Below are 72,089 nucleotides of genomic sequence, written 5' to 3' on the forward strand. Positions count from 1 at the left end.
GCTATGTCTAATACACTTTAGACAATCTACAACCAATTCATGACAATCTTCTTTCATACCTACTCCCAAAGTATGAGCGACTGTGGAATGTTCGAATAATCTTAATATTCAGGAAGTCAAAACATGCAAAGTGAAACACAAGAATAATACTAATCCTATATGGTCCCAAACCTTTGAGTATAAATAAAACACCTTTTATTTAATCACCATATTGATTACTCATTATTTGTTGTTTCGGGTAATCAATTATTACTTGAATTATAACCACAGTTGTCCCATGCACCAAGCATGCACACTATGTTTACCTATGGTCCTTACCTTGTGAAATAGATCTATTGAGAACATTTTTCAACAAAGTTCATTTCACAATTCCTAATCCTTATCAATTAGTTTAAGATTACAAAATTCTCGCCACTACTAGAATATGTTAGATTCTTACATTTTATGCAACGGTCCTTTCGTAATATCACAGCGCCAAAGTCACCAAGACTTTGCCAATGAAATTACAAAGTGCTCTATTGGAGATTGTTACAAGACAATTTCATAGTCATGAAGTCTCACATTCAAAGTACATTCCTTTGAACATCCTTCTTGCATAGAAGTTTCTAATCTAGACATAAATTCTTAACATCCAATTCCCAATATGGAAACATTTCCATATTTTCCATATGGCAACTCATTTTAAATAGAATGTCATCTATTCATAATAATGTCAATATGGTCCATCCATGACTATACTTCTAACTGTCCACAAGTGACCAATCCTTGGCGAACTTTAGATTATCCTTGACAGTTGTTTACCTAATTCAGTCAAATCCGATTCTAGTCCTCTTTCCCTCTTAATGCCCTAGGCATTTGGAAAATTTTAGAACGGTCGAATATTACAACATATGCAATCGATCCTATACCCGAAGTGTATGTGATACGATTCATAATGAGAAACGTGATACTTTACTAGTTTCTTGCTATAATATTGTCAAAATATTTCTATTTGCCGTGTTCTCAAAATTCGAACTATGAAGAGGGATGCCGTAATCATAATCGAACTTTGAGAATGCAAATAATAAATATATCCTTGACTAAAGTCAATTAAAATTTCTCGATCTAAGCTTTTAGATTGGAAACGAAGTATAACATTCTCTCCCTTAATTATAGCAAAAACAACTTTTCAACCCCTGCAACTTTGCAAAGTGAAACTTTTGTTTTTCTATAATTAATATTGCCAACTTGCAATACTTAAAATAATAATAATCATGCTCCCACTAACATGAGAATTATATCCATTCCAGCATAACATTTATACTCCTACTAGCTTTAACACGTATTCAAAAAACAGTTGGACTTCTAAAAGATAATACTATTTGACTTCCAAAGTTCATATTTCCAATACGATGTGCTTCGATAAGCCTTTATCTAAGCTTCTCAAACTCACACACCTTTCCTTAGATAGCTCACATGTGTGTCTAAACTAATTCAGAACTTATATTACTAAGTCCCAAATGTTCAGACTAATTGCCAAATCTCACAATTCGAACTATGAAGAGGGATGCCATAATCATAATCGAATTTGAGAATGCAATTTACATAATCGCTATCTCCTTAAAATCTCTCTTAGTGAAAGCGTTTCCTCACAATCATTTTCATGTAGGAGAGAAACCTTATGACACTTAGATTTTATGGTGCATGTGTTCCTATCCATGCAAATTTGTCATAAGCATAATCATAAGATAATGTTTGTGACAAATTCAAACTCTTATGGACAGAACTTGTTTATTCTTAATTTCTTGCCATCAAGGGTCCCACCATTGCTTCCAAGTTAATTAGCAGCTCACCTATGCCAGTCAATGTACTTTCATTGATCAAGGTGTTTTCCCTTATGCATTCAATTAAGAACTCGTAGAACTCATATGCATAATTACTCAAATGGATTGGCACAGAAATAAAATCTTGTCAACACGATAGGTTACAATCCTCAAGTCGTGTGCTAGTGTTTAATAAGTTTACTTCTTGATTTGTTCTTGAAACTTTTGAAGATCTTTAGACTCCCACTGACCTCTTGACATATAAGATTATCTTATCAAGAAACATTTCTTGACAAAACAAATATTGAAGAGTTAGTGTGTGTCTTTATCAAGACAAACCTACACACAATTTGGTATTAGTTGGTCTTTGTATTATCCAAGACATCGCAACTTATCAAAATGTGCAAGTGTAAGAACATTCCTACTTAAGATTATGTCACTCAAGTCACAATCTTGGAGTATGACTCTAAGACTTGATATTGGAACGAAGTACGATACATCTTATTGACTTAACCATTTCTACAATTCACCATTCCTCTTCTTAGCCAAACTAGTGCACTAAGGTATCCTTAGAGTATGAATTGTAATATGGTTCCTATATTCTTTAAGACGATCATGAAACACGATACAAAAGTACTCTCCCTTCTTCTTAGATTGGAGAAACGTTTATCTTTCTGCCTTCATTGATTCTACTTATTCGATCTGCTATTCATTGAAACTTTTCCAATGATTCAGAATCATACTTAATCTTATAGGTATAATCATATTTACCAATCTTTTAGCAAATCATGACGAATATATTATCGTTCTTTGTAGTGGACTTGACTAGTGCACAACATTGTGTACCAGATCTCATAGTCCTTCACTTGACTCACATACTTATGTGAACAAGGAATTATTCTCAATTTCCCAAATATGAAGGTTCTCATTCATCACACAATACCAGTTGCATGATTCCAAGTTTCTGTCCAATTGAAACTTGGGCGATGAGAATCTTTCCTCATTTGGTAAATTTCTGAAATTACCACAAATAACATAACTAAGAATCAAATCCATTCACAATATTGTTAACAATAGAACCATTCAAACACCAAATTTTCATAAAATCCATCGCAAGGAAACATAAACAAGATAAATCAAAAATTTATTTTATTGCGGAAAAATATTGTCCTTACAATGTGATTACAAATGAAAAACTATGTAAATATTATTTAGCAATCTATCCTAACTCTAAAGTAGTAGCTCAAACAATCCGATCTTTGAATCATGCGATCAAAATCCATTTCTTCATGACCGGATTTAGCTCACTTCTTTCCTTTTAAGCTTCCTTTTTCTTCGATTCTACAAAACACCAAATGTAATCTTATCACATCATGTATTAAGAATCTAAAAAGAACTTAATAGAGTTAGATAGTGGATTTTACCTGATACAGATTCATACATCTTGACTCTCCCATCTCTTATATCTCTCAGGTAGTCAGGGCAGCTTCGTAACCAATGCCCCCCTCTTTTGACAGTAGAAACATATGGATTCTTCTGGAATGGTACACGAGACTATCTCAGACTCAGCCTTTCTCTTGCGTAGAGAAAACTTTTCTGGACTTCCAATGTTACCATTACCCATAGAGGGTTGGGATATTGATTTACCAGACAAATTTGCTGACCAGTGCGCCATATCATTTCTGATTCAGCAGAAATAAGCAAATAAGTCAAATCAATAAGGGTCATGTCGTGGTCCATCATATAGTACTCTCTAACGAACTTACCATATGATTCGGGAAGTGAATGAAGAACCAAGTCAACAGCCAACTTCCTTGAGACATCGACACCTAACATTCCCAAACTATCAATATGTAACCTTTTATCCAAGACATGAGCACATATAGACTTTCCATTTTCATGTCTTTTGCCAATAGGGCTTGAGTGACCTTGAACTTTTCAAGTCTTCGAACACGTGGGTCAGGGAGAATTATTGGAGGAGGTGGAGGAAATGAAGCATGATTTCCATTTCCACAATACAATTGTGGAACATCATCTTCACGTGGAAAACTTTTTCCAACGGATTTAGGAAGACCATAGTTGTCAGACTTTGACATCTATGAAACGGGAGAAAATTCAAGTTTAGTTGATTGAGAATAAAACACCCAAATGAGATATTAAGGCTAGGACCCAACACAATATCCTACAAATTGGAAGAGGGATGCCGTAATCCAACTCGCAGAACATTTGAAGGTAGGTAAATGACGATTTACCAATTTCCACCATGAAAAACGAAAAGAATGTTAAGATTTAAATGAATTGAAACTCCTAGATCTTTTTGAGATTCATTGAACTTTTCAATGTCATGTTTAATCTCGATTATGCCCTTCATTTGTGACTGGGATGCCGAGGATCACAAATAAAGTGTGAATAACCATGCGAATGTACGTGGTGCCCTCAATGTTACAGTCACCTAATCGACGTGCCGGTTAACCACACACGCTCCATCGATCTATGACAATCATCGAGTCACCCTTCACTACCAATGCCAAACCCAACTTAGTGTGCCGGTTAACCACATGCGCTCCACTAATTGTCTCGACAAGGGTACAAAGTGTAATTCCATGGAATTGCATCGATTTCACTTTTTCCTAAAGTAACTAATATTTGGGAATTTTGTAAAACATTTAGTTACTTCAACATTCATTATACTTTTAATGAGGAGAGGGTTTGCCCTATCCTACCCGTTCGGCTAACGACCCTCCACCAATCAAGGAAGCGGTGGGTGAGAGTGGACACCCATTAAACGACCATTTTATAGGCCATAACCTTATACCCCCCTTATAGATTGGCTTCGTGAATGAGGCCTACTAACGGTAAGACTAGCAGTTTAAGTTATACATATATATAATATTAGACTTTTAATGTTATATGTAGTATAAGGGTGTATTTTGCACTTTTAAAATACTAGGTGGTTTAATTTTATAAATTACACTTTTAATTTAATTAAATATAAACCATATCATTATGGATTTATTAACTCTCTTTTAATTATACTTTTAATTAACTTAATAAAATCATAAGGGTGTAATTTGAACCTTTTCAAAACTAGGCTTTTAGAATTTAAAATTTCAAAAAATTAAACTTTTAATCAAAATTTAAATTCCAAAACTTGAGGGCAAGTTTTGAAACATTTCAAAACATTAGGGTTTAGAATTTAAATATTTCAAAATTAAACTTTTAATCAAAAATTTTAAATTCCAATGTTAGGGTTTAACTATTAAAATTTCAAAACTAAAACTTTTAATGTTCAAATTTAAACTATAAAACCTAACGGGTGTAAATTGAAACTTTTCAAACTTACTAGGTCAAATATTTGACTAATAATAATCTTATATTATCCATATTTAACCAAATCCATCAATTTTGATGAGGATAATTATTCCAAACTTAAAAATTCAGATTTTGGCAAGAAAAACGAGTTTTGACAATTATCCTCAACAAAATCTGGCAGAAAATTCGAAAATCCCGATACCAGAGCCCTGGACTCGTCGAGTCCACAATGGAACTCGTCGAGTAGGACCTACTCGTCGAGTCCATTCATCGACTCGGCGAGTCTTCCAGTCAGAAACCAAAAAATTTGATTTTCAAGCAAGCAAAGAACAATTAAGCATCAAATACATCAAACAAACAACCTAGGCTCTGATACCACTAATGGGTTTTGAGCACTACATCATTCCTATGGTGTACATGCAAACCCTAAAGCTTTGGATCTAGTTTGTCTAATGAACATGCAATAATCATCCAAAGCCATAAACCCTAGATCTAGCATGTGATAATCGATATTAACATAAGAATAGGGTTTAGATCTTACCTTTGATTGTTATGTAGTAATAACAATCTATTCCTTATTGTAATTGGCTTCTGAAAGCTTAGTGTCACAAGTGTCACACCTCTAATGGCTCACAAACACCAAGAGCAAGAGGATGACTTAGGAGAAGAGAATGAGGCACCAAAAAACGTCCAAGAACCCTAAGGAATTCTTAGCCACGTTTTTGGTGCCCTAGGGGTCTTTAAATATGTGAGGCTATTAGGGTTTTGAACTAGGAAACCCTAATCTGGCTGCTTAGGCCCTAAGCAGCCCATGGACTCCTCCTTTAGAGGCCTTGGACGAATTCTAATGAGTTTCCCCATAGATTTCGTCCACTCCATCTGGCATCCTCTATGGAGTCCATTAGCCCAATATCCAACCATCACACAATTGATAGTCCTAGTCCCCTTTATTTAATTAATGTCTTTCAGCCACAAAATTAATTCTGGTTAATTCTTGACTGTTATTAATTAAATAATATGATTTCTCTTTTAATATATTATTCATATAATATATTAATAAATCATAATTAATCTCTTTCTCCACAAATCATCCTATCAAGTTGCTTTGGTGAAGGCAACCCAAAAGGACCATGCTCGCAATCAGTTCAAGTACATACATAAATAGTTATGGGCTTAGACACTAATCCAACACTTTCAGACCCTAGAAAGGGTCCTAAGTGATAAAAGTGATGTCCAAATGGCTTAAGGTGTCCCATGCATGTAGTAGAAAGGTCTTAATGGGTTAAGACCATGTATTAAGAGCTTTCTGGACGTCCAAAGTCTTATATTTTGAGACTTTATGGTTCTAAGACGCATTTGGTCAATGGATCTGGAATTTGGGCATAAGTGCTTCAGCCATTAAGCACTTATTAGAGTTTTGGTAAAACTTGCGTACGCCCCGTGTAATTTCCGTACGCCCAGTGTACCAGAGGAGTACACCCTGCGTACACCCTTTTTTGGGCTTTTTATGAATTGTGCTTCGGGATTGGGCCGCTTTTGGACCAATTGGACTAGGGCCTTGTTGGACTTCTGAATAATTGTGTTTTGGGCCAGTTTTGGTATTGGATATTAAAATAATGTGATGACCCAAAATCTCTATCTGTAAGTCAACTCGATCAATAGAAAGTAGGACTTGTTTCTGCTATCGTTTTACTGTGATTAGGGTCAGTTTGAGAGTCTCTAAGCCTAGTAAACTTAAGGATTGAATGCTAAGAAGTGTTAGCTCGGGATTAGAGGAATGCATTCGAACCGGAAACATCATCTAGGGATGTTCACGGCCACAAAGTAGGTTCACGGCTGTGAACCCCTTATGGGCCGTGAACCCCTCTCCATATATATATATATATATATATATATATATATATATATATAATGTGACAACCTGAAATTTCTATTTTGTACAACCATTCGATTCAATAGAAGTCAGAACTGTTTCTGCTAACTTTCAAGCTTTTTGGAATAAGTTTGAGGGTTTTAAAGTTAGTACTTTAGGAGATAACAGGAGAGAGGATGCCCTAGGGTTTATTGTGCAACAATAATATCCCAAAACTCCAAGAGTTTGGAGTTTACGGCCTAAACAAAGGTGTTTACGGCCGTAAACCCTAAAAGGGGGTATAAATATGACACTTAGTCATTATTTACCACTTTTCACATATTCAAGATCCAAAACCCATTTCTCTCTCAAGTATCATCCGACTTTTCTTCAAGATCTTCAACTTTGTAAGTGTTTCTGTCCCTAAAAAGTTGATATCTTACTTAATCTAGTGATCTTACATGATTCCATCCGTGAAATCATTCCAAAAGTGTAGATCTTCAAGTTTCACCAAGAACACCAAGAACACACACTAGTGTTCTTGGACTTTTAGCACCTTTTCAAGCTTCTACCTAGTAAGTACTTCTATCCTAGTGTATTATAAGACTTGTTACACTTCTAATCATCAAGAAAACACCCAAGAATCAAAGGATCAAAGGTGTTTACGGTCCAATAACACCTTGGACCGTAAACCCTAACAAAGGGGCCAAAGTGGCCCTAGTCCCTTACCAAGCCTTGGAAACTAGTCTAGACCTCTTCCTTGATGTGCTAGGAACTCAAAACAACAAAAAGACCATAAACCATTTGGGTTTACGGCCGTAAACCCAAAGAGAAATGGTCCAAGGACCGTAAACTCCACAAAGGAGTGAAATGGTGCCCTAATCCCTTCCAAAGACTTAGGCATGAAGTAGAAATGCTTCTAATGACTTGTAAAGCTTCAAAACACAACATGGTAAAAGTACCATGAGTTTACGGCCGTAAACTCATGGGTTTACGACCATAAACTCATGGGTTTACGACCGTAAACTCAAGGGGTGATGGTCACAAAACCGTAAACTCCAAAGGAGTTTACCCTTGAACCCTAAACTCAATTACAAGGTCCTACCACCCTTAGATGCAATCCTTAGTACTTATGACACTTAATCAAGGTGTTTCCTAAGTCCCGAAAGGTGTTTCCTTTCATATAGTTGTCTGTGAACACTATATTCATGTCAGTATGGGTCCTTATATGTCATTTAGGACTTATTGTGTCTCGGGACTTCATTCGTGGAACTTCTCATCCTTACACACATACCCGATTGAATCACCCACATCAGGTGAGTTCAAAACATTTCAAAAACTCTTGTAAAGTTATGTTACTTTTTAGTTATACAAAACTCTGTTTTTAAAGTACAAGCATAACTTGGTAGATAAATGAGTCTTTTCAGTAACAGTCCAAGTAGAACATTAGTAAACTATAATAGGTATAGTTTAGGAGAATGCTATTCATCACTTCTAGTACAATGAAGCACATAAAGAGTCAGTTCTTACATGAATCAAACAATACCATACAGAACATAAAGTGAAGAGAATCAAACAATACCATACAGAGAGAACGTGCAATATACAGTACAAAACAAACAAGTCAGGTTGCTATAGCATGAGAACACACATACAAGATCTAATTATACCAATGAATCACTAACTCATTGTTTTAAACAAAAGGTGATAGTTATATTGGGTATACATGATCATATACTTTAATGTGAATTACATGGCTTGCAAGAATTTGCAGAGGTCGTGTTTGGTTTCCCCTAATCTCCTGACAGGGAGAGCGTATAGTAAGGGTTCTAGCCTTCACATTATAACCGTAATAAAACAAATATGTTTTTAGGTTATTAGTACATCCGCATGTCATTATAAACGACAACTGTGTACTTACACTTCCCTTTCTTTCATAAAGTGACGGTACCACTTGAAAGTCCGATTCAAACTATTTTCGAGTCAAGATAGTTATAAACTAGGGAAAATATACATTCTTACAAATGACAAACGGAACAGTCGAGTCTAGCACATAACAGAAGATGCCTTGGTAGAAGGATACGATTAAAAGATAGGACCATAATGCTAGCCTTATGATTCCTTAATGTATACACCACATGATATATATATACTAATAGGGTCCGACAGGTAATAGGATGTGTGCTCTCCGCTTCATTTCCAGTTCCTTGTTTGGTTGTGGGCTTGGAACGAATTCACCCAATCTATTTTCTATCCGATTCTATATATATGTATGCTTAGTATACATTAAGTCATCATAAGGGTACCAGGTATGGGTCAGGTTATAGGACACAGAGTCAAAGCACAGTCTTTCTAGTACAAAACATACTTTCAATACTGTTGGTATACAAAACTAGAAACTTCCCAGTAAAGGGTTTAATACATTTTATTAAACCAGTACAATTTAAAAGACCTTAGGTGAGTAACTCTATAACACCTTAGTTTATACATCATGTTTATATATAAAACTAATACCCAGTAGGTAGTTGGATGTGTGCTTTCCACCTTACTTCCTGTTCCTTCTTTGGTTGTGGGCTTAGGGCAGATTCGCTCAATTAACTTTCTATCCGATATTAGATTATATATAGCAGTATAAACTAAGCTATTATAAAAGTAGTCACTGTGGTCACTATTTTACTATAAGAAATAAGGGTTTTCTTAAAGAGCTTCTTCATTAGATATAAAGGAAACATTACAATTAACTACATGAGTAACAAGTGATTACGCCAGGGTTATATATGACGATGATCTAACAACCAATGGAATGTGTGCTATCCGCCTTAATTTGTGTTCCTCGTTTAGTTGTGAGCTTGAGGCAGATGCGCACAATCGATTGTTTGTTTACTCTGAGTCTTATATAACTTGTACCCACTTAGTACCCATAGAAAGGGTTGTAGTGTCATTTTACTTAAACTTCCATCAAAGTAGGAAATATATGATTTTCTAGAGGAACATGCGAACTTTTCAAAACAGAATTTACAACTTACACCATTTTTACATATACATTTTCAACAACACCTTACAACTTACTCACATCACTAAAATCTTATGAACTCACCAGCTTAATTGTTGATCAACTCTTTCAAATAACTTGTATTCTCAGGAGACTATTAGACAGGTGCTCGTGCTGGGGATTCAGAAGATGGAGCATTATAGCTTCAAGTCTTCTTTTGTTATTTATGTATGAATTCATTGTTTTGTGAACACACACATTGTAAACAATTTCTTTCGAAATGAAATGGTTGTTCATTACTTGCTTACCATATACATATCTCATGATACTAAACATGACGTCCTCCACCCCCGAACGATTCCGCCGTTCCGGTTTTGGGGTGTGACATATATATATATATATATATATATATATATATATATATATATATATATATATATATATATATATATATATATATATATATATATATATATATATATATATATATATATATATATATATATATATATATATATATATATATATTCCTTCATTTACTCCTCATTTATTCCCTCCTTGGCCACAAACTCCTCAAGACTCTCTCAAGACACATCGAATAAAAGCTCTCTTTTCACCCCACAAATGTAAGTAATTCATCCCTCTTCACTTGTTAATCATCTTATCCACGTAAAGAGCTTCGTATTCATCCATTGATTCATCACTTTGATCACCATCTTTATGAACTTGAAGAGTTCACGGCCGTGAACCCTTCATAGGGCCGTGAACCCTTCATAGATGGGCCGTAAACCCTTCAAGTGTTCATGAGTGGGCCATAACCCTTCATATGTTTATAGGCCGTAAACACATCTTGGGCCGTAAACCCTTCATGTGTTCATGGGCCGTAAACACATCTTAGGCCGTAAACCCATGGTGGTTTGGCTGTGAACTCCTTTTCATCTCGCATTTTTGGTTCTAACACTTCATTGTAAGTGTTTCCTACATCCTAAGGGTGTTTCCTATGATCATTAGTGGTTTTAGACACTAATTTTAGGCCTATACGTGTTAATACCAGCTTGATAGGACCATATTGTGCTCGAGACTTCACTTAGCATACCAAGCATCCAACTTTTGTCATTCATCCAAGTCATTCATAAGCAGGTGAGTTCATACCCCTATATTTTATGAGATTTTTAATGTTTTAAAGGGGGGGGGGATAAAAGTAAAAGCACAAGTAATCTTATATTTAAAAATATAATTTGGTTTATTATATTTTCCTATCATTAGCACACATTGAACGTAGAACTTACTAAACATGACAAACCTTGTTACTACGAGACTGGCAATCAGTTTTACAAAACATGTTAAGATACAAACATCACAAGAATAGTTTTCAAATAAGGAAACAAACTTATGAATTATGAAATAATGGTACTACTTTTATAAGGATTCATGTTAATAACAAAAAGGGGTTTTCATAGTATTATTAGTGGATCCGTTGAGAGAACTACAATGTGAGACACGACTTCTGGGAAATCTACCCCTGTTAACCAGAGTCTCATGGAGGGAGAGCATGAGTTTGTGTATAAATCTATACGGGAGTGACAATCCCGTACCGTGACTATTATCTATAGTCAACCTAGGGTGACAAACGTCATTCAGTTCACGACGTCCGAAGTATGTCGTAATGTTGATCGTCCATAATATGGTTATAAGAACTCACAGGGGAAACAACGACACATTCACATAATAATGTACATAATAATTAATCAGCTGGGTTAATAACTAATGGATTACTTAGTATATACATCAGGGTTATATGAAATTACCATCCGACATACAGTGGGATGTGTGACTTCCGCCTCATTCCCTGTTCCTTGTTTGGTTGTGGGCTTAGGGCAGAATCACCCAGTCGACTGTCTGTTCGATTTAGATTTCTATAACTCGTATGTACTAAGTGATCACAGGAGGGCATTAACAACACTTTCAGTAAACAGAACAATGATAAGTATGGTAGATACTTGTATTCTTGGGTTTGGAACAGATAATTCAATAACTTACACTTAGGGAAAATATAGGATTTTCCAGGATAAACATCAGTGCTTTACAACTAACGGGGTTATTATTCAACTAACGAATATTCATTATTAATTCTATAACTGCTTAGTTTATGCATCCGAGTTATTTATGAAGAATATCCGATAGACTGTGGAATGTGGTTTCCGCCTCATTCAATGTTCCTTGTTTGGTTGTGGGATTAGGGAAGATCCACACAATTAACTGTCTGTTCGATATTGGTTTATACATAACGAGTATGAACTAAGTAGTTATAGGAGGAATGGGTTTAATCATGCATTCAATAAGAAATATTGGATTTTCTTAAGGAACATTATCAATAGATTTCAAAGGACCATTACAGTTAACTTTGTAAGTAATTAGTGAATACTTCAAGGTTATATACATGAAGATCCAACAACCAGTGGAATGTGTGGTCTCCGCATCATTTCCTGTTCCTTGTTTGGTTGTGGGCTTGGGGCAGAACCACACAATCAATTGCTTGTTCGATCTTGATTGTATATGATTTGTATACACTAAGTACTCGCATGAGGAATTAGTAAGAATCATTTTTATTTAACATTCATTACATCAGGAAATATAAGGTTTTGTGGAGAGACACACGTACTTTTCGAAAGAACAAAGAACCTGTTTTCTAAAAACAAAACGCTTATGAACTCACAGCTTAATGCTGACACTCTTTCAAAACCTACTTGTATTCTCAGGACATTAGTAGACATGTATACACACCCGATTCAAGAAGAAGAAGCCTAGTAATATCGAGTCTTTACTTGTTATTTACTTTTGGAGTGAATCGTGTATGATTCGAATGTAATGTAGACATTATACTATTAATAAAATGGTTGTTGTTGCTTTTATTACTATTATTCAATTGTTGTGATACTATACATGACGTCTTCCGCCCCCGAACGTTTCCGCGTTCCGGTTTGGGGGTGCGACAGATTGGTATTAGAGCATTGTTTATAGTGAACTTAGTGTATCAACCAGTAAAAGATATACAACTATAAATACAATGAGGCCGGAGTGCTCTGACTAAAAGTATACTTTTAAAATATAAGTATTTTACAAGAAGTATACTAATAAGCATACATACTAAGAACAAGTATCACAATAAGACCAAATGGGAACAAAACAAACAAAAGTATTTAGATGTTGGATACTACAGTCAAACCTAAGCAGTTATGTAATCATATCTGGAATAAATATAACCTGATCAACTATATTTATTAGAGATACAACCAACATGTGTTTGGGAGTGATGGTGGTGTTGCAACAAGTCTAAAACTTACCTAACTCTATATACAAAGTATCCCTAGAACAAAACATAAAGATAAAAATACTATAGGAGTATTTTAGGAACTATAACACACTTACATGAAAACTAAAAGACCCTTACTGGCATGTCTATAGTTGCGAAGTGCATACTTCCAGGGTTTAGAGTAGTATACTAATAAGCATACATACTAAGAACAAGTATTTCTCTACTACCTGTTCCTTGTTTGGTTGTGGTTTTAGAGTAGGATCACCTATTCGAAGGTCTATTTGATCTTGGTTATATACAGCTTCCATGCATTGCTTGACTATAGGAGGACCCAGTTTGGATCATCAATAACTTTAGAAGAAATGATTTACTTAATCTTATAGGATTCTTTAGGCATTCCCATTCTCGCGCGAACAACCTAAATATAGATAGCCACTCCACTACAACCACCATCGACATAGGAGTCAAGGAAGAATAAGAGAGAATTCATAAAGAGGATTCCTAGAAGGAATCATTCGAGGAGTCAAATCTTCCATCAGGAGGTGATGGAGATCTGTAGTAGAACCTGAAGCATGATCTGCTAAGAATAGGAAAAACCATAAGAAAGTCCAGAGACAACAAATTCCAACAGCTGAATTCAAGACCATCAGAACTAGGACATGAAACCTCTCCCGAGGTGCGCAAGGTGGTAGAGTACCATATACATCATACTAATAATTAACTAACTAATATGATCTAGTGAGTTAGTGATTACACTGCTCACACTATGTGTCAGGCTTATCGCCTTTATCATATCAACTAGTAACAGCAGAACAGGTCCCAGAACTTCACAAAGAGGGTAGTCAATATCAAATTCATAAGTCTATGTTGCATAGACCTCTGTTATGAATTACTTCAAAAGTCAGAACATGAAACACTCAGAACTAAGATAACTCCGATTCAGATAAAACTCAACTTGTAACCACTAAGGACTTACCCTCGTTTCGTATTTTGAACTTTATGGAAGAAAGATGCCACCAAAGAAGTCGAAAAAAAAAGAACAACACACCACCGCTACCTCCTCAGTATGACCCGGTTGTCTTTCAAGCGGCAGTAACAACCGCAGTGACAGCTGTCATGACTCAAATCAAAGCAAGTGGTACCGGTGGATCGGGTAGTGGTACCAATAGCTTTAACCAAAGACACACAAGGGAGTACTCATACAAAGACTTCATGACTAGTGGACCCAAATCATCGATGGAGGTGGAGGAGTCATCGCCCTAATGCGATGGTTCGAGAAGACAAAATTGATTTTTGGGTTATGTGCGTGCCAGAAGGGAGCAAAGTGAATTTTGTTGCCTGTACCTTCTCTGACAGAGCCCTTACATGGTGGAATAGCCATGTCAAGTCACTGACTCTACCAGTGGCGAATGCAGTGGGCTGGGAAACTCTAAAAGAAATGATGCTAGAAGAATACTGCCCGAGGGGCGAAATACAGAAACTAGAACAAGAGCTGTGGAATCTTACCATGGCAAGCTCAGACATACTAGCGTACAGTGATAGATTCAGCGATTTAGCTGCACTATGCCCTGGGATAGTTACCCCGGAGAGCAAAAAGGTAGAGAGGTACATTTGGGGACTACCTTCTCCAATCCAAGGGAACGTATTAGCAGCGAAACCTCTTACGTTTGAAAGTGCCAAACGCCTGGCTCGAACATTGGTGGACTATGGAATCCGCCAAGGCTTAATCGAACCCGTTCCTGAGTCATCCAAAAGGAGGTGATGATAAACAAAAGTCCGAGAGCGGGAAGAAGAGACAATCAACATAAGAACCCTCCGAGGGACAACAGACGGGTGCAGCCTATGCTGCCTCGACACCAGCCACCTCAGTACCCGGCAATCACTATGCTGAAACTCTCCCTAAATGTAATAAGTGAAACTTCCATCATAATGGAAGGTGTCGGAAGCTGTATTGTAAGAACTGCCTCAGAAGTGGACACACCATCCGCTTCTGTAGGGCACCGGCATGGCCAATCTCCCAGGTCCCATTTGAGGAAGTAAGTCAGACCTGCTATGAATATGGTGAGACGGGACACTACAGGAGAGATTTTACATTGGATAGAAACCCAGGTGAAGAGGGAAAAGTGCTGATGATAACTGCAGGAGAATCTACCCCGGAACCACTTGAGAACAGCGGTACGTTTCCCAACTAGATCCTAACTATAAGAATTTCTTCTTCGTCTAAACAAAGCACATAGTTTATGTAGAAACTAAATGCTCTTTCTGGGCCGCATAGCGTTGTTGGATTTCAGAAGTGCTATATGCCAAAATGGTCCTGCCCTCCGGTGTTTTATTACTGTCCTCTGTCTGTATATATAGTGGTTGGAAAATATATTGTTTAAACGCTTATATAATAATAATAATGCTAAGACTAATAATTAGTCACGGTAAATATTAGACTAAAATTTAGCGATAATAATGCTAGGTTTCGTCGAAGGAAAATACAATCGTTAAAAGTGAAGCGCTGCCCGAGTTTAGAATCATCACTTTAACAAGTTAGTGCATAATTACTTTCATCTTACACATAGATATGAAGTATTTTATATAAATTACGTGCTATGTGTGCATATTATTTGTATACTTGTTATCTATGCTGGATGAACGATTTTATACATGTTTTAAATAATTTAAACTGTATATGTATTTTATATCTACGAATATGTTGGGTAAAACATGGGTAGATGAATGACGAGAGATGAAAGATGATATGAGTGAACATTTGCAGCTATAGACTCCGTGCCTAACAAATAACATCGGCATCTATTGACTTAGTGCCTATTGAATAAACGTTGGTAGCTATGGACTTAGTATCTGTTAGATAAACGTTGGTAGCTATGGACTTAGCACCTATTAGATAAACAATGGTAGTTATGGGTTTAGTACCTAATGAATGAACTTTAGCAGCTATGGAATTAGTGCTTTACGAACGAGCATTGGCAACTATGGACTTAGTGCCTGTCATATAAACCCTGGAAGCAATGGACTTCGGAATGAACGAATGCATGATAAATGACTCTTAGGGTAGACCTTAAGAGTAAGGAAGATAATGTGGATGGGTAATTGGGTTGATTGTTTGATGTTTAAACATAATAATTAAATTATTGTGGGTTGAAAACCCTATGTACTGACCAGGTTTCCCAACCTGACCCACTCAAGATTATTTGTATCACATGTGTCGATATGAAGTTACATTACACTGAGACATTAAAGAGATGTAGATCACTAGTGTAAATGAATGTAAGTTCTGTTTATGCTTATGTTTTTGTATTGACGATGACATCCCAAATGTTTTAAAATGGATAAAAATACATTTCTTCAGAAATGCTTTGATAAGATATTTATCATGTGTTTCTGGGAACAAATTCCGCAACATTTTTATTAAAAGAGGTACTCTGATTTTTATAAAGCATAAACAAAATCGGTCTTTTCTAGCCGTGAAAAATGGGGATGTCACAATTGGTATCAGAGCAGTAGTTTAAGCGAACTAGGAATATGGATTTATTTCTAGACTTAAACTTAGAATGCTAAGAAACGATCGTGAGGAGTGTGTCTAATAAAATGTAGGTAATACACCTGAATAGACACAAGCACTTGCTTATCTAGGGAAAATGCCTAACATGCTTTTATGTGCTAAGTGATTTATGATATGCATTATATGATCGGATCTATGGTCTATTGCCGACCGGATCTGGAAACTTTATGTGTTCAGATTTCTAAACGTTTAATTACGGTATTAGAATTGACATATAGCTTTTCAGAGTGATAGGATATTTACACGTCGATCGTAAATAAAATATTTCCTATATTAATTATCGTCATTACACACCGAACGTCTATAGATCAAAATGGCAAGAACCCGAAGCGGATTCGGGAACGCAAATGGGAATAGGAATCAACAACCCCCAGTGATTGAACAAATACCTGTTATGGTAGGCACACCCGAGCTAATCACAATGGCTGGAGTACAAACCATGATGCGGGCTATGTTGGATGAGCAAAGAGAAGAGATGAGACAAATGTTGCAAGAAAATAGGGACGAACCTACCATGCACATTGAGCAACCTGAGCTGATTCCCGAGCAATCGGAGAAAGGAAACTAGACCCGTACTGTGAGTCAAGTTAGAACCCAAGGGGAAAGGGTGAATGGCCCATAGAGGGGAAATGACAAGGATGGGAGAACGTATAAGAACTTATTGGGTGCCAAGCCACCAAGTCTTTCCGGAAGCCTGAAGCCGGTTGAGATTATGGACTGGATCTCCGAAATGGAGATGGTATTTGAGAGCTGTGACTGTAGCGACAAGCAAAAGACCTTCTTTACTGTCAGACAACTAAAGACCGGAGTGTTAAGTTAGTGGAAGTTGTTGGTAGATACAATGCCACGAGGAGAGGCCATACGGATGTCTTGGGAAGCACTTACGGAGCAGTTAAAAATGCAGTACTGGTCAGAGATAGATCTGATAGACCAAAACAACGAGTTTTAGAACCTGAAGAAAGGGAAGATGAGTGTTGATGAGTATGCCACCGCATTCACCGAGAGGATGAAGCTATTTCCCTACTTGGTGCCTACTGAACTCTACAAGATAGATAGGTTTGCTAACGGTCTGCCCACAGACTTTGGCCCAACAGTCAAAATGGCAACTACTTTGAAAACAGCCGTAGAGCAGCCAGGAATGTTGAGACCCAAATAAAGGAAAAGGGTCTAGAGAAAGTTGAATTTGGAAAGAAGAGGAAGTTTGAAGGATCATCAAGACCTAATAAGAGGGGAAAATTCTCGAAGTCTAACCTGGAAGACCAAAAGTATGGAGCCAAGTGGTGTGAAAAGTGTAAGAAGAAGCACTTCGGGAGATACGATGGAGAAGTAACATGCTATAGGTGTGGAAGGTACGGACATTATTCCAATGATTGTACACAAAATGATAAGGTATGCTACGGATGCGGAGTCAAGGGGAACATGTCTAGAAACTGCCCAAATAAAAACGAGGCAGGGAGGCCAAACACACCACCAAGGCCAAGAACATTCCACATGATCCTCGACGAAGCAGAACACAACGCGAGTAATCAAGGATGAGGACTTCATCAAGTTATGCAGTAGCCATATAGATATTATCATATGTTGTAGCCTATTAGAGGCATAGTCTAGGGTGATCTTGAGCACCTATGTAATCGTTTCAAGGAATAATATAAAACCTTCATTTTGCTACCTCATGTGTTAAGCTGTTGTGTGATTTTCTTATATGGTGACTTGGAAAACTACGAGACAATACTTAGGACGAGTATGAGTAGGTGTGAATGATAGTAGAGGCCTATACTACCAGAAGCACATGACTCGCACTTGGATCAGGGAAAGTCACAAGGTTACCAAGAAGCTAGTAATTGATTTCATTTTATTCAAGTATGTCGATACCATTGTTTCGGTAATGACTAAGAAGATTGTTGTTATTCTGACCCTAGTGGTCATATCAAATTGAGTCCGACTACAATGAGTATGTTACGTGGTTCAGAGAACTAAGTTTGATGTAGCATCTGACTTAAGCCAGAAGATTGAAATAAAAGATAATCAAAGCGATCAGTAGAGGTATCGCGATAGTTGCATGTAGCTAGAAATGCTACCTTTTAAGATGTGATTAGAACATGAAGGAAGGTATAGTCTGTTATGGAATTTGACTCTAAGAGACCCGAGTCTAAGCGTTGCAACATGCGATGATAGGTCATTAGAATATGACACATCGGTCCATTGTAGTAATAAAATAACTTATCTTAAGTTTGTTAAGAAAAAGAAGCAGTCTCCAGCAAGGATCGAGATTGTGACTTGAAGGTCATAATTTGGAGTCTAACGTGAGATAGGGAGCAGGTGCAAGATTGAGAACCGCCTGCAGTCAAGGAGTCCAAGAGTTAAATACTCGTTCGAAGCAACATAGAAGTTACAGTTATTACCTACGATGAAGAGTTAAGGTAGGGAGTCATTATACAAGCCTTGTTTCGTTGATGATTCCGAGACGTAATCATCCGAAGGGGGAGATAATTATAACGCCCGTAGATCCGGGCTAGTCAATTTAGAGACAATGAGCATCAAAAATGAGTTTTTGATGGAAGATTATTTAGAAGGAGTAATCTTAACCAAGTTGTATAATATGTCATAAGGGTTCCGTACATATAAAGAATGCCGAAATCCGAGTTATAACGAAGAAGTTATGGCCCGTCGAAGTTTCGCGAGAAAACTGACACAACACTACGCGACGTAAATAGTGAATTTACGATAGAGGACTTTTTGGCCTTAGTGATCTAAACAAAAGTTGTAGTATACGTTAAACCGAGAGCGTGCATAAAAAGAACGACCAAATCTGACTTTGTATGAGGAAGTTATGATTTTTTCTAAGATTTGGCCTAGCAGTGCACGGCCCGAAACTCGAATTTTAGATCAAGCGGTTTTTGGCCAACGCGACCTAAATGAGAATTGAAGGTCTCATTAATAGGAACACAACGACAAAAAGACAAATGAAAACGGAGTCCGTATGTAGAAGTTATGAATTTTACGCGGACATTTAACAGTGTAGTCACCTTCTACTGTTAAATTTAAGATCGGTCAAGAATTAGCCGACAGAGTCAAAATGAAAGTTGAAGATCTTATTCTTACCTATGTTGGATATAAAGAACGTCAAAAACAGAGCTCGTATGCGAAAGTTACAGATTTTAGAAGTTGGAAGTGTGTTGTGCGAAAATGGGTGATGTGGCACAATCTTGGCCATTGGTTTCTCCCCAAGTCTTGCCACCAGATGGTGACATGTGGCACCAAGTTCATCCATATTTCACTTATAAATAGAACCTCTCCCACCCTTATTTTCTTCACACATTTCTCATTCTTTCTTCTCTCTACACTCTCTCTAAACCTCCAAAAAAAAAACTCCCCTAGCGCTAGAAGAAAGCCCCGGAGCGCTCGACGGCTCCGAGAAGAAGAGCTTTCGGCTCGGAAGTCCTGCCCCTGCAGAGCCCGACTTCTATCCAAACCCCCTCGTAGGTAAGATACGCCTACCTAATTTTTAATACAGCTTTTATTTAAATATAGTAACGTTATTAGGACCTTATAATAATTATTTGAGCTATTTATATGGGTTATATAAGTGTCGTTATAATATCTTTTTAACTACTCGCGGTACGGGGAATCTGGTTTAAAGGGCCGCATAGGGTTGTTGGATTTCAGAAGTGCTATATGCAAAAATGGTCCTGCCCTCCGGTGTTTTATGTCTGGCCCCTGTCTGTATATATAGTGGTTGGAAAATATTGTTTAAACGCTTATATAATAATAATAATAATGGTAACACTAATAATTAGTCACGGTAAATATTAGACTAAAATTTAGCGATAATAATGCTAGGTTTCGTCGAAGGAAAATAGAATTGTTAAAAGTGAAGCGCTGCCCGAGTTTGGAATCATCACTTTAACAAGTGAGTGCATAATTACTTTCATCTTACACATAGATATGAAGTATTTTATATAAATTACATGCTATGTGTGCATATTATCTGTATACTTGTTATCTATGCTGGATGAAAATTTTTATACATGTTTTAAATAATTTAAATTGTATATGTATTTTATATCTACGAATATGTTGGGTAAAACATAGGTAGGTGAATGACGAGAGATGAAAGATGATATGAGTAAATATTGGCGGCTATAGACTTAGTGCCTAACAAACAACATCGGCATCTATTGACTTAGTGCCTATTGAATAAACGTTGGTAGCTATGGACTTAGTACCTGTTAGATAAACGTTGGTAGCTATGGACTTAGTACCTATTAGATAAACACTGGTAGCTATGGATTTAGTACCCGATGAATGAACTTTAGCAGCTATGGAATTAGTGCTTTACGAACGAGCATTGGTAGCTATGGACTTAGTGCCTTTCATATAAACCCTGGAAGCAATGGACTTCGGAATGAACAAATGCAGGATAAATGAATCTTAGGGTAGACCTTAAGAGTAAGGAAGATAATGGGGATGGGTAATTGGGTTGATTGTTTGATGTTTAAACATAATAATTAATTTGTTATGAGTTGAAAACCCTATGTACTCACCAGGTTTCCCAACCTGACCCACTTAAGCTTATTTGTATCACATGTGTCGATATGAAGTTATATTACACTGAGAGATTAAAGAGATGTAGATCACTAGTGTAAATGAATGTAAGTTCTGTTTATGCTTATGTTTCTGTATTGACGATGACATCCTAAATGCTTTAAAATGGATAAAAATACATTTCTTCAGAAATGCTTTGATAACATATTTATCATGTTTTTCTAGGAACAAATTCCGCAACATTTTTATTAAAAGAGGTACTCTGATTTTTATAAAGCATAAACAAAATCGGTCTTTTCTGGCCGTGAAAAATAGGGATGTCACAAAGTACCCACTTCATTTCCTTATCCTTAACCAACAACTTGGAATCCAAATTTTGGGACGAAATTCCCTCTATCGGGGGGATGATGTGACAACCCGAAATCTCTATCTGTAAGTCAACTCGATCAATACAAAGTAGGACTTGTTTCTGCTATCGTTTTACTGTGATTAGGGTCAGTTTGAGAGTCTCTAAGCCTAGTACACTTAAGGATTGAATGCTGAGAAGTGTTAGCTCGGGATTAGAGGAATGGATTCGAGCTGGAAACATCATCTAGGGATGTTCACGACCGCAAACTAGGTTCACGGCCATGAACACATGTTAGGCTGTGAACCCCTCTCCATATATATATATATATATATATATATATATATATATATATATATATATATATATATATATATATATATATATATATATATATATATATATATATATATATATATATATATATATATATATATATATATACACGTTTCCTTCATTTACTCCTCATTTCTTCCCTCTTTGACCTCAAGACTCTCTCAAGACTCATCGAACAAAAGCTCTCTTTTCACCCAACAAACGTAAGTAATTTATCACTCTTCACTTCTTAATCATCTTATTCATGTAAAGAGATTCATATTCATCCATTCATTCATCACTTTCATCACCATCTTTATGAACTTGAAGAGTTCACGACCGTGAACCCTTCAAAGTTCCGAGAACCCTTCATAGATGGCCCGTAAACCCTTCAAGTGTTCATGAGTGGGCCGTAAACCCTTCATATGTTCATGGGCTGTAAACACATCTTGGGCCGTAAACCCGTCATGTGTTCATGGGCCGTAAACACATCTTGGGTCGTAAACCCATGGTGGTTTCGTCATGAACTCCTTTTCATCCTTCATTTTTGGTTTCAACACTTCATTGCAAGTGTTTCCTACATACTAAGGGTGTTTCCTATGATCATTAGTGGTTTTAGACACTAATCTTAGGCCTATACGTGTTAATATGTGCTTGATAGGACCATATTGTGCTCGGGACTTCACTTAGCATACCAAGCATCCAACTTTTGTCATTCATCCAAGTCATTCACAAGCAGGTGAGTTCATACCCCTATGTTTTCCGAGCTTTTTAATGTTTTAAAGGGGGGATACAAGTAAAAGCACAAGTAATCTTATGTTTAAAATATAATTTGGTTTATTATATTTTCCTATCATTAGCACACATTGAACGTAGAACTTACTAAGCATGACAAACCTTGTTACTACTAGACTTGCGATCAGTTTTACAAAACATGTTAAGATACAAACTTCACAAGCATAGTTTTCAAATAAGGAAACAAACTTATGAATTATGAAACAAAGGTACTACTTTTATAAGGATTCATGTTAATAACAAAAAGGCGTTTTCATAGTATTATTAGTGGAGTCGTTGAGAGAACTATAGTGTGAGATACGACTTCTGGGAACTCTACCCCTTGTAACTAGAGTCTCCTGGAGGGTGAGCATGAGTTTGTGTATAAATATATACGGGAGTGACAATCCCGCACCCTGACTATTAGCTACAGTCAACCTAGGGTGACAAACATCATTCAGTTCACGACGTCCGAAGTATGTCGTAATGTTTATCGTCCATAGTATGGTTATAAGAACTCACAGGGGAAACAACGACTCGTTCACGTAATAATGTACTTAACAATCAATCATCCGGGTTAATAACTAAAGGATTAATTAGTATATACGTCAGGGTTATATGAAATTACCATCCGACATGTAGTGGGATGTGAGACTCCCGCCTCATTCCCTGTTCCTTGTTTGGTTGTGGGCTTAGGGCAGAATCACCCAATCGACTGTCTGTTCGATTTAGATTTCTATAACTCGTATGTACTAAGTGATCAAAGGAGGGTATTAACAACACTTTCAGTAAACAGCACAATGATAAGTATGGTAGATACTTGTATTCTTGGGTTTGGAACAGATAATTCAATAACTTACACTTAGGGAAAATATAAGATTTTCTAGGATAAACATGAGTGCTTTACAACTAACGGGGTTATTATTCAACTAACGAATATTCATTATTAATTCTATAACTCCTTAGTTTATGCATCCGAGTTATGTATGAAGAATATCTGATAGACTGTGGAATGTGTGGTTTCCGCCTCATTCCTTGTTCCTTGTTTGGTTGTGGGACTAGGGCAGATCCACACAATTAACTGTCCATTCGATATTGGTTTATACATAACTAGTATGAAGTAAGTAATTATAGGAGGAATGGGTTTAATCATGCATTCAATAAGAAAATATTGGATTTTCTTGAGGAACATTATCAATAGATTTCAAAGGACCATTACAGTTAACTTTGTAAGTAATTAGTGAATACTTCAGGGTTATATACATGAAGATCCGACAACCAGTGGAATGTGTGGTCTCTGCATCATTTCATGTTCCTTGTTTGGTTGTGGGCTTGGGGCAGAACCACACAATCAATTGCTTGTTCGATCTTGATTGTATATGATTTGTATACACTAAGTACTCGCAGGAGGAACTAGTAAGAATCATTTTTACTTAACATTCATTACATCAGAAAATATAAGGTTTTCTGGAGAAACACACACACTTTTCCAAAGAACAAAGAACCTGTTTTCTAAAAACAAAACACTTATGAACTCACCAGCTTAATGCTGATACTCCTTCAAAACCTACTTGTATTCTCAGAACATTAGTAGACAGGTATACGCACCAGATTCAAGAAAAAGGAGCGTAGTAATATCAAGTCTTTACTTGTTATTTACTTTTGGATTCAATCGTGTATGATTAAATTGTAATGTAAACATTATACTATTAATACAATGGTTGTTGTTGCTTTGATTACTATTATTCAATTGTTCTGATACTATACATGACGTCTTCCTCCCCCGAACGTTTCCGCCGTTCCGGTTTGGGGGTGTGACAGATTGGTATCAGAGCATTGTTTATAGTGAACTTAGTATATCAACCAGTAAAAGATATACAACTATAAATACAACGGGGCCGGAGTGCTCTAACTAAAAGTATACTTTTAAAATATAACTATTTTACGAGAAGTATACTAATAAGCATACATACTAAGAACAAGTATCACAATAAGAACAAATGGGAACAAAACAAAAAAAGTACTTAGATGTTGAACACTACAGTCAAACCTAAGCAGTTATGTAATCATATCTGGAATAAATATAACCTGATCAACTATATTTATTTGAGATACGACCAACATGTGTTTGGGAGTGATGGTGGTGTTGCAAGACGTCTAAAACTTACCTAACTCTATATACAAAGTATCCCTAGAACAAAACATAAAGATAAAATACTATAGGAGTATTTTAGGCACTATAACACACTTACATGAAAACTAAAAGACCCTTACTGGTAGGTCTATAGTTGTGAAGTGCATGCTTCCAGGGTTATATATAATTGGGATCTTATAGACTTAGATATGGTGATCTTCGCTCTACTACCTGTTCCTTGTTTGGTTGTGGTTTTAGAGTAGGATCACCTATTCGAAGGTCTATTTGATCTTGGTTATATACAGCTTGCATGCACTGCTTGACTATAGGAGGACCCAGTTTGGATCATCAATAACTTCATAAGAAATGATTTACTTAATCTCATAGGATTATTTAGGCATTCCCATTCTCGCACGAACAACCTAAATATAGATAGCCACTCCACTACAACCACCGTCGATAGAGGAGTCAAGGAAGAATAAGAGAGAATTCATAAAGAGGATTCCTAGAAGGAATCATTCGAGGAGTCAAATCTTCCATCAGGAGGTGATTGAGATCTGTTGTAGAACCCGAAGCATGATCTACTAAGAATAGGAAAAACCATAAGAAAGTCCAGAGACAACAAATTCCAACAGCTGAATTCCGGACCATCATAACTTGGATAGGAAACCCCTCCCGAGGTGCGCAAGGTGGTAGAGCACCATATACGTCATACTAATAATTAACTAACTAATATGATCTAGTGAGTTAGTGATTACACTGCTCACACTATGTGTCGGGCTTATCGCCTTTATCATATCAACTAGTAACAGTAGAACAGGTCCCAGAACTTCACAAAGAGGGTAGTCAATATCAAATTCAAAAGTCTATGTTGCATAGACCTCTGTTATGAATTACTTCAAAAGTCAGAACCTGAAACACTCAGAACTAAGATAACTCCGATTCAGATAACAGTCGACTTGTAACGACTAAGGACTTACCCTCTTTTCGTCTTTTAAACTTTATGGCAGAAAGATGCCACCGAAGAAGTCGAAGAAAAACAAGAACAACGCACAACCGCCACCTCCTCAGTATGAGCCGGTTGTCTTTCAAGCGGCAATAACAGCCGCAGTGACAGCTGTCATGACTCAAATCAACTCAAGTAGTAGTGGTGGATCGGGTAGTGGTACCAATAGGTTTAACCACGGACACACAAGGGAGTGCTTGTACAAAGACTTTATGACCAGTGGACCCAAATCCTTCGATGGAAGTGGAGGAGTTATCACCCTAATGCGATGGTTCGAGAAGACAAAATCTATTTTTGATTTATGCGTGTGCACAGAAGGGAGCAAAGTGAAGTTTGTTGCCTGCACCTTCTCTGACAGAACCCTTACATGGTGGAATAGCCATGTCAAGTCACTGACTCTTCCAGTGGCGAATGCAGTGGGCTGGGAAACTCTAAAAGAAATGATGCTGGAAGAATACTGCCCGAGGGGTGAAATACAGAAACTAGAATAAGAGCTGTGGAATTCGTACCATGGAAGGCTCAGATATACTAGCCTACACTGATAGATTCAGGAATTTAGCTGCACTATGCCTTGGGATGGTTACCCCGGAGAGAAAAAAGGTAGAGAGGTACATTTGGGGACTACCTTCTCCAATCCAAGGGAACGTATTAGCAGCGAAACCTCTTACGTTTGACAGTGCCAAACGCATGGCTCGAACATTGGTGGACTATGGAATCCGCCAAGGCTTAATGGAACCCGTTCCTAAGTCAACCAAAGGAGGTGATGATAACCAAAAGTCCGATAGCGGGAAGAAGAGACAATCAACACAAGAACCCTCCGAGGGACAATAGACGGGTGCAGCCTATGCTGCCACGACACTAGCCATCTTAGCACCCGACAATCTTTATGCTGGGAAATCTCCCTAAATGTAATAAGTGAAACTTCCATCATACTGGAAGGTGTCAGAAACTGTATTATAAGAACTGCCTTAGAAGGGGACATACCATCCGCTTCTGTAGGGCACTAGCACGGCCAATCTCCCAGGTCCCATTTGAGGAAGTAAATCAGACCTGCTATGAATGTGGTGCAACGGGACACTACATGAGAGATTGTCCATTGGCTAGAAACCCAAGTGAAGAAGGAAAATTGTTGATGATAACTGCAGGAGAGTCTACCCCGGAACCACCTGAGAACAACGGTACGTTTCCAACTGGATCCTAACTATAAGAATTTCTTCCTCATCTAAACAAAGCACATAGTTTATGTAGAAACTAAATACTCTTTCTGGTAAACTATAGTGACTTGGTGTAAACAGTAGGGCCATATATAATTAAGAACCAACAGACTTATAGTGCGTGATTTCGCCTTATTTCCTGTTCCTTGTCTGGTTGTGGATTTAGGGCAGAGTCACTCAGTCGACTGTCTTATAAATCTTAATTATATATGACTTCTAGACACCAAGAAATTATAGAGAGACTGGATAGGGATCATAATATCAAGTATCATTCACTAGAACATTCTTTCAGTTAGTACACCTAATACAATACAAAACATTCACGATAGTAATAACAAGGTCAAAATAGAAAGCACTAGAAACGTACACACACAGATGCACTGATGTTATACCAAAACACTCCTTCTGGACTAACTTAATGTGCGATCCGACGGCGTCATTCCGCCTAGTCTAACTGAGTCTACGTTATACCGAACCCACGTGTCACCGAGGAGACCCTTCGCTTTAAACCGACCGAATAACAAAACTCTTGTCACTCATAAAGACAAACTATAAGCGAACCTCAGAATTGCATCTCGCTTCAAACCCCCAAAGTACACATGCGAGGAGTACGGTATCCTCCTATAACCTTCCAGAAGGTAAAAAGCTCCAACCGTTATGTGTGTATGATATAGATCTAGCCTTAGTTGCTTATCAAACCATTTCTTGTCCCAAAAGTCTCAAGTTGGTGAATGTTATGGTTTGAACGTAATAAGTTGTCCTTTCAGACCCTAGAAAGGGTCCTAAGTGATAAAAATGATGTCCCAATGGCTTAAGATGTCCCATGCGTGTAGTAGAAAGGTCTTAATGGGTTAAGAGCATGTATTAAGATCTTTTTTGACGTCCAAAGTCTTAAAGTTCAAGACTTTATGGTTCTAAGACACATTTGGTCGATGAATCTGGAATTTGGGCTTAAGTGCTTAAGCCATTAAGCAGTTATTAGAGTTTTGGTAAAACTCGCGTACGCCCCGCGTAAGATCTGTACGCCCATCGTACTGAGTCAACCACCCCGATGGTGGTCAACTCACGGCGGAGTACGCCCAGCGTACTAGAAGGAGTACGCCCCGTGTACACCCTCTGTTGGGCTTTTGACGAATTGGGCTTCGGGATTGGGCTGCCTTTGGACTAGTTGGACTTGGGCCTTGCTGGACGTTCTGAATAATTTGGTTTTAGGCCAGTTTTGGTAATGGATCATAGAATAAGGCCCAATTAGGAAGTTGGGCCCAATTGGGAAAAATTGGGGCATTAATGGGCTTTGGATATATGGACTTTTAAGATCATGGATTTGGCATTGGGCCTTGTCCCAAATTAGAGAAAAGGCAATAGTGGACAATTACTCTATACGGGACCCTTGGGGAATATTGAGATCCCAATTATTGACTTAGTATTCATTATTTTGGATAGTTCAGGATTTTCAGTGAGATAGCGGTCGGAGACTTTCAGTCCAATTCTACACTACTTGTGAGGTGAGTTCTTCTCACTATATCAATAGGGTCTACGGTACCAAGGCCGACCCTTTATGATTTGTATCCTGGTTATAAGATGGTTGCTATGTTAGTGATCTTTTAGATCAGTATCCTGGTTATAGGATGGTTGCTATGTTAGTGATCTGTTAGATCGGTATCCTGGTGATAGGATGGTTGCTACGTTAGTGATCGGTTAGATCGATATCATGGTTATGGGATGCTTGCTATGTTAGTGATCTGTTAGATTTGTATGACTATCTGTACATGCTAGCTAGCGTATGATATTTATATGCACATGTTTGTTGGTTTGGGGGATTGGGTTGAGGCAGGTCCTGCTTTGTGTTGTAGGCCAAGATACCCAGCGCGGACTGGATAGACTGTAGACCCAGTTCGGGCATACTTGTCAGGACGAAGGCCCAATGAGTGGTTTGGATAGGCTGAAGGCCCTGAGAGGCGGTCCAGACGTGCTGATGGCTCGGAGAGCGGTCCAGATAGACTGATGGCCTGTAAGGCGGTCCAGTCAGACTGATGGCTAATTATGCACGCTGTTTGTTTATATTATATGGTTATATGTGTATGGCGTTGGTATTTTCAGGGAACTCACTAAGCTTCGGGCTTACAGTTGTTGATTATGTTTCAGGTACTTTTGATGATCGCGGGAAGGCGAAGGCGTGATCGTGCACCTCCTTATATTTTTACGATTTAATTATGGGGATACTCCGATGTTTAAACTATTTTGAAAACAAATTTGTAATAATTATTGGTTTTAAATGTTGTAAAAAGTTTTAAATTGGCATGATTTTTATGGATGTCACAGAAAACGCACACCGGATGAGTTATGTTTTTTATACGGCTTTTACAGTCTAAGCCTATATGAAAAATATAAATTAAAAAATTGCTTATGGAGTCTAAACAAAAGTCGTAGATCTCATCGAGAGATTTCTATGGATATAAAGAACGTCAAAAAACGGAGTTCGTATAAAGAAGATACATAATTTTGAAAATCCAAAAAACGGTACACGTGTGCGTCAGGAGCACGACGCACCCGACAAGACCACGCAAACCCACTCACTTTTAGCCACATGTCAGACCATCATTTCGGCATGTCACTGATGGGTTTTGAGCATAACAACAATTCCTATGTGTGAATGTAATCCTAATGCTTTGGATCTAGGTTTTCACTAATTGAACATGCAAACTTGAACACAAAAGGAGAAACCGTAGGAAGTTTCTACAAGTTTCGAAATCTATATAGAACTAGGGTTAGGTTACATACCTTGATTGCTATATTGTAATAACAATGATTCCCTTGTAGATCTTGAAGTTTAAGAACTTAGTGTCATAAGTGTAACACATCTAATGTCTCACAAACACACAATGTAAGAGAGTGATATGAGAGAGGAGGAGATCAAATTTTCGGTTTCTGCTTCTTCTAAAGAGTGTGTTCGAATTTCTTAGGGTTTAGGACCCTTTATATAGTGCACCAAAGATGTTATGGATAACCCTAATTTCAAATATGATAATTATCCACCTTCTTTGATTATCCATATATGATAAGATATTCCAGAATTTCTAGAATAATCTTACATATACCATGCAATTTCGCCCACCACCTTCCCTAGGAAGGCTCTGGACTCTTTTTCTCAACTATGGAACAATTGCCCTTTTAGTCGCTGCACTTTTAATTAATTCCTTTAATCCGAAAATTAATTCCAAATTAATTTTTTGATTAAATATTAATTAACAATATGATTACTAATTAATATATTATTTTTATAACATATTAATAAATCATATATTCCAATTTATTAATCAAATAAATTCTTCCTCTTTCTCTATTAATCATCATGTCTAGTTGCAAGTGTGAAGGCATCCCAAACGGACCATGCCACTATCAATTCAAGTAAAAACCAATTATAGTTATGGGCTTAGACACCTAATCCAAAAGTCACTATGTTGTGACCATGAGCGTGGCGTGCCTCGATGGTGCATGGCGCGCACAACTCCAAATCCGACTATAAATAGCAGCTCATTTCCATCTTCAGTCCTCACACTATTCTATCGAATTTTCTCTGAAAATACTCAGCATAGCCCATTTTTCCTTCATTCTAGCCTACAACGAAGCCCTGTAATGCCCTTGAGTACTCATCTGAGTAGTAGCCTTCGAGTAGGAGATTTCGAGTCAGTATTCTGCCTATTTAGATTTCGGTTTTCATCAAAAACCCCTATAAGTTAAGCTAAACTTAGTTTATGTTAAGTGTAACTTTTAATTATTGTCATAGTCGTTATTATGAATCTATAATTAAGATTTATCAGTAATTCCAACTCGTTATATTGACTGATCTACTTACGGAAGTAATGTCTAGGCTGGATTTAGTGAAGTGTTTAAAGTGGGATTTCCAAACAGTATACTTTGTATACCAAACAGACCCTACCTCCGATATGATCCTACCTAGTTATTTCTTATTTAGATCGTGAAGTAGACTTTGGTTTTATTGATGTGGGTCCTAGTGTGGAGGATCGGGCCCTTGCGTTCCTAGAGGCCCACGATCATGTGACTAAAGAGGCTTCACGGAAATGGCCATAACTTTTGCTACAGGACTCCATTTTGGGCTGACGACCAGTCAAATCGAAGCTTAGAACGAGGAGCACATCAAGATAAGTATCCGAAGGGGAACAACTGATTTTGAAGTCTAGAAATCATTTTCTAAATGGAGTATGAACAATTTTGTTATTTTTCCTTAATTTTTTGTTTTAATTTTTGGGTTTGTATTTGGCCCATGGACCTTTAGGGTTTCGTTTTAATTTTCGCTTCTTATTTAACTGTTATTGATGTAATTTTCACGGTCGATCATTAACTTTATAAACTTTCAATTTTCTCCAAAAATTATGTACGTGTTAACCCATATTTTGAAGCTAATCCCACGGTATTCGCAGAATCAACGTGACTTTGAAGAGATTGTCATGGTTATTCTTTTAGAATCAACATGTTGATTCTTGTTTATCTTTGTTTGTTTTTGTACGTTGCATCAATTATTGACGAATCTAAACTTGTAGGATAATAGTTCCATGAAGTACGATATTAGACTAATACTTAGTGTTATATACATCTAGGTCTTTTGGAAAAGGTGTAAGGCGAAGCTTTGCCTGATTCATCAATCATTAGACACTTTGTTAGGTGAGTGTGTAGTACCTATCAAGACCATAATCTAAAATAAAAGTATTCTTTTTATGAGACAATAAATCACTTGCATTTATTATCTATGCTATATGTTATCTATATAATTAGGATAATACTATTGAATTAGAAGACGTATTGGAAATCGATTGTCTTTAAATATCGGTCTTTCCTTAAGATAATTATAAGACTTTTAAAGAACTCTTAGTTGAAATTTGGTTAAATAACGATTAGGTCTCATGACCGGGGCACGGTTTATGAGATCAGAACGGAGTATTTCTTCTCTTTCTTGGATGAACAGAAATGGTTTGTCCATATCAAACAACTATAAAATATGTATGGGTCATCGACTAGTGTAGATGACAACACTTGACTATGCTAGGCGGTCTAGTGAATTACGTCGCTAGCATGGACTTATAACCCATGGACATAGATAAAATGGGATACCATATTTATCAAATTGTAACATCCCGAGATTTGCATGTATTTCCGAACCCCCTCTTTTTTTATTAGTTTGTCATTTGTAGTCCATGGGGTTGGAAGAGTCAACCCATGAGAAGCCTAAGGGCTAAAGTTGAAACTTTGAGGCGAAGAAGAGTACGCTAAGCGTACATAAGGTACGCTCAGCGTACTAGGCGCGCCCTAGTATGCTGGGCGTACACTAGTGTGCGCTGAGCGTACTCACGTCAGATGGAAACCCTAATATTTAGGGTTTGGGTGCTATATAAACTTCCTTATGAGCTCAAAACCCTCCATCACCTCATCCATTTTCCCCAAACCCTATTTAAACATCCTTATGAGCTAAAAACCCTCCATAGATTTGAGCCATTTTCCCTAAACCCTAACCCCTTTCTTGAGTTTGTCAGCTAAAAGTGCGTGTTTGGAGTACTTGGAGAAGAAGGTATTGCATCAAGAAGTTGGAGAAGGAAGCCAAGGTTATAGATTTGAGGTTGCTTTATGCTCTAGAAGCTCCAGGAGGTAAAAGGCTCCAACCTTTATGCTTGTATGATGTAGATCTTGCCATATTATCTTTATGAAACCATTTCTTGTCCTAAAATTCCCAAGTTGGTGCATGTTATGATTTGAACGAAATAAGTTGTCCTTTCAGTCCCTAGAAAGGGTCCTAAGTGATAAAAGTGATGTCCAAATGGCTTAAGGTGTCCCATGCATGTAGTAGAAAGGTCTTAATTGGTTAAGACCATGTATTAAGAGCTTTCTGGACATCCAAAGTCTTAAATTTCGAGACTTTATGGTTCTAAGACACATTTGGTCAATGGATCTGGAATTTGGGCATAAGTGCTTAAGCCATTAAGCACTTATTAGAGTTTTGGTAAAACTTGCGTACGCCCCGTGTAATTTCTGTACGCCCAGTGTACTGAGTCAACCACCCCGATGGTGGTCAACGCAAGGCGGAAGTATGCCCAGCGTACCAGAGGAGTACACCCTGCGTACGCCCTTTGTTGGGCTTTTGATGCATTGGGCTTTGGGATTGGGCCGCTTTTGGACCAATTGGACTTTGGCCATGTTGGACTTCTGAATAATTTTGTTTTGGGCCAGTTTTGGTATTGGATATTAAAATAATGTGATAACCCGAAATCTCTATCTGTAAGTGAACTCGATCAATAGAAAGTAGGACTTGTTTCTGCTATCGTTTTACTGTGATTAGGGTCAGTTTGAGAGTCTCTAAGACAAGTACACTTAAGGATTGAATGCTAAGAAATGTTAGCTCGTGATTAGAGGAATGTATTCGAGCCGGAAACATCATCTAGGGATGTTCACGGCCACAAACTAAGTTCACGGCCGTGAAACCATGTTGGGCCCTGAACCCCTCTCCATATATGTATGTATGTATATATATATATATATATATATATATATATATATATATATATATATATATATATATATATATATATATATATGTTTCCTTCATTTACTCCTCATTTCTTCCCTCCTTGGCCGCAAACTCCTCAAGACTCTCCCAAGACTCATCGAATAAAAGCTCTCTTTTCACCCCACAAGCGTAAGTAATTCATCCCTCTTCATTTGTTAATCATTTTATTCATGTAAAGAGCTTCGTATTCATCCATTGATTCATCACTTTCATCACCATCTTTATAAACTTGAAGAGTTCACGGCCGTGAACCCTTCATAGGGTCGTGAACCCTTCATAGATGGGCCGTAAGCCCTTCAAGTGTTCATGAGTGTGCCATAAACCCTTCATATGTTCATGGGCCGTAAACACATCTTGGGCCATAAAACCTTCATGTTTTCATGGGCCGTAAACACATATTGGGTCGTAAACCCATGGTGGTTTAGCCGTGAACTCCTTTTCATCCTGCTTTTTTGGTTCTAACACTTCATTACAAGTGTTTCCTACATCCTAAGGGTGTTTCCTATGATCATTAGTGGTTTTAGACACTAATTTTAGGCCTATACGTGTTAATATGTGCTTGATAGGACCATATTGTGCTCGGGACTTCACTTAGCATACCAAGCATCCAACTTTTGTCATTCATCCAAGTCATTCACAAGCAGGTGAGTTCATACCCCTATGTTTTCCGAGCTTTTTAATGTTTTAAAGGGGGGATACAAGTAAAAGCACAAGTAATCTTATGTTTAAAAATAAAATTTGGTTTATTATATTTTCCTATCATTAGCACACATTGAACGTAGAACTTACTAAACATGACAAACCTTGTTACTACTAGACTTGCAATCAGTTTTACAAAACATGTTAAGATACAAACTTCACAAGAATAGTTTTCAAATAAGGAAACAAACTTATGAATTATGAAACAAAGGTACTACTTTTATAAGGATTCATGTTAATAACAGAAAGGGGTTTTCATAGTATTATTAGTGGATTCGTTGAGAGAACTATAGTGTGAGATACGACTTCTGGGAACTCTACCCCTTGTAACCAGAGTCTCCTGGAGGGAGAGCATGAGTTTGTGTATAAATATATATGAAAGTAACAATCCCGCACCCTGACTATTAGCTACAGTCAACCTAGGGTGACAAACATCATTCAGTTCACGACGTCCGAAGTATGTCGTAATGTTTATCGTCCATAGTATGGTTATAAGAACTCACAGGGGAAACAACGACTCGTTCACGTAATAATGTACTTAACAATCAATCATCCGGGTTAATAACTAAAGGATTAACTAGTATATACTTCGGGGTTATATGAAATTACCATCCGACATGCAGTGGGATGTGTGACTTCCGCCTCATTCCCTGTTCCTTGTTTGGTTGTGGGCTTAGGGCAGAATCACCCAATCGACTGTCTGTTCAATTTAGATTTCTATAACTCGTATGTACTAAGTGTTCACAGAAGGGTATTAACAACACTTTCAGTAAACAGAACAATGATAAGTATGGTAGATGCTTGTATTCTTGTTTTTGGAACAGATAATTCAATAACTTACACTTAGGGAAAATATAGGATTTTCTAGTATAAACATCAGTGCTTTACAACTAACGGGGTTATTATTCAAATAACGAATATTCATTATTAATTCTATATCTCCTTAGTTTATGCATTCGAGTTATGTATGAAGAATATCTAATAGACTGTGGAATGTGTGGTTTCCACCTCATTCCCTGTTCCTTGTTTGGTTGTGGGATTAGGGCAGATCCACACAATTAACTGTTTGTTCGATATTGGTTTATACATAACTAGTATGAACTAAGTAGTTATAGGAGGAATGGGTTTAATCATGCATTCAATAAGAAAATATTGGATTTTCTTGAGGAACATTATCAATAGATTTCAAAGGACCATTACAGTTAACTTTGTAAGTAATTAGAGAATACTTTAGGGTTATATACATGGATATCTGACAACCATTGAAACTGTGGTCTCCGCCTCATTTCCTTTTCCTTGTATGGTTGTGGGCTTGGGGAAGAACCACACAATCAATTGCTTTGTCGATCTGGATTGTATATGATTTGTATACACTAAGTACTCGTAGGAGGAACTAGTGTGACAACCGTCAATTTTGGCCAAGTCAAAGTCAACTAAAGTCAACAAGTCAAACCGGTCAACTCATCTAACCCTTGTATATTACGGTTCCCATTACGTTTCTTATTGTACAACTCGCAATCCTAAGACAAAGTATCACTTAGAGTTTTCACGTGTTCGGAAATTCTAAACCCTAATTAGGGCAAGTGATGAATCTTCTTGATAAAACATTATTCCATACCCCTCGAGAGTGTATAACATTCATAACAAGGCTTAACAGAGTGTAACAACCTTGCGTTGCGAAGCCAAACACTCAAAAAGGTCACAAAAGAAGTCTCTCCCAATCTCTTTCACTCTATCTCTCTCTCTCTCTCTATTAAAAATCTCTCCCAAATCTCTCCCAAATATCTCTCAAAACTTCCTTTAACTTTTATAATCATTTCGGGCATCCCGACACTTAACTTGGTGAAAAACGGCACAAAACGGGAATAATTCTTGAAAAATAGCCTTAATAGACCGAAGCCTCCCTTTAGGAAGCGAACCCTCTTGGACCGAAGGTGCTTAGAACCGAAGGTCCATATAGGGACCGAACTGCTGAAGAACCGAAACCAGGCGAACCGAACCTTACGAACCGAAACCCTTAGGACCGAACCGAAGCCTGATGATCCGAACCCGAAGTTCGCTTTCGCTCCTGACCTTCGCCTTCACTCCATTTCGCCCATTTCACCTTTGGGCCCAGCAACAGTAGGGACCGAACCTCGGCCCAGTACCAAGAAGTCTCGCAGACTTCGCCTTTTTTCCCGGTTTTCGACTACGACTTCATTTTAGGCCCGTTTTACATAAGACCCCTAAATTCATAATTAATCACATTTTTTAGTGTAAATCTTATCCAAGATTAGTGGGTAGGATATTTTGGGTGGAGTGTTGAGTTTGTTTTAATGTATGACACAAGCAACCACCCATGCCCACTCAATGAATAGCCCTTGTCCTTCCACCATACCTGGTCATTTCATTGTCCTTTTCCCCCTCTTTCCAGCCAAGTACTTTGACACAAGGGTAGAAAAACCCTTATCTCTCCTCCCATTCACTCACACTTCACCAAGAAGAAAAAACTCATTCTCTCTCACTTTCTCTCTCTAAATTTCGAGATTCAAGGCTAGTCTCCAAGCTTTCCTTCCACATTTGGTAAGTATATTCCTCCTACACTTAGACATTCTACTATCCTTCATCCAAATCATAGATTGCTTACACAAATATCGTCATATTTGTTGTTAGATCTTGAAATCTTCAAGCATCTCCCAAGTGTTCTTGAGTTGAACACTTCTTATCTCCATCATCCATCTACTGAAATCACTCAAGGTGAGTTCATACCCCTACATTTTCATGTTTTATTCAAGTTTTAGGGGGGGGGGGGGAATACAAGTTAAAACACCAAGAACACAACTAAACTCAAACAACAGCTTTCATCAGAAAAGTTGAGTCTTATTCACAGACTGTTTTGACTACCTTAAACATAATATCTTTCAAAACTGTATTAGGTGCAAATATTTCAGGTTCATACCTTTAAAATGACTATTTGCACATCACCATACGATTTGTCTATGATTTATGGTGATTTTAACAAAACTGCCTATCATTTCAGAAACGAATTCGGACCAGTCTGTGAATATGAACATTTTAACACAAGTTAAAGACTTCTAAAAATCATAATAAAAATTACTATAAACTAGACACATTTTATGAACTCTCAGAATTTACGGATTCAGTTTTCAACTTCGTATGATTTTTCTATGATTTTTCTAAAAGAGTGCAGAAAGGTTAAAAACTAGTTAACAGCTTATAACTTTCATAACACTTTGTATTATGTTGAGCAAAGTGTATAACAATAAGTTCTAAATATTGAATGTATTTTCTTGTTAGTTTATCATCATAAACTGAAATTTAGTCATTCATGATAAGATTCTTCATTCATTTCGAACACATATAATAAGCTATAATAAGCATAGTTTATGGATTTTTATTACATGAGAAAGGTTTTACTCTCAAAACAAATGGGTTTTTCATATACTACATAATACTTATAGTTTATGGATTCATAGCACTAATGTATTTTCATAAAAGAGTTCTTTTACATTACAAACGTTTTGGATAAACTATAATAGGTATAGTTTATGTATCATTTATATTTCAAACTTATTTACCAAAGGTTTTCAGTTCAGTTCACGTAAATCTGTTAATGAATAAATTTGTGAGATATTCGCTTCGTGTTACCTTCATAGTAACAAAGTCAAAAGTCCTATAAATTGTAACCAGAGTCTCTTGTAGGGAGAGCGTGATAGTTGTGTATAGATCTATATTGGGTATGACAAACCCGCACCTAAGCTGCATGCAACAGGTAGACCGGCAGGTCTGAGGTGACAAGTGTCATTTAACTTGCGACGCCTGAAGAACGTCGTATTATGAGGCCTTCTGAGTCTTAGCATGGTTATAATAGCTCACATGTGGTATTAACAAATTATAAGATTTACGGGTTCTACTTTTAAATTAGCGAGTTATGTCGATTTAACTCACAGGAATTACTTTAAGTATGGAAAAATACTTGTACACTTTCGGTTTTAGGATTTAAGACAACACATAACACATAAAGTTTACGGGATATTTTCCCAAATTAAAAAGGGTTTTATGTCGATTTAAAATCACTTTTATATCTTTAAGTATGGAAAAATACTTGTACACTTTCGGTCTTAGGATTTAAGACAACACATAACCCATAAAGTTTACGGGATATTTTCCCAAATTAAAAAGGGTTTTATGTCGATTTAAAATCACTTTTATATCTTTAAGTATGGAAAAATACTTATTTATTTTCGGTCCTGTGATTTAGGACTACCTAACTTTTATAAGGAAAATATTGGATTTTCTTTGGAACATATTTCTATTAAAACTACATAAAGCTAGAATTGTTAGACTTCAGCTATAATCGCTAAGTGTATATGCTAGGGTTTTATAAGAATCTAGTCGCAATCGACTTAGAATTGGTAGGCCCGCCTCATCTCTTGTTCCTTGTTTGGTTGTGGACCTAGGGCAGACCCATTATATTCAACGGTTTATTTAACTTAAATTTTATATAACTTATATACAATGCGCGATTATAGAAGGAATCTATGGGTCCTTCTAGGGTTCATTATCGCATATCATAGAAGCATTCATTTCACATAATAAAGAAAATATTGGATTTTCTGGAAACATACTTTGTCGCTTTTACAAGAAAAAACGGTTTCTTTCTCAAACAAAACTCTTATGAACTCACCAACTTAGTTGTTGACACTTTTTCAAAACTACTTGTATTCTCAGGAAATCAGTGAAATAGGAAAAACCAACAACATTTTGAGGATGGGACGATAAATCGTCAAACAGTTCATTTTGTCATCATAATGTAATTGATTTGAAACATGTAAACATATACTTTGGTGTAACTTTTTCAATTATATTTATGATGGTTGTATTTACTTTGAGCACTATTATAGTCGTTGTTGTGATACTATACATGAAGTCCTCCACCCCCGGACGTTTCCGCCATCCTTGGTTTGGGGGTGTGACAACTAGTAAGAATCATTTTTACTTAACATTCATTACATCAGAAAATATAAGGTTTTCTAGAGAAACACACGCACTTTTCGAAAGAACAAAGAACCTGTTTTCTAAAAACAAAACGCTTATGAACTCACAAGCTTAATGCTGATACTCTTTCAGAACCTACTTGTATTCTCAGGACATTAGTAGACAAGTATACGCACCGGATTCATGAAGAAGGAGGATAGTAATATCGAGTCTTTACTTGTTATTTACTTTTGGAGTGAATCGTGTATGATTCGAATGTAATGTAAACATTATACTATTAATACAATGGTTGTTGTTGCTTTGATTACAATTATTCAATTGTTGTGATACTATACATGAAGTCTTCCGCCCCCGAACGTTTCCTCCGTTCCGGTTTGGGGGTGTGACAAATAAGGCCCAATTGGGAAAATTGGGCCGTTAATGGGCTTTGGATATATGGACTTTTAGGTCATGGATTTGGTATTGGGCCTTGGCACAAAATAGAGAAAAGGCAATAATGGACAACTACCCTATGTGGGACCCTTGCTCAAGGTTGATATACCAATTATTGACTTAGTATTCGTTATTTTGGATAGTTCGGGATTTTCGGTGAGACAGCGGTCGGAGACTTTCAGTTCAGTTTTACACTGCTTGTGAGGTGAGTTCTTCTCACTATATCAACAGGGTCTACGGCATCAAGGTCAACCCTTTATGATTTGTATCCTAGTTATAGGATTATGCTATGTTGTAGATTTGTTAGATCTGTATTCTGGTTATAGGATGATGCTATGTTAGTGATATGTTAGATCAGTATCCTGGTACATAGGATGATGCTATGATTAATGATCTGTTAGATCTGTATGACTATATATACATGCTAGCTAGCGTATGATATTTATGTGCACATGATTGTTTGATTGGGTGTTGGGTTGAGGCGGTCCTGCTTTCTGCTGAAGGCCAACATACCCTGGGCGGTCCGGATAGACTAAAGGCCCTGAGAGGCGGTCCAATCAGGCTGAAGGCCCGAGAGCGGTCTAGATAGGTTTTAGGCTCTACGAGGCGGTCCAGATGTGCCGAACGCAGGGGAGGGATCCAAATAGGTTGTAGGCCCTACGAGGCGGTCCAGTCAGGCTAATGACTCAGTATGAATGTTGTTTGTTATGATTTGGTTATGTTTGTATGGCGTTGGTATTTTGGGGGAACTCACTAAGCTTCAAGCTTACAATTATTGATTTTGTTTTAGGTACTTATGTTGATCGTGGGAAGGCGAAGGCGTGATCGTGCACCTCCTTATATTGTAACATCCTGTTTCGGATCATCTGTGATTTAGGGTTCGTGGGCTGGAACTCGGGCATGAGGAAGCCTTGGGGCTGCAACGAGTTGCTAGAAGCGTAGGGCTTCTCGCCACCTTTTCGTGGATATGAGGTTCATTGGAAACGGACTTATAACAAGGAAGCTATGATAGTTTAAAGTTTTGTCAAGTTAGGTCCCTTAATTGAGAAAGGTGGCAGCTGAGTACGCGGGGCGTACGTGTGTATACGCTTAGCGTAATCATGTGCGTGGTTTTTAAGTGGAGCCACCTAGTACGCTGGGTGTACTAGTCTCAGAATGAAAACCCTAAATGAGGGATGTGTCCCTATTTAAAGAACATGATGGCCTCATTTCTTGCCACCATTTCCAGACCTCAACCCTCTCCAAACCCTAATTTCCATCCCTTGAGCTTGAGTGTCCATTTGTGAGCTTCTAAGTGTTCTTGTGGTATCCTTGGAGTGAATAAGGAGCATTGAAGAGAATGGAGTTGGAGTACAGGCTTTGGATGTGAGCTTTTCTGTGGTTGGAGCATCATTTGAAGGTATAAAGCTCAAAGCTTGCTCACCCTTTTTGATTTGAGCATATTATGGTCCATTTTAGGGTTTTTGGTCCAAAAGCTTGAAGCTTTATGAGTTGTTGAACTCCAGAGCCTAATATCTATCCTTTTAAGTGTTTCTAGTGGAAGGGATTCATAAAAATGAGGTCTTGAATGTTAAAACCACCCCATGCATGATATATAAGCATTTTTGGGAGTAAAGAGTAAGTGTATTTGGTTTTGGGACTTTTTCAGCCATGCAAAGGCTTAAAGTCATGAACTTTATTGAGTATGAGCCTTTAGGGAGTCCAGATCTAAGAGTATAGCTATGGTCTTAACGGGTTAAGACCAAGAGAGTGGGAAAAAGGAAATCTGGACGTACACCGAGCGAAAATCCAGTACACCCCGCGTACTGGTCAAGTGTCCCCGATGGCCCGATCAGGATTTGTGTGTACGCTGAGCGTACCAAGGGAGGTATGCCCCTTGTAATATGTTTGTGAGCTTTTTATGCTAAATCTCATTTTGGGCCTTAAGTGTTGGGCCTAGATTTGGGCTTGTTGTGCTGGGGTTTTTGATCAGAGAAATATATATATTTGTATTGGGCCCTTATGTTGGGTTTCCCATTTGGACCTAAGTTTAAGAGTTGGGTATTAGGAGAGCTCATTTAGTATTGGGCCTTGTGTAACGCCCAAAAATTTCAGCCGATTTAAAACTTTAAAAAAACATATCAAATCATTAAAATCATTACAACTTTGTTTTCAAAATGTATAATATCATAGTTTTCCCAGAAACATAAACAAATCATGAGGAGCTGTACGATCATGCCTTCGCCTTGCTGCAATCCCCTGATGTACCTGAAACAATAAACTGAAACTGTAAGCCCGAGAGCTTAGTGAGTTCCCCCAAAATACCAACGCCTTACAAATATCATATAACAAATACATAACAGTATGCATAAAGAGCCTTCAGCCTGACTGGACCGCCTCACAGGGCCTATAGCCTATCTGGACCGCTCCCGAGCCTTCGGCATGACTGGACCGCCTCGCAGGGCCTACAACCTATCCAGACAGCTCACCAGGTATGTTGGCCTTCAGCACAAAGCAGGACCGCCTCAACCCAACCCCCGATAAAACAAACATGTGATCATAAATATCATACGCTAACTCATATCATATAACAGTGAACCGATCTAACAGATCCCTAATCATCACAACATCCCAATAACCGGGATACAGACCTAACCGGTCTCTAACATAACATCATCATATAACCAGGACACTGACCTAACCAGGTCACTAAGCGTAAGCATAACACTATCCTAACTACCAGAATGTAACAAACATATCATGCCATGATCCAGATACAAATATGTATATAGAGGGTCGGCCTTGGTGCCTTAGACCCTGTTGATATACTGAGGATAACTCACCTCACAACTGTCGTCTGAAACTAGAAAGCTCAACTCCCGGATCACCAACACGAACTCCACCACCTATAGTTACCATAAAACCCTTTTTCATAAATCTCCAAATTACCAGAATACCCTCAGAAGTCAACTGCTCAACTCTTGGTCAAAGTCAAAGTCCACAGTCAAAGTCAAAGTCAAAATCCTCTACGCCCTCAAACGCTGCCTGCTGCTCAGGCCCCCAACGAAAGACCACGACCTTCCTTGTTAGCCTGGTCAGGAGCAATGCTATCTTGGAGAAATCCTGGATAAATCTCCGATAGTAGCCAGCTAATCCCAGGAAACTCCGAATCTCAGATGGAGACTTCGGAACCTCCCATCTCATCACGGCCTCCACCTTGGCCGGATCCACCGAAATCCCGTTCTGTTTGACAAGGTGCCCAAGAAACTGCACCCCGCGCAACCAAAACTCACACTTGGAGAACTTGGCATACAAGTTCTCCCTCCTCAAGGTATCTAGAACCTCTCGCAGATGCTCCTCGTGCTCCTCCTGCGTCTTGGAGTAAACCAAGATATCATCAATAAACACTATCACAGACCGGTCTAACATCGGTCAACACACGCGGTTCATGAGGTCCATGAACGCGGCAGGAGCATTGGTGAGCCCGAAAGGCATCACCACGAACTCATAGTGGCCATAACGCGTCCGAAACGCCGTCTTCTGTACATCCTCCTCTCTGACCCTCATCTGATGATACCCTGCACGCAAATCAATCTTGGAGAACCAAGATGCCCCTTGTAGCTGGTCAAAGAGGTCGTCAATCCTCGGGAGTGGGTAACGGTTCTTCACCGTTACCTTATTCAGCTCCCTATAGTCTATACACATCCGATGCGACCCGTCCTTCTTCTTCACGAACAGAATCGGGGCTCCCCAAGGTGAACTGCTCGGTCTAATAAAACCCTTGTCTAACAGCTCCTGCAGCTGTGTAGACAACTCCTGCATCTCAGGAGGAGTAAATCGATATGGTGCCTTGGCTATCGGAGCCGCACCAGGAACTAGGTCGATCCTGAACTCTACCTGTCGCTCCGGAGGTATCCCTGGCAACTCCTCGGGGAATACATCCGCGAACTCTCGTACTACGGGCACATCGCCCACCGTCGCTCTACCAGCCTCCCGGGTATCCATAACATAAGCGACATAACCTGCGCAACCATGCTGGAGGTAACGCCTAGCTCTCGTTGCTGAACATAAAGCTGGTCCTCGTTGTGGCCTCTCGCCCTGAACCACCAGCTCTCCCCCACTTGCGGTCCTGATCTGCACCAACTGCTGCGTGCAGTCGATCACTGCCCCATTAGCGCTCAGCCAATCCATGCCTATGATCACCTTATTCCTTCTCAATGGAATAGGAACCAGGTCTACCAGATAACGCTTCTCAAATAACACAATCTCGGAAGACCTCAGATGCTCGCACTGACCGGTCGTCCGCAATCTCGACCTCTAGAGGGCAATCCAACATGCCTGAAGACTCAGAAAACTTCTTGCTAAGCGCCAGAGAAACGAATGATCGAGTAGCGCCCGAATCAAACAACACCTGAACCGGGATGCCGTTCACATGGAACGATCCTAAACCGAGCACATATCAATAACATAGACACCATAAAAAAATAAATCGGAGGGAAAGAATCATACTCGTCACCACATCGGGTGCAACACGTGCCTCCTCGGTAGCCAGCTAAAATGCCCGACTCCTCACCACTGGAGCCTCTGCTTTGCCCTGCCGGCCATCGGTAATCCGTAGGGTCGCTGGAGCTGGCGCCCTCACTGGAACTGCTGTTGTCAACTGGGGGCAATTGGCCTTCTTGTGGCCCCTCTGGTTGCAGTTGAAACACAGCAACTCTGACGTCTATAACACCGGTGCAGGGGCGGTACAATCCCTGCTGAAGTGCCCCATCTTGCCGCACTTGTAGCAGCCCGACGATCCCACTCTACATGCCCCCTCATGCGCCTTGCCGCATTTCCTACAACGGCCTCGGCTCTGTTGGCCTTTCGGCCCAGCATCTGATCCCTTGGGCTTCTTCCCCGAAGCCCCCGTAACCTGCCCCTCTTCTGCCTTCCTCTTCCGGATATGCTCCAGATCAATCTCCCTCTCCCTTGCCCTGGCAATCATGGAATCCAGAGTAGGACAAGCTGAAAAGCTAACATGCTCACGAATGTCAGCTCGTAGCATATCATGATAGCGGGTCCTCCTCATGTCCTCGTCGCCCGCATACTGGGGCACCAGTAACGCCCTCTCCCGGAACTTGGCGGTGATCACCGCCACAGTCTTCGTCGTCTGTCTCATGTCCAAAAACTCTCTGGCTAACTGCTGGAGCTCCACTGCAGCTGCGAACTCCGCTCTGAACCGTGTCACAAAGTCTGACCATGTCATAGCCTCAACAGCCGAGGCTCCCAGAGAGTCACCAACCGACTCCCACCAATCCCTAGCCCGGTCCCTCAGACATCCTGCTGCAAATCGTACCTTCGACCCCTCAGGGCAGAAGCTGGTCAGCTGTGCAGACTCAATGTCTGCCATCCATCGTCTGGCAGCAATGAGGTCCTTCGCCCCATGGAAATCTGGCGCACCACTGCCCCTGAAGTCCTTAAAGGACAGTGTGCGAGATCCTGACTGGCCAGATGCCATGTCACTCCTGAACACCCTGAGGCGGTCCTCCATCAGCTCAACTATCCCTTCCTTGATCGACCCGAAGATGATGGGGGTCGACTCAAGGATGCCTCTGGTGATCTCTGATGCGATGAACTCGCGTAGCCTCTCATCCACTGGTTCAGAACCTGAACCCAAACCCGATCCCTCTCCCGAACTGCCAACTGCTGGCCTCGAACGTAGTACCACCATTCTGTAATACATAACGACAACTGTTAGTGGTACTGACACACCTTAGAGGGATTACATCTACTGCAAGGTTCCTGGTCTCGCCTCAACCTTTCTCAATTCAAGTACGGATCCTCTGCTTTCAGTAGTACGGGCCCATACTACCTTCCACATCTATCCGTACTTTCCTCAAGAACAGCCTCGACTCCACCAAGTCCCTTCTACTACTACTGCTGATCTCATGCTACTCTCGTCCTAGGCTTTCCCTAGGAAATCGCCATCCCACTCTCTGCCATCAGTTGCGTAAGAAGTCCCTGATTTCCTCCCCTAACTAGCTCGCGAATACTATTACATATTACTCAGATTAGATAATTCTTCGAATGAGAGGTCCTACCCTACAACGGTTGGACTCAAACAAGAACTGCGAAATAGGGCTAGACCCAACCTTCTGAAATTATTTAGTCCTTGCGATATGTAACTTAACATATTCGTTTACTAGTTAGTGAAGGACAACTAGAACTCCTAAAAGCACATAGCAAGCAGCATTCGGGCATTGAGTACACATAATCAAGTATATACTACTCTGGCTATCATACTGACTGATCTGTACTAGCATACAATGCTAGGCTCATACTATCAGGCATAACCTAAACAGGCTATCCTACTGCTGTCTACTCAATGCTAGCATGCAATTCACATAAGCTGAAGCACATAAAGCAGGCACATAAGGCATCATTCCTAGATCCTTAGTCCTATTCTAGCATGTTGTTCTACTGAAACTGGTAAAACATAACATAAACTTGTATGGGTACTCTGGGGAAAACTTACTTGAGCTCGGCCGGTCGCGCACATCACACACCTTGTTCTTTCTCAAAGCTCTTTTACTTAGCCTTTAGAAAATCATTTCTTTATAAAAATCTTTTAATCCCTCGATTTGAGTCCAGACACCCCCGAAGGTGTGCCCGAATCCCTCAAACCAGGGCTCTGATACCAACTTGTAACGACCCAATTTTTTACGCCTAAAAATTTCGTTTAAAATAAATGGTTTGCAAAACATTTGTAGTAAAACATCATCCGATCATATCATCTCATAAAATATATCTTATGTCTGAAACCAAATCATAAAGTAATAATAATAATGTCAGAGTACAATCCCAGAACATCTCAAAGTGCGGAAAACCAATGTGTGTGTGTATGATGTGCCGCTACCGCGCCAGCTCCTTCCCCTTCGCTGAAGAGGTACCTGAAACAAAACTGTAAACTGTAAGCACGAAGCTTAGTGAGTTCCCCCATCGTACCACATACCACACAATCACATAACATACAGATACTGTCAGGCATATCTGGGTGCCCGACCTACCCCTTCGGTCCTTTCGACCGGATACTGCCCAGCATATCTGGGTGCTGGCCTCCCCTTCGATACTTTCGACCGGATACTGCCTAGCATATCTGGGTGCTGGCCTCCCCTTCGGTCCTTTCGACCGGATACTGAGGACTATTTCACCCCTCTACTACTACCACATAACATATATCACATAACCATAATCTGTCTAACATGACTGGGTATGACTACCCCTTTCGGCCCTATCGACCGGAAATCCTGGGGACTATCTCCCCTACTGCTACTAGCATATAACATCATATCATACTAACACATAACATATCAGGTAGTAGCAAACCTAGATGATATCACAAAGACAATCATCCAACATACAACTCCTACTGGTGGGCCGGCATTGTGGTCGTAGACCCACCGCTACTGGAAGGTAACTCACCTCGTATAAGTAGTCGCTGATAATCTGTGCGGGAAACCTCCGTCCGCTGCTGCTCCGGAAATCCTCCGGCTACAACCCCACAATACTCAGTTAGGAACTGATCTCTATACTTAGGGTAAAATGACCATTTTACACCCAACCAAGTCAAGTCAAAGTCAAAGTCAAAGTCAAAGTCAACTTCCAGTTGACCCGACTCGCCGAGTTGGGCCGTCAACTCGTCGAGTCCCCCACTCTCTACTCGTCCTCATCCGTGCACCTACTCGTCGAGTTGAGCCGTCAACTCGACGAGTTCCTCTCCCATTCGAACTCCACATGAAAACTCATCCGACACGCCGAGTTGATGAACAACTCGTCGTGTTCACCTTCATCTGATGAACAACTTCTGTCCTCAACTCGCCGAGTTGATGAACAACTCGCCGAGTTCTAAGGAGATTGCCTTGGACTCGCCGAGTCCGTTCATGCACTCGCCGAGTTCCATGAACTTCTAGAATAATGGCTTAGTCCAGAACATTGGGTCACTCCCTGGGACCCCTTTGAAACCTTTCCACACTCAACTGGGTTCTTTTGACCCTCAACAGAAAGGGCAAAACCCTTAGACTCGTCGAGTCCAATAATGGACTCGCCGAGTTGGTCACGTCCATACCCTAAATCTTTGCTTTTTGGTGTACATGCTTTGATCAAAAGATAGATCCTAGCTTCTACAATCGATCTAGCACGTAAAGTTACAACCTTTACGTGCTTGCATGGGACTTTGAGCTCAAAAGGACATAAAACAAGCTCATATGGCACATGGAACCTTTCATGGGTGCAAAAGCAACCCAAATCTGCCTAGTGACTCCTTTCATGATGTGATTCAGAAGCTTAAACCCCCAACCACGTTTGCAAACATGGTTGGCTACCAAAATGGCTCATAAAAGCTCTAAATCTTCCCAAAGAGGGATCTAACAAATGAAAGAGCAAGGTATAGACTTTATACCTTCTGAAGACTGCAAATGATGGTCACAACTGAATCCCTCAAGCCTCCTCTTGATCCTTCAAGCTTTTCCTTCTTCCTTGAACTACAAAATCACCAAGATCACTCCAAATGCCTTAAAATTCCTCAATAACGGATAGGGTTTGCTATGGGGGTCTTCTGGGAGTAAATGGGACGAAGGAGGCCGAGTTAAGTTGTTTAAATAGGGTGCACACCCCTGGATTAGGGTTTTTGTTCAAACAGGGTCTACTCGCCGAGTCCAGGAACCGACTCGGCGAGTCCATCACTTAAGACCCGCGATCTTTCTCGCTTCTACTCGGCGAGTTAATCCTTCGACTCGCCGAGTTCAAGGCCAAAAATGCAAATTATTAAAAGATTAAATGAAAGGATACGTACCAAGAACCAGGTGCTACAGTAGTTCACCTACTCGTCGAGTCCTTGCTGAACTCGAGAAGTCGTGAAATCCTTGATCGGCTCGTTGAGTTCCCTTTTAACTCGCCGAGTTCATACGTGTGCAAGAATTGGGAGAAACCCTAGCCGACTCGCCGAGTCTTCGAACGACTCGTCGAGTTCAAGGCAATCTTTAACGGACTCGCCGAGTTTGTTCATCAACTCGACGAGTTCATGATCATCTTCATATGACTCGCCGAGTTGACTATGTAACTCGCCGAGTCCTTGCAGACCTTCAACCATGCAGACACTTTTTAAGCCATGCCAAGGTTCCAGATTATAGATCCAAGCTTCTAAGGCATGTTTATCACGTAAAGTTGCAAACTTTACACGCATGCAAGGCCCTAAAGGCTCTAAATGACCAAGCTAAGCTTCTAATGGTGCTTTACACCTTAGGAGAGTCCCATCCTTGCAAGAGATGGAAACATTATGGACTTAGGACTCAAAAGAGGTTCAGATCTGAAGTTTCAACTTCAGATCTAGCTCCCATACCAAAATCCCCTCATGAATAACTAAAGAAAGCCCTAGTTTTCACATATGAATGATTCTAGAAGAAAATAGATTAAGGTAACAGCTTATTACCTTCAAGACATGCCCAAACTGAAGTAGACTCTGGATCCACACAAAATCCTTGATGCTAGCCTCTTGATCTACAAGTTTCCTTCACAAAAGTCACCTCTCAAAACTCCAAAACACTCTCCAAGCTCTCACTCATGGAAATTAGGGTTTCTGGCTCTCAAGGGGTGATAGAGGACAGTGGGAGGCGTTAATGGTCCAATATATAGGGTGCAAAAACCCTGAAACTTAGGTTTCCACTGCCAGGTCCTACTCGTCGAGTCCCCCATGCCGACTCGGCGAGTCATTCATTAATTGATGTGTCCTGGCCCGCTGCTACTCGACGAGTCATAGCGTCAACTCGTCGAGTTGACCTTAAACATGAAATCTAAATGGAAAATTAATGATACCTGAAGGTTGGGTTCTTACAATTCCCCCCCACTTGACTAAGACTTCGTCCTCGAAGTTTGCTGTAGCGAATAACTCTGGGTAATGCTCCCGCATCTCAGACTCCGACTCCCATGTCCACTTGGATCCCCTCCGATGTTACCATTGTATCTTCACCAACGGAACGTCCTTGTTACGCAGGATTTTCACTTTCTTTTCCAAAATGGCAATCGGCCTCTCAACATAATTCAGGTGCTCATCAACCAGAATGTCATCCAGTGGCACCACTGCCTCCGGGGTCCAGAATGCATTTTCGCAACTGCGAAACGTGAAAGGTGTTATGAATCCGGCTGAGCTCATCGGGTAGTTCCAGCCGGTACGCCAATTTACCAATCCTGGCGATGACCCTGAATGACCCAATATAGCGAGGATCCAATTTTCCCCTCTTCCTGAAGCGGATCACAGCCTTGCAGGGCGAGACCTTAAGGCGTACCATGTCACCGACCTGAAACTCTAACTCGGATCCGCGCCGGTCGGCGTAACTCTTCTGCCGACTCTGAGTGGTCTACAACCGCTGCCTAATCTGCTGAATCTTCATGGTAGTCTGCAAGACCACCTCCGTATGACCCATCACCATGTGACCCACCTCACCCCAACAAACCGGGGTGCGACATCTCCGTCCATACAACATCTCGAAAGGCGGGGCGCCAATGATGGAATGATAGTTGTTGTTGTAGGCGAACTCCGCAAGCGGTAGGTGGGAATCCCAGCTCCCACCAAAGTCAATGACACACGCCCTCAACATATCCTCGAGGGTCTAAATAGTCCGCTCGCTCTGACCATCAGTCTGCGGATGGAATGATGTGCTGAAGTTCAACCGCGTGCCCAGTTCCTCGTGGAACTTCTGCCAGAAACGGGAGGTAAATCTAACATCCCGGTCGGAGACAATGGAGACAGGGACCCCGTGGCGAGCAACAATCTCACTAAAATATAGGTCAGCCAACTTCTCGGCCGACGAACTCTCCTGTATTGCCAAGAAATCGGCACTCTTGGTCAATCGATCCACGATGACCTATATAGCATCAAACCCCTTCGCCGTTCTCGGCAGCTTGGTAATAAAATCCATCGTGATATGTTCCCATTTCCACATGGGAATCTCCATAGGCTGCAGCTTGCCATGCGACCTCTGATGCTCAGCCTTGACCATCCTACAGGTCAAGCACCTCTCGACGTACCAAGCGATTTCTCGCTTCATGCACGGCCACCAGTAGCTCAAACTCAAATCCCGGTACATCTTGGTGGCCCCAGGGTGAATAGAGAAGTGAGACTTATGAGCCTTTTCCGTTACTGTCTGTCTGACCCCACCAGACATCGGAACCCACACCCGACCGCATCGGGGTAACAATCCCCGGCTATCCTGCACAAACCGGGTGTTCTCACCCCTGATCCTCTCCAGCTTCCAGTTCTCTGACCGCATGCCCTCGACCTGGGCATCTCTGATCAAACTCACAAGCGGAGAATCCACCGCTATCCTCATACATATAGCTGGGGTAGAAGCCCCAACTGACTTGCGGCTCAAAGCATCCGCAACCACATTCGCTTTACCAGGGTGGTAAAGGATCTCGCAGTCATAGTCCTTGACTACATCCAGCCACCTGCGCTGTCTTATGTTCAGGTTTGGCTTATCCATGATATGTCTCAAGCTCTTGTGGTCCGTGTATATGGTGCAACGGACCCCGTAAAGGTAATGTTACCATATCTTGATGGCGAACACCACCGCCCCCAGCTCCAAGTCATGCGTAGGGTATCGTGACTCATGCGGCTTCAAATGCCGCGACGCATAAGCTATCACTCGTCCCCTCTGCATGAGGACCACCCCGAACCCTGTGATGGATGCATCACAGAACACCACAAAATCCTCAACTCCCTCCGCGAGTGTCAAGACTGGGGCCTCGCACAACCGTTGTCGGACGGTCTCAAACGCCCTCTGCTGCTCAGGGCCCCACCGGAAATCCACCCCCTTCCTCGTCAGACGAGTGAGGGGTACCGCAATCTTGGAGAAGTCCGGTATGAATCTCCGGTAGTACCCTGCCAATCCCAAAAAGCTCCTGATGTCTGAGGGAGATTTCGAAACCTCCACTGCATAACCGCCTCGATTTTGTCCGGGTCGACTAAAATTCCTTCCTGGTTAATGAGGTGTCCAAGGAAATGGACCTCCCGTAACCAAAAATCACACTTCGAGAACTTGGCGTATAGCCGCTCTCGTCTCAGAACTCCCAATAACTCCCTGAGATGCTCCTCGTGCTGCTCTCGGGTATTGGAATACACCAGGATATCGTCGATAAACACTATGACGGAGCGATCAAGCATTAGTCTGCAGAGCTGATTCATCAGGTCCATGAATACTGCTGGTGCGTTGGTGAGCCCAAATAGCATCACTACGAACTCATAATGTCCATAACGCATTCGGAACGCGGTCTTCTCCACGTCCTCCTCTCTTACCCGGACCTGATGATACCCCGGCCTCAAATCAATCTTGGAGAACCAAGATTTTCCCTGAAACTGATCGAAAACGTCATCTATCCTCGGAAGTGGATAACGGTTTTTCAACGTTAACTTGTTCAACTCCCGGTAATCAATGCACATCCGGTGCGAACCGTCCTTCTTCCTGATGAAAAGGATCGGCGCTCCCCGTGGAGAACTGCTTGGTCGAATGAACTGCTTGCCCAGCAGTTCCTGTAGCTGTAAAGACAACTCTTGCATCTCGTGTGGCGCCAATCGGTACGACGCCTTAGCGATAGGAGCCGCACCCGGCACCAGGTCGATCCGAAACTCCGCCTGCCTCTCTGGAGGTATCCCTAGCAACTCCTCAGGGAACACGTCAGCAAACTCCCTAACTAACGGAACCTCTGAAACTGATGTCTGATCTCTCACCCACGTATCTACCACATACGCAAGATAACCCGCACACCCGTGCTGAATGTACTGCCGATCCCTGGCAGCTGAACAAAACCCTGATCCCACTCTGGTGCCCTCGCCATATATAATCAGTTCTCCCCCACTTGGGGTTCGAATTACCACTCACTGTCCCTCGTAATCAATCATAGCACCGAACCGACTGAGCCAATCCATGCCTACAATCACGCACACCTCCCCCATGGGGATCGGAATCAAATGTATCGGAAAGGACACCCCGAAAATCTCCAAATCACACCCTCGATAAACCGAAGAAGCATAAAGCCTGTGTTCGTTGGCGATAGAGACTCGCAACGGACACTCTAACTCTCCCACTGGCACACTGAACTCCCTACTAAATGACTGTGATACGAAGGACCGACTCGCCCCCAAGTCAAATAAAACCAAGGAAGGCAAAGAGTTCACTAAAAACGTACCTAATCACAGGTACAACAAATAAGCATAATACAATTATAATAAATGAGATAAAGGAGAGAAACATACCAGCAACCACATCTGGTGCTGCCCTGGCCTCCTCTGCGGTCAATTGGAAAGCATGCCCCTGAGCCTTCGGAGGCGCTGTCTTGACTAGCCTCCCATCCTGTATCCTCAATGTAGTCGGCGCTGGAGTCTGCGCTGGCCTGGCTGCGAGCTGTGGACAGTTGGTCTTCACGTGACCAACCTGATGACAGTGATAGCATAACCTCATATCCAATGCGGGGGCTGTCTTACGACAATCCCTAGCATAGTGTCCCTCCTTGCCACACTTGTGGCACCCACTACCCGTCCGACAAACCCCGGGATGACTCTTGCCGTACTTTCCACAAGTGCGGCTCTGCTGGCCCCCGATCCTAGCATCAGCAGTCTTAGACCGCTTGGGCGCCGGCTGCGACTGCGTTGGGGCCTGCCGCTGCTCCCTCATCTGCAGCTCAATCTACAACTCACGCCTCCTAGCGCCTTCCTGCAACTCCAAAAGAGTATCACATCGCTGGGTAGACACAAACTGACGAATTTCAGTCTTGAGCATGCTCCGATAACGGGTCATCTGGGCATGCTCAGAAGCAAACTACGGGCAGAACATCGCCCTCTCTGTGAACATGTGGGTGATCTCTGTCACCGACTCCCCCTCCTTTCTAAAACTCAAAAACTCCTGCGACAGTCGTTCTCGCTCGACTCGTGGAATGTAACGGGTGCGGAACATGTCCCGGAACTGCTCCTAAGTAACATCAGCTCTCTGATCATCAGTGTACGTCCCGGTCGTAAGTCTCCACTAGTCCTTGGCCGCGGACCTTAGCAGGTTCAGAGCACACCTGACCTTCTGGTCAGTAGGAGACGGGCAGGTGAAGAAACACCCCTCCACATCTGAGATCCATCTCATAGACTTGATGGGATCCTGCGTCCCATCAAAAGTAGGGGGCTTCGTGTTATCGAAGTCCCGGTACTGGAAGCCCCTACTGGCCCCTCCCCCTATCGCAGATACAGCTAATGCAGCTACTGCGGCAGCCATCTCTGCAAGGGCTGCATATCGCTCGTCGAAGTACTCGACCATGGCAGTCTTAATAGACCCAAACATCTCCGGCAGCTACGCTCGGAATGCAGCGGCAACCTCGTCATGCAGGATCTCCTGAATATTGGCGTCCAACTCCTCTGTACCCATCTGCACCACCGGCTCAGGTGGTGTTGGCCCCTCCTGTCCTCTGTCTCCTGATCCTGATCCCGAACCGGATCTAACCACAAAGCCTCTCGTCATCACCATTCTGAAACATGCCACATGGTGTCAGATAATCCATGCAAAGAACTGGGAACCAACTCCCGATAAAACCCTAGGGGTTGTGACTTCCTTGCTACTCGTATGGGTCTTGTGCTTTCAGTAGTACGGGCCCATACTACCTTCCACACCTACCCATATTTGTCTCATGTATCATCACAACGCCACAACAATATATATAATCATAGCGAGCACTCAAACCTCACTCCTAGAGGAAAGCTAAATATCTCGTAATCGACGGACTCATCCCAAACAATCTACCCATCCATGAAACTTCCACCAACCCCGCAACACTAGTGTATGCTAGCCATACATAATGCTGGACCCTATAGACTTTCGAATATCTAATCCTACCCTAAGTCCCAATCAGATAAGAACAGAACATGAGGCCAAATCAAGCATTCTCAGGCTATAAGATCTTGGTTATGTATAACCGTGATGCATACACTAAGCAACTACAGTAATGATGTCAATATCATATAATGGGAACCCTAGGCTAGCAGGCATCATGTAATCAGGCAATTCTATCATGCAATTTCTGAAGATCCCTAGCCTAGTACTAACATGTTGTTCTAACATATCTCATAATCAAATAACATGTATGGTATTTTGGGGTCTACTTACTGGCTCCGGCTGATCGTACATCCTGCATCCTCCTTTACTTATTTTGAAAACCTTTTAAAAAAAAGAATCATTTTGAAAATCCTTTCCTTGATTAGAGACTGGAGTTACACACATGTTCCTCCAATTCAATCAAACCAAGACTCTGATACCAACTTGTAACGCCCAAAAATTTCAGCCGATTTAAAACTTTAAAAAAACATATCAAATCATTAAAATCATTACAACTTTGTTTTCAAAATGTATAATATCAGAGTTTTCCCAGAAACATAAACAAATCATGAGGAGTTGTACGATCACGCCTTTGCCTTGCCGCGATCCCCTGATGTACCTGAAACAATAATCTGAAACTTTAAGCCCGAGAGCTTAGTGAGTTCCCCCAAAATACCAACGCCATACAAATATCATATAACAAATACAAAACAGTATGCATAAAGAGCCTTCAGCCTGACTGGACCGCCTCTCAGGGCCTACAGCCTATCCGGACCGCTCACCGGGTATGTTGGCCTTCAGCACAAAGCAGGACCGCCTCAACCCAACCCCCGATCAAACGAACATGTGCTCATAAATATCATATGCTAACTCATATCATATAATAGTGAACCGATCTAACAGATCCCTAATCATAACAACATCCCAATAACCGAGATACAGACCTAACCGGTCTCTCACATAGCATCATCCTATAACCAGGACACTGACCTAACCAGGTCACTAAGCGTAAGCATAACACCATCCTAACTACCAGAATGTAACAAACACATCATGCCATGATCCAAATACAAATATGTATATAGAGGGCCGACCTTGGTGCCTTAGACCCTGTTGATATAGTGAGGATAACTCACCTCGCAACTGTCGTCTGAAACTAGAAAGCTCAACTCCCGGATCACCAACAAGAACCCCATCACCTATAGTTACCATAAAACCCATTTTCATAAATCCCCAAATTACCAGAATACCCTCAGAAGTCAGCTGCTCAACTCTTGGTCAAAGTCAAAGTCAACAGTCCATGTTGACTCGACTCGTCGAGTGTAGTTCACCAACTCGTCGAGTCCTTGCTGAACTCGAGAAGTCGTGAAATCCTTGATCGGCTCGTCGAGTTCCCTTTTAACTCGCCGAGTTCATACGTGTGCAAGAATTGGGAGAAACCCTAGCCGACTCGCCGAGTCTTCGAACGACTCGTCGAGTTCAAGGCAATCTTTAACGGACTCGCCGAGTTTGTTCATCAACTCGACGAGTTCATGATCATCTTCATATGACTCGCCGAGTTGACTATGTAACTCGCCGAGTCCTTGCAGACCTTCAACCATGCAGACACTTTTTAAGCCATGCCAAGGTTCCAGATTATAGATCCAAGCTTCTAAGGCATGTTTATCACGTAAAGTTGCAAACTTTACACGCATGCAAGGCCCTAAAGGCTCTAAATGACCAAGCTAAGCTTCTAATGGAGCTTTACACCTTAGGAGAGTCCCATCCTTGCAAGAGCTGGAAACTTTATGGACTTAGGACTCAAAAGAGGTTCAGATCTGAAGTTTCAACTTCAGATCTAGCTCCCATACCAAAATCCCCTCATGAATAACTAAAGAAAGCCCTAGTTTTCACATATGAATGATTCTAGAAGAAAAGAGATTAAGGTAACAACTTATTACCTTCAATACGTGCCCAACCTGAAGTAGGCTCTGGATCCACACAAAATCCTTGATGCTAGCCTCTTGATCTACAAGTTGCCTTCACAAAAGTCACCTCTCAAAACTCCAAAACACTTTCCAAGCTCTCACTCACGGAAATTAGGGTTTCTGGCTCTCAAGGGGTGATAGAGGACAGTGGGAGGCGCTAATGGTCCAATATATAGGGTGCAAAAACCCTGAAACTTTGGGTTTCCACTGCCAGGTCCTACTCGTCGAGTCCCCCATGTCGACTCGGCGAGTCATTCATTAATTAACGTGTCCTGGCCCGCTGCTACTCGAAGATTCATAGCGTCAACTCGTCGAGTAGACCTTAAACATGAAATCTAAATGGAAAATTAATGATACCTGATGGTTGGGATGTTACAGCTTGGTGGCCCGAATGAGCTTGAGTTATTTGTGGGCCGGGTAGTGGACTATCTTTAGACCTAATGAGTGAGGTTTGGTCTTAGATCTTAATTGGGTTAATTGTGGCTTTTGGTTCAATGTTAGAGGCCGGTGTACAGCATCAACATCTATAGGAGTTGTTCATCATCCGAGGTGAGTCTTCTCACTATATCTACTGAGTGACCGGAGGGTCTTATTTGAGTTGTCGATCGGAGGGTCCTATGTGCTTATATTGAGTTATGTGTTATTATGCATCTTGTGTTTGTGATATATGCTATATTATTCTGTGCCTTACCGAGTTAGGACCGAAGGGTCTTCACTGAGATACAAGACTGGAGGGTCCGACCCGAGCTGTGAGACTGAAGGGTCTTCACTGAGACACTTGACGTGAGGGTCTATAGCCATGAGAGGCTAATGAGATATGGATGGTATTTTGGGGAACTCACTGAGATTTGTGCTTACCGTGTTATGTGATATGTGGTTCAGGTACTTCTCAGGATCGCGGGAAGGCGCCGGCTTGATTGTACACACACACACACGAGATGAATTTATGTTTTTGAGGATCTTGGATTTTATTTAAACAATTATGATCATGTCTTTTGGGATAATTTGACAATTGGGGATTTTTGTTAAATGTGTTGTTGAGATTTATGTGAATTTAAAATGAAAAATTTGTTTGAAAATTTATGTTGTTACAAGTTGGTATCAGAGCCTTGGTTTGAGAGATTCGGATATACCTTCGGGTGTATCTGGACTCAAACTGAGGATTTGAAATTTTTTTTCAAAAGAAATGATTTTTCTAAAATGAAAAAGTGTTATAAGAGAAAACGAGTTGGAGTAGTGTGTACAATGAGCCAGAGCCCGAATGGTGATTTCCCATAATACCCTTACTTATTTGTGTTATGAGATATTTATGAGACATTAGTGATGCATGCTAGAGGATAGGCTAGGTATTTCATATTTTAGGGCTAGAGTTTCCTAATTTGTGATGCCTTAGCCTAGAAGTTGTTGTTGGATTAGTGTCTAAGTCCATAACTATAATTGGTATATACTTGACTCGACCCGGCATGGTCCATTTGGGTTGCATGGCATCGGGACATTTGGGTAGACCTTTTATGAGAAGAGGATATTTGTGACATATTAATATATTATAAGTTCTAATATATTAATATGAAATCATATTATTTAATTAGTATGATCAAGAATTAATTTGGAATTAATTTAGTGATCAAAAGAGACTAATTAAATATATGGGGATTGATTGTGTAAATCATTGATTCTTGTATATGTGGGCTTATGATCCATGATTCCTTATGTTGGGTTTAACCCATGTGGTGATCCATGGATACTCCATGGAGGTTAAAACCCATGGAGCATAAGGAATGGGTAAAGTCATGAGTTACATGGTGTAACCCTAATAGCCACACTATATAAAGACCCCATTGGTTGGTGAAATTGGCACTAGTGCATACACAAGAGGGCAAGCCAATTACTAAGAGTCAAGTATCTCTTCTCATGGTTATTCCATATGTTCATGGTGTTGTGTGAACCATTTGAGGTGTCACGCTTGGGGCATTAGGCTCTTAAGCTCCATGGAATCAAGCTACAACAAAGAGGTATGTATTCTATCTAGTTTTGTTGTCCTAGTACATATGAATGTATGATAGTTAGGATAATACCTTGGAAATTGATATTTGCATGTATAATAGAGAAAACTTAGATCCAAGGTATTTAGGGTTGCATGTACACTTAGGAGTGTTACAATGCTCAAAACCCAACAGTGGTATCAGAAACAAGGCTTGTTTTCTTGTTATACTTGCTAAAATTGCTGAAAAAAACGAAGTTTTTTTGCTGTATGAACAGTAGACTCGTCGAGTCCATATCCAACTCGACGAGTTGGTTCATGCACTCGACGAGTTGGACCCCCAGACAGCATATCTTCGAGTTTTGGTGTTGGAATTGGTCTAGAATCGTTACCTTTAACTGTTTTGGACTTATAAAACCTGTTTTTAATGTGGTAATGATTATGTTAAACCAATTTCAATGCTATAATCAAAGTTTCAAGTTTATATGTTTATGTAATTCTTGAAAAATGTTGATTATGAATGTTCGTGCTTGTGAGGTTTTGTTTGATCATAGGAAGTATATGCAAATTGTTTTGTTAGTATAATTCTTGATCTAAATGAAATTGTATGGACTCCATAACTTGTCCTCAAGTTATGGATTACCAAAAGTTTTTGTGTTACCTTGTTTATGAGTTGATTTAGATTAATAAAAAATCATGTGTTAGTTGTTTTTAATCCATATTAATCTAGAGGTAGTTCATAAAATATGTTTTTGTAACTTGTCCTCAAGTTACATAAAAGGTCACATTTATGAATCTTAAAACTCATAAAAGTGTCATAGGTTACACAAAAATGAAGAGTCTTTTTCATTAAATTGTTTTATGAATCCATAACTTGTCCTCAAGTTATGGATGTTTAAGAGTCACTTCTTTAAAAGTGTTATTAAAGAATAAGGAGTTACACAAAATGAAGAGTCTTCATTTTAATGTACATTAAGCTCATAAGTTATGAAATGAAAAGTCTTGAATAGTTTCAATACTTGCCCTCAAGTTTTGGAATTTGTAAAGTTTACCCCTTATGAATGCTTTAATTCCAAATCAAACCCTAGAATGTTAAAAGTTTAAAATTCAAGCCTTATACTATTATTTAAATTTTAATTATATAGATATGTATAAGATAAAGTCAATCTTACCATTAGTAGGCCTCATTCACGAAGTCGGTCTATAAGGGGGGTATAAGGTTACTGCCTATAAAATGTCGGTTTAATGGGTGTCCACTCTCACCCACCACTTCCTTGACTGGTGGAGGGTCGTTAGCCGAACGGGTAGGATAAGGACTATAATTCTCCCTTCATTAAAAGTATAATGATAAATACTAAGTAACTAAACTCTTATAAATTCCCAATCTTAGTTACTTAGGAAAATGTGAAAAGGTGCTAACCCATGCAATTACACTTTGCACCTTTGTTAAGTCGTTAGTGGAGCGTGTGTGGTTAACCGGCACACTAACATGGGACTGACAATGTGTGGCGAAGGGTAACTTAAGTTTATCATAGATTGGTGGAGCGTGTGTGGTTAACCGGCACATCATTTAGGTGATAGAGTTGAGGGTACCAAGTGAATTTGCATGGTTATTCACACCTTGTTTGTGATCCTCGGCATCCCAGTCGCAAACGTGAGAGGGCACAATCGAGATTCAAACATGCCATTGAAATTTCAATGTATCTGAAAAGATCTAGGAGTTTCAAATCCAATTAAAACTTAATTATATTTCGTTTTCATGGTGGAAATTGGTAAATCGTCATTTACCTACCTTCAACTATTTTATAGCTTGGATTACGGCATCCCTCTTCCAGTTATAAGTAGGTTGTTGGGTCCTAGCCTTAATATTTCATATTGGGTGTTATATTAAGGGCTTTAAATCAACTAAACTTGAATTTCTCCCACTATAGATGTCTAGTTAAGACAACTATGGTCCTCCCAAATCTTTAGGAACAAGCCTTCCTATTGAAGATGATATCCCACATGGCAATCAAGGTGAAAGATTAATCCCTTTGTTGTACATTAATGGGACTGGAAATCATACTTCACTTCCTCCTCCTCCTCCAATAAATCTCCCTATCCCACAAGTTTCAGACTTGATAAGTTCTAAGTCACTCAATCCCTATTGACAAGCAAAGTCTATATGTTCTTACATCTTAGAGGATAAGTCACATATTGAGAAGTCGGGAGAGTCGGGTGTCGAAGTCTCGAGGTAGCTGGCTGTTGACTTGTTTCTTCAGTCACTCCCTGATGACAGATCACGACATGACCCTTAATGATCTTGCCTATTTGCTTGATGATGTTGAATCAGCAATGATTTGGAGCATTGGTAAAGCAAATTAGATTGGAAGATCTACTTCCCAAATCTATTTGGACACTGACAATGGTGACATTAGAAGTTTAGAAAAGCTTTCTCTTCCCAATAGAAAGGGATCGGCCATGGTCAAGTCATTTGACCCAATGGTAAAGAGAAAGGCTAAGTCTGAGACAATCAAAGTGTACCAATTTCTAAAGAGTCCATATGTTTCTTTTGCCAAAAGAAGGGGCATTGATTGCGAAGCTGCCGAATTTACCTGAAAGTTCATAAGGACGGTAAAAGTAGAAAAGTTTTGACTTTGCTTCAGGATAAAGTCCATTATCTAACTCTATGAAGTCTCTTTTGGAAGAATCAAAGGAAGCTTAAAGAAAGAGTGTGTCGATTCTGATCGCGAAGATGGATTTCGATCGCATGGTTCGATGATCAGAATTTTGAGCTGCTGCTTAAGAGTTATGATATGTTGCTTAGGAATAGATAACAACATGTTTTTCATATGTATTTGCATTGTAAGGATAAGATTTTTCCGCAAAGTTTAAAAATAAAAGAAAAATTTTTGATTTATTTATTTTAAGTATCCTTACAATGGCATTTGTGAAAAATTGTTGTTTATATGTTTCCTTTGATAAGCAATATTGAAAAATGGATTTGATTCTTTCATTTGTGGTAGTGTCATAATTTACCAAATAAGGAAAGATTCTCATCACCCAAGTTTCAGTTGGATAGAAACTTGGAATCATGCAACTTGTATTGTGTGATGAATGAGAATTTTCGACTTTGGGAAATTAAGACTAAGTCCTTGTTCACATGTATATGTGAGTCAAGAGAAAGACTAAAGGATCGGGTGCACTAGGTTGTGCGCTGATCAGGTTCACCACAAAGATTGATAAGATTATTCGTCATGATTTACTAAAGTTTAGTAAATATGATTATGCTTAAAAGTTTAAGTGTAATTCTAAAACATTGGAAAAGTTTCAATGTATGGCAGAACGGATGAGAAGAATCAATTAAGGCAGATAGATAAAAGTTTCTCCAATATGAAGAGATGGGAGAGTACTTGAGTATCTTGTTTTATGATTATCTTAGTGATTATGAAACCATATCACAATTGATCCTCTAAGGACACCTTAGTGCATTTGTTTGACTAAGGAGAGGAATCATGAATTGTTGAAACGGTTTAATCAAAAGATCATTCATACTTCATGCCAAAACAAATCTAGAGTCATACTCCAAGATTGAGCCTTGAGTGACATAATCTTTAGGAATTTTATAACATTTGTCAAATGTAGAGTAAGATGTTTCCTATTCTTGTACATTTGAGATTGGTAAGTTGTGATGTTTTGGATAAAACAAAGACCAACTAAGACCAATTGAGTGAAGTGTTGTTCCTTGATAAGAATCCACACTAACTCTTGAATATTTGTTTTGTCGAGAAATGGTTCTTACAAAGAGAATATTATATGTCAAGAGGTCAGTGCGAGTCTTTAAAAGATATTGAGATAGTTTAAAGAACTTATCAAGAGCATTGTTAATCACTAGCCCACGACTTGAGGTTTGTAACCTATCATGTTGACATATTCTAATTTCTATGTCTATTCCAGTTAAAAGTTGACTTTGCATATGAGTTCTATGAGTTCTCAATTGGTTGCATAACAACCTGGAAGCAATGGTAGGCCCTTGTGCTGCCGGGTGGTAAGAAATTAAGATTGAACAAGTTCAATCCATATGAGTTTGGATTTGTCACTAACCTTGTTGTGTGATTATGGTTTTGACAAATTCACATGGATAGGAACATATGCACCATAAAAATCTAAGTGTCATAAGGTTTCTCTCCGATTCATGAAAATGATGATGAGGAAACGCTTTCACTAAGTAGATAGCAATTCTGATATTTGCATTCTCAAAGTCATTAGTGGAGCGCGTGTGGTTAACCGGCACACTAAGGAAAGGTGTATGATTTTGATAAAGTCTTAGACAAACATGTGAGCTATCTAAGGAAAGGTGTATGATTTTGATAAAGTCTTATCAAAGCAATCTTGTATCAGAAATCTGAACTTTGGAAAGAAAGTCAACAAAGTATTGATTTCTAGAAGTCCAGTTGATTCCTGGATACATGTCAAAGCTAGTGGGAGCATAAGTATTATGCTAGTAAGATAATAATTATTGTGCTAGTGGGAGCATGATTATTATGATTAGTGTTGCAAGTTAGCAATGTTAATTATAGAAAACAAAAGGTTCAAATTCGCTTTGAAAAGTTGTTTCGCTATAATTAAGGGAGAGGATTTATACTTCATTCTAATTCTACAAGCTTAGATTGAGATTTTAATCAACTTTGGTCAAGAATATATATGAATGTTATGTTGGAATGGTTCAACATAAGGAAATTCTATATATGTTGCATTCTCAAAATTCGTTTTTGATTACGACATCCCTCTTCATAGTTCGAACTGTGAGAACATGCCAAATAAAATTTTTATAACACGAATCGTGTCTCATACGCTTCGGGTATAGGATCGATTGCATGTGCTATAATATTTTTCCATTCTAAATTTTCCAAATGCCTGGGGGCATTAAGAGGAGAAAAGGTCTAGTATTGGATATGACTAAAATGATTAAGCAATTGTCGAGGACCATCTGAGGTTTACCAAAGATTGGTTGCTCATGGACAATTGGAAGTATGTAGTTAGGAACATATTGACATATTCTGAAAAGAGACAACTCTTGTTTAGAAGTGATGGTCAAAATGGAAATATGGAATTGTTTCCATAGGTGGAAGTTATTCTTTGAATCTATGTAAGGTTAGAAAACTTATTACAAAGAAGGATGTTCAAAGGAATGTAATTTGAATGTGAGACTTCGTTTCCATGGAATTGCTCTCCATTGGAATACTCTGTAATGTCTGGTGACAAGTGTTTGTGACTTTGTGCATAATCATTACAGAGGATCAGTGCATATAAGTTTAAAATATAACAGATTTCGGTAAATGGCAGGAATTTGGAATTCTTACATTTTTCGATAAGGATTTGGGAGTGTGAAATAAGAATCATTGGAATTATATTCAATTGATCTATTTCACAAAGTAAGGATCGTAAACAAACATAGTGTGCATACTTTGTGTATGGCATAACTGGTGTTTAGAAAAACATAGTGTACATGCTTGGAGCATGGGACAACCAGTGTTTTTTATATTCAAGTATAAAGTTGATAAAATCGAAACAATGAATAATGAGTAATCAATATGGTGCTTAGATAAAAGGGGTTTTTATTTACACTCAAGAGTTTGGGGCCATATAGAATTAGTATTATTCTTGTGTTTCACTTTGCATGTTTTGACTTCCAGGATAACTAGGTCGTTCTTCCTGAATGACTAAGTTATTCAAACCATCCACAGTCGATAATACGTTGGAAGTAGGTATTAAGGCAAGACTGTCATGAATCGGGTTTGTAGATGTCCAAGGTAGTGGACATAGCCAAGAGGTGCTACAACATTCATGAGTGCTCATAAGTTCTGAGTATTGGATTAAACCCACACTCATTTGAATCACTTCATGGAGTTTATCACGAGTGAATCATGAGACGATAATATCTTATATTCTTCAAACCTAGAGATATGAGTTGTTGACTATGAGTTGGTTATACATTGATTGCATGAAAACGCGTTGGTAACTCGATGTTATAAAACGTGCCTTTGTGTATGATTCAACAAGTAGTTAGCACAAGCATATGAGTCAAAGTTTATCCATTCCTTTTACCCTTAAAGGGATAAAAGCGATATCTGTGGGCCCCGCGATGATTTAGTGATGACACCCATAAGTGCTTGGCCAAGCCTGGACTGATTTGATTTGTTCAATTAGTCGGTCGTCATAAATCAGACATCGGGAAACAACAAATGGACAGAGAGAATGATTATAATCCATGTCTCAGTCCATATGATATCTAGAATGGAGGAATATATGATCACTTATCTAATGGACGCGTCATTGATTTGTTCAGAGTTCGACAGCGGCTTAAAGAGCTACGATTGCTAGTTGGGTTATGAAGTCGTACTTGCAATAATAGTTATTAGAGTTATCCAAGTGGGAGACTGTTGGATTAGTGTCTAAGTCCATAACTATAATTGGTATATACTTGACCCGACCCGGCATGGTCCATTTGGGTTGCATGGCATCGGGACATTTGGGTAGACCTTTTATGAGAAGAGGATATTTGTGACATATTAATATATTATAAGTTCTAATATATTAATATGAAATCATATTATTTAATTAGTATGATCAAGAATTAATTTGGAATTAATTTAGTGATCAAAAGAGACTAATTAAATATATGGGGATTGATTGTGTAAATCATTGATTCTTGTATATGTGGGCTTATGATCCATGATTCCTTATGTTGGGTTTAACCCATGTGGTGATCCATGGATACTCCATGGAGGTTAAAACCCATGGAGCATAAGGAATGGGTAAAGTCATGAGTTACATGGTGTAACCCTAATAGCCACACTATATAAAGACCCCATTGGTTGGTGAAATTGGCACTAGTGCATACACAAGAGGGCAAGCCAATTACTAAGAGTCAAGTATCTCTTCTCATGGTTATTCCATATGTTCATGGTGTTGTGTGAACCATTTGAGGTGTCACGCTTGGGGCATTAGGCTCTTAAGCTCCATGGAATCAAGCTACAACAAAGAGGTATGTATTCTATCTAGTTTTGTTGTCCTAGTACATATGAATGTATGATAGTTAGGATAATACCTTGGAAATTGATATTTGCATGTATAATAGAGAAAACTTAGATCCAAGGTATTTAGGGTTGCATGTACACTTAGGAGTGTTACAATGCTCAAAACCCAACAGTTGTTTCTATCTGTTATGTGCCTTGAGTATGTGCTAAGTAAGAGTATCTAGCATGAATCTTTTAGAGAGAGCTTTGAGTAGTGGAGTAATCTAGGAGAGATACCTAAATGTGCTTCTAAGGAATCTACTGAGAGGCTAGTTAGATACCACGAGGAGTAGGCATGCCTGAGTCGGCGATGCCTTTTTAGTTGTGGATAGAGCGAGAGGAGTTATATGCCATAGAGGTTTTACGTGATGGTGGAGGTTATTAGATGCTCGAATGCTACTTGCTTCGTGCTTTGTGGAACTCTCGATGATGGGAGTCGGCTACTAAGTGAATGTGACAATATTCAGGAGGTAGATGGCTGGCATCATAAGGAGTTCTTCAACAGCTGATCGCAGAGAAGTGTGAGAACCTAGGAAGAGCCTAGGGAGATACCTTAGTCATATGAGTACGCTGATAGAGGAGAGTATTTGCTAGAGAGTGACCATTTGTAACGGGATTGGTGATTGAGAAGGTTGAGCAGCTACTTCGGAAATCTGGTACGATCCATGTGAAAAGTATGGGTAGATGTGGCAGGTAGTATGGGCCCGTACTACTGAAAGCAGAGGACCCATACTCGAAGTAGGGATAATCCCAGAGGTTCTAAATAGTAGGTTAAGGGGGAGCTAACATGGTTCGAGTACCATGATTCGTAGCAGAGAGTATTTTCATCTTTACTAGTTATCCGACGATGGGTGTTCAGATTGAGAAAGGATATGGTAAACTGTGGGGATATAGGGCCACGCCGATTAAGCTTCGATAGAGTGTACCTTGTGAGGGAATTGATTTTAGATCCCGAGGAGTTGACTGGTGGGCTGCCAGTTGGAGTCGTGGGACCGGAGGAAAAGTTGAGGTGATACGCAGAGGAGGATTACGGTCTGGGTTGAGTGATCGACCAAAGGTTGAAGATGTCACATCATGTGACTAGAATTATGCTATTTCTGCTTCTCGTGTGGAGCGAATGAGATAACGAGCTTCCAGTTACACATTTTGGAGGTAACCTTGAGGGGTAGCACCTATAGTTGTGATGTTTTCACCAGAGTAATTGTGATATGTTTGCTGCGAGGTATTTCTTATATCGTGAAAGAGTTATTAGTAGGGAATGAGATGGACGAGGACAAGGAGATGCCTTAGTCGAGTCAGGCATACTTTTTAGCTGCAGTTTCAGGTGATGAAGAGGAGTATACTGGGGCGGCGGCCCTCATTGTCTACAATGTGTATCGACTGTGAGAGTGCGGCTCCATTTTATGATGACCCACGCGATGGAGTGTTGGTCGAGTGGTTGGAGACGTGGTGTGTGATAGTGTATTACTTCCAGATTAAGAGTCGTGACTAGTTCAATACAGTTGGGGTATCCGACGGTGTGTCGGTATGAGATTTCGGGATGACTAGACGCAGTCACGTTGGGAGGGTTCTGAGGATTTCATCTAAGATTCAGGAAATTCGAAGTTTCTTGGTCTCTATCGGGAAGATCATCGAGTGTTACGTTGCACGATTCCAAGAGTCAAGTGTGATGTACCTGGTGAAACAGTCTATGGAGTAGACTGTTGGTATGCCAATTGGTGATGGTTCGAACCCTGAGTGTGGGAGAACTGGGTATTCTATTGTGATATTTTCACCAGAGTAATTGTCATCAACATATTCTTGGTCACTGATGATTCCTCCGTGTTTCAGGTTGTGAGTTGGAGCATTTAGAGGTTGCGAGTTGTGCGAGTGGAAGATCAGTGGTCGAGGTAAGATCATGTGATATTATGAGAGGGTGTATTGCGGTATCTGAGTATGATGCCGTGAGTGGAAGATCAGTGGATGAGACAAGACATCGTGAGGTTCTGTGATGGTGTACCGGGGTATCTGAGTATGACACCCTTTACTTTTGGGATTATTTTGTGACTTGAGTTTGTGAGATGGCAAGTGGAGTACCGAGTGGCTATTATTCCAGTGGGAGCCCTTCAGCTAATTGTCATCGGACGAGACTATCCAAATGTGACTTGTAGCAGGAAAAGTGTCTTGTTGTGGCAATTGTCGTCAGGAGTAGAGATGCTTAATCTGGGTGGGTGGGTGTGTGTACCTATCTATGGTTGGACCACAGAGCATGAGCTAGTGGACTCAGTGTGGTAACGACTTGAGGATGAGAATGTGGTGTGATAAGAGAGTGAACAGATCCGAGTGGGAGTAATCACTTCGGACTGTCAGGGGAGACCGTGGAGAGAGCCCATGGAGAGTAAGAGAGAGTATCGTATGATTACGGGGAGCCGTAACATACATGGGTCAGAGAGAGAGAATCATATGATTATGGGGAGCCATAACATACATGAGTCAGAGAGAGAGTATCGTATGATTATGGGGAGCCATAACATACATGATTCAGAGAGAGAGAGTCTTATGATTACGGGGATCCGTAACATACCTGAGTCAGATAGAGAATATCATATGATTACGGGGAGCCATAACATACGTAAGTCAGAGAGAGTATCATAAGACTGCGGAGAGCCATAGCATTTGCGAGGCAATGAGAGAGTGTCATAGGACTACGGGGAGCCGTAGCACTTGTTAGTCAGTGAGAGAGTGTTGTATAACTACGGGGAGCCACAACCTTACTAGTTAGGGGGTGATGCAGAGGGGCTCTTAGCCTTAAGAAATGGGTCTGTGGGAACCATGTGACCGAACCAGGGGCAAGACTGGGGTCTCAGCAATGCTCGAAACCCATTATGTTTTGAGTTAGAGAGGGGTTGTCGCAAGTTGGAAGGATCGAGGTGTAATGCATGCGTATATGCGTGGTATATCGGTCATGAGTTGAGTACTGGGTTGGGAAGAGTGGTTCCAACTCTGTGTCAGACCAGATCCTGTTGGGTGAGTTTGGCTCTATCTGTGTGGAGAACAAGCAGTTTGGGATTTTGGGTGGATTACATTCTAAGAGGGATGTGTTTCCCATTTGATGTATTAGACTTGGGTGAACCTGTTCATTGGTTTGGGAAGAATCACGACACGCACGAGGTAACTTGTGGTAAATGATCGAGGTCGTGTGTGGGGTGCGATTTCAAATCAGGTGTAGAAATCGCTCGGGGTAAAGTGAGCTTCATGATTGTGGAGTGCAGATCGGTTGAATAGGACTTCCATGTAGTCCTATTGCCGAATGGGCTAGGGTAGCCTCGTAGATTCAACTGTTGAGTCAGTATTCGATCTTGTAATCGGATTTGGTGTCTACCATTGAGAGGCAGCTGGAGTTATGTTTCTGGATATCAGCGGATAGTTCGGTCAGGCATGGGCGTTGAGTTTGGGGCCGGAGCTTAATCATCCTGGGGTCGGCAGTGAAATGATTTTGTCTTACGGGAGTTCGGACCTAGAGTAGAGTATCGAACCTAGAGTAGATTTTCGATTCCCATGTGGATTGGCAGGTCCTCATTTAATGTTGAGGACCAAGTATTGAGCTTCACTTTTCAGATGGGTTCTGATAGCATTATCGGAGGTTGGTCATTGGTGTGAGATGACCCTGTTTCTTTGGGTTTCTATCGTAGCCGACTGGTGTGTCGGGCAGGAGTGTTCAGCAGCTAATTATGGCTAACGACTTGTTCCATCAGTCGCGACGAGTAATCAGAGTTGGAGATGTTTTATCGAGTCTGTTATTCGATGAGCGAATGACGTGGTAATATACCGAATGGGCGGTCAGTCGGAGAGACATACCACTACAGATTCCAAGTTTGGAGAGGCAGAGTTAGTTCTACAACAGCGAAGGGTTCGTTCTTCTTCAAGTTGGAGGGTTCGATTTAATTTCAGTTGTCTTGAGGGACATCGGTTATGTTCCGAATAATCGGTTGCGCTTCTCGGGCTAATTGTTGGGATTTGAGTAATGATAAAGAGCGATTTCGAGGGCGAAATCTAATTCAAGTGGGGGAGAACTATAACATCCAGTTTCGGATCATCCGTGATTTAGGGTTCGTGGGCTGCAACCCAGGCATGAGGAAGGTTTAGGGCTGCAACGAGTTGCTAGAAGCGTAGGGCTTCTCGCCACATTTTTGTGGATATGAGGTTCATTGGAAACGGATTTATAACAAGGAAGCTATGATAGTTTGAAGTTTTGGCAAGTTGGGTCCCTTGATTGAGAAAGGTGGTAGCTGAGTACACGAGGAGTACGTGTGTGTATGCTTAGCGTATTCATGTGCGTGATTTTTAAGCAGAGCCACCTAGTACTGTGAGAACAAGATAGATCTGATGCGCAGGGACAAGGTTTGAAAAATCAAACCTTGAGTAAGTGCTTAAGATCAATGTCTGCTTGCTAATAAAAATTCTAGTGAAGCCTGGATAGACCAGTCAAATCTGAGTTAATGCATTCAACAAATGATCAAGCTATAAGTGAAGAATGAGAATAAAGATCAAAGTAAAGGTAATAAATGAAGAACAAGAAGAATCTTTGAAAGGGAATTGAAGTAACTTAGTAAATTCCAAAATGAGTGAAAGATCTGTCGTTTAACTTTGCATTGAAAGCTCCTATAAATAGGAGTATGTGAAACATGGTACAAACTAGTAAACATACATAGGACCAGATAAAATGAATGATTCTTACATTCTGATTATCCAAGTTGACAAACAGACTAAGTCCTATGAAACGTCTAATCATGCAAAGTGACAAAAGTAATTAATACACAAAGAGAAAAAACAGTGACTCCGGATCAGTACACATTCCGGACATAAAAGTCCATTCTGGAATGTATTCACTTCTGAACTTTTCATCTTCTTCTCTCCAAGTCCGGACAGATTCCGGACTACTCTTCACTTCGGAACACTAGCTGACTTTGGAATAGGAGATTGGACTTATGATTGGTAGAGGTTCACTTTCAGGTTCCAACAATCTCCCCCTAAGTGAAATCAGCAATCCAGTCAGCTTAGGTAGCTTCTTCCTTTATGAAGGTGAAGGCTCTGAACAACCATTCTCTGACTTCAATGTACCAGGTCAGTTGACTCGCAAACTTTGCTTTGATCTGTTCCGGAGCTTCAGACTTGGATGCACGAGAAATGAACTTCCGAAGGGATTTGGTAGGAACTAGGTGTTTGTCAAGGACTCGAAAAAAGTGCTTCTTGTTTGTCTTCTTGGTTGTGTAGACAAACCCTAGAACCGGGTCATTGATTGGACCATCTGCAAGCAATTCAGCTTCCGGAAGAACAAAGTCGATTTTCACAACAAAGTTTTCAGTTCCGTATAAGTGTGCTAGCTCATAGTTGCATTTGCAAATTTCCGCGACATAGTCCTTGAGAAAACTCAGAGCAGCATGGTAAGCACCCATGCTGATATCATCGTTTCGAATTCCTCGGAAGTGAGCAGCCAATGTGATAATGTCATTCGGATTCATCGAAGGGAAATCAGCGTCAGTGATGGTCCGTTGAGTTGGTTTGTTCCGGAGGATGTGAAATCGAAATAATGGCCAGTTGAGTTCGAACTTTACTAAGATTTTTATTCCAAAACCATGGACTTTGGTAATTCTTTTCCTCGTCCACACTTCCTTAAGAGGTTGTGCATTCTTGGAGTAGAATTTTTCAAGCCTTTCTCTCTCAGTCTGGAGGATCACTTCCTGATCGTCGTTGGGGTGAAGAGGAGCGAATTTGTTATAGTATTTGCTGTATGGAGAGAGAGGAAGATCGAGCTGTTCCGAGTCATTTGCCAGAACATCGTAATACATGAAAGGAATGATTTCATGATCACGGAGAATGCCTTCACGGCATAGAGGATATATTCCACGCATCGGATCAGGATTATCCTTGAGATCTTGGATCCAGATGCTGTCCTTTAATGCCTTGTTAATTTCCTCCTGAGACCATCCATGTTTTTGCTTTAGGGGATGTCCGTAGAGAAAAGCTTGTTGTTCGGCTGTCGTAGGCTTTTTGCCTTTGTCTTTCTTTAGTGCAGACATGATGAACTGCATGTTCTCATCAACCACGAATTCTGGAGAAGGTTTCGGATGAGGTTCTTCCGGAATGTCATCAGGGATCTGGAGTGGAGAACCCTGGTCTATAGGAGTAATTTTTGGAGCCGGAATAGGAGGAAGCATTGAAGGAGTGGCTCGGAAGGCTTGAACTATGAGGAGTTATTTCGCTTTGGCCATTTGAATAGCCCTTTGGAGAATGTCAGGAAAAGAGGATGGCCAAGAGATTGCGGACCATATTCTCTTTTCTTCCTCTGTCATCA

The sequence above is a fragment of the Lactuca virosa genome, chromosome 1, assembly GCF_052849685.1.
Source record: "Lactuca virosa cultivar CGN04683 chromosome 1, Lactuca_virosa_CGN04683_v6, whole genome shotgun sequence".
Classification (NCBI taxonomy): Eukaryota; Viridiplantae; Streptophyta; class Magnoliopsida; order Asterales; family Asteraceae; genus Lactuca; species Lactuca virosa.